This window comes from Gopherus evgoodei, chromosome 1, assembly GCF_007399415.2.
Source record: "Gopherus evgoodei ecotype Sinaloan lineage chromosome 1, rGopEvg1_v1.p, whole genome shotgun sequence".
Lineage (NCBI taxonomy): Eukaryota > Metazoa > Chordata > Testudines > Testudinidae > Gopherus > Gopherus evgoodei.
The window spans coordinates 244,601,962-244,658,292 of NC_044322.1; the positions used below are offsets into that span (position 1 = coordinate 244,601,962).

The 56,331-nt window shown below is 41.4% G+C and overlaps 1 protein-coding gene across 1 annotated transcript; it reads right to left on the reverse strand.

Moving 5' to 3' along the window:
* Positions 1-6,548: 6,548 nt before the first annotated feature.
* On the reverse strand, positions 6,549-55,624 carry LOC115639229 (solute carrier organic anion transporter family member 1B3-like). The gene is made up of 15 exons (XM_030541718.1): positions 55,512-55,624; positions 44,844-44,996; positions 42,005-42,146; positions 41,785-41,917; positions 34,509-34,633; positions 33,519-33,665; positions 32,327-32,425; positions 27,652-27,897; positions 25,269-25,433; positions 17,660-17,855; positions 16,515-16,677; positions 13,934-14,118; positions 12,680-12,744; positions 8,422-8,539; positions 6,549-7,481 (listed from the first exon to the last, which is right to left on the reverse strand). The coding sequence occupies exons 2-15, from the start codon at positions 44,970-44,972 to the stop codon at positions 7,265-7,267; spliced, it is 2,130 nt and encodes a 709-aa protein (XP_030397578.1). The 5' UTR covers positions 44,973-44,996; positions 55,512-55,624; the 3' UTR covers positions 6,549-7,264.
* Positions 55,625-56,331: the final 707 nt, after the last annotated feature.

The following is a 56,331-nucleotide window of genomic DNA, read 5'->3' on the forward strand; positions in this document are numbered from 1 at the left end:
ATTTTATACTCTCTTACTCTATTTGATGCCTATGCCCCACTGGGGTCCTGACAATCACTCTGTGGCATATGTGAGATTCAAAGCATCTCTCAGGTGAATTGTAAATATTTCTTGCTCACACCTTCTGTGTATGTGACATTTGAGATGACATGCCCTTGTTTGAAGTTCTTGTTTTCTCTGAGGTGCTAGTCTGTGTGCGTTTCCCAGAATCACAATATGTTTCAATAACAAATATATAGCAAAATCTTCTAACTCCATGTACAAAGTTGACACACACATTTCAACAAGACAATGATTTTCAGCAGATTGTGATGATTCAAATAATATCTCACATGGCATACTTTGTACAACATATCATGACCATATAAAAGTGGTGACTCTGGGGTTACAGGGTGTTCCATGGTGTACAGAGGGTAGAGGTTCATATATAATTGTGAATATTTCACACTGCCTTAGGGAATTAATGTATACAATTCAAACAAATATTTTATTAACAGTTAAAAAAAGCAAGTGATAATATAGGGACAAGGGTCTGTCTGCAACTCATTTTATGCATTTTTTACAAACTACAGCTAATCTTTTACTCTGTCTCAAGGGCGGCAAAATGGGCCTGATCCTCCATTTGTGTAAATCAGTATAGCTCCATTAACGTCCAGGAAGCTACATTGATTTACAATAGCTGAAAGTCTCTATCAATATGACTAAAACTGTCAGGTTACATATTGGTTTTAGTTTATTTTAAGTGTCCTATATGCACTTAGATCTGAGCTTGAGTAGAAACTGTCTGGTCAGAGGTGGTTCTGAATGGACTGACTAAGATTCCACAGCAGATGGATGGACCACTTACTAGCTGAATTTTCATCCTGCTTCCTCATGCCTTGTTTTGATTCAGCCATGTCAGCCATGACTGCCTCAGTAAACAATTCCTTGCATTTTCATAGGTCTAGCTGTTCTTTCAGATACGGCTTGCAGCTCAGGTACTTTTTCTCCGGTCAGTGTACCAGGTCCACATGTCAAGTAAATCTGACATTTGGGTGTTTGATTTGCGGTGTGCAAACTCTCCTTTCCCCTGCCCCTCAATCGCTGGGAGTACTTCTAAATTGCCTTTAGAGATACATAAATAGATACATTCCAGCCTCTCTTTGAGCAGGTCTGCACTTAAAACGCTTCAGCTGCATTGGTGCAGCTGTGCCACAGTAGCACTTCAGTGAAGGCAATACCCATGTCGATGGGAGGGCTTGTCCCATCAGCATGGGCACTCCGTCTCCGTGAGTGGCAGTAGAGATATTGCCGGGCAAAGCCCGCCCGTAGACGGCACTATGTCAACACCAGGGATTAGGTCAGTTTAACTGCAGTTTTTTCACACCCTGCCAAATGTAATTAAACCGACCTAATTTTCTAGGGTAGACCTGGCTCTAAGGCTTAGAAACTTAGGGAAGACACCCTTTGTGATAATCTCTTTTCTTGCCAAATCACAAGCATAATACATTTTCTGGCTCGGTTCATAGTGTTTTACTATTAATTTTCCTTTGGCCCTTCTAAACTTATATTAATTGTTATTAGGGTTACCAATTTTTGATGGACATATTCCTTGAGGTTTCATTGCATGACAATATTTAATTCAAGATTAATCTTTAATTCCTGGAGACACTAAGTCAGTCCTGGAGGGTTGGCAACCTTATTTTTTCTAGCCATCCTCTGTTACAGTATCTTTTTCTCACCTGGGTGCTATGGTATTTTTGCAACATCTCCTCCTTTGTTTCGCTTTTGGTTCTGAGCACTTATGCATTCCTTCTTTTTCTCTGTCTTCTCTGATGTTCAGATTTTTGTTTACAATTTTACAGCTTGGTTAGGAAAGTCTAGGCTATTATTAGCCCTTTTCACAATTACTCAAATTGCTAAGAAGGGTATCTTCTCCAATGAGCCTAGGATGTACTGGTTTGGGCCAAAGAAAAGTGAATCCAGTGGGCTCCTTATACAGATTTAGGTTTCTAGTGGCTTTTATAAGGGTGACAGGTAAACCTCCTGCTCTTGGCAAAGTTTGCCTGATAAAATGGCAATGGCAACTTTGCCTGATAAAATGGCCATGGCAACTTCAAATTCAGCTAATTTTAACCCTGAACTCCCTGGCAATGAAGCATTTTCAAACTGGGGTGCCAAAAGGGAGGCACCTGAATAAGAGTGGACTGGTTTCCAAAAGGGCTAAGCAATGTGGGAAATGTGGCAGATCAGCCTCTCTGAAAAATATCAGGCCATGTTTATTAGGTACCTAAAATGGATGTAAGTGCCTCTTTCTGGGCACCTAAGTTTTGAAAATTGCAGCCAAAGTAAATAACTGTAAAACACAGTTGAAACTCATTAATATCCGTTTTTCCACTTCCCAGCACAAATGTAGCAGCCATACAGGCTGCAGTGCTTTGTAGTCAGAGTGGGCCAAAAGGAAGCCAGTGCAATGTTTGCCTTGCCTTACTACAGTACTCCACTGCTGATACAGTTCTCCCTTAGACAAGACAGAACACAACCGAGCCGGTAACAACTCAGCGCTGTACTGCATCACTCTGGGTTGCTGAGCAGCCACATGGAGGTTTGCCAATGGGAGCCTGACTCGCTCTGGAACCATGCTGCCCAATGCAGAACTGTTAGAAAGAAGGAAGAGACAATGTGCTGGCTTGTCTCTCTGTGCACAAGGGGGCTTCCTTCCCTGTAGGTAGCTGCCCACAAGCCCCTAAGTGCAGAGGGTCACAGACTCTGAAATCTGCAATGCTCCAAATCCCTTTCATCAGTGGGGTTGATTCACTTTGGTACAATGGTCTTTCTTCTTTTCTGCTCCCTATGGGTTTCCATCCCATTTGTTTAAGAACAGTGTGTTTTAAATGTAGCGTTGGATACATCTTTTCATGGGCTGAAGTTTTTGGATTGTAGCTTTTCACCTAAAAATTTGATCGCAAGTCACCACTGGGAACAGGTTATCCCTTAACTTATATTAATAAATAATACATTGGGCAATATTAATGTCAGCCATGCAAGCCCAAAGAATTACCACTGTCCCCCCAAACAAACAAACCATTAACTCTAGGGTTTTACAGATAGGTGAGATGGCTCATCCATTCAGCTTCCAAAGGTCTTCTTACTGACACATCTGGATCAATCAAAACACGGGTTGCCAAGCAAACAGCAAGAAAAGGGTTGTACTAGCCTAGTCAAATGCAGCATGTCATCCCCCTTGCCCTATAGTCATAAATAAATCTCACTTCAATTGAAAAATTATCCCACTGTTTCCCTCGGGTATTGTTATAATTTATACTCTAACAGATTATTACAGCAGGCAATACTGCAATTTCTGAACAGCTCAATAGGTCTTGCACAATACACTTTATTATCACCCTTTATTCCTGGATGTGGCTAATATCCAGGTCCCCTGTACTCTGAGTCTGCTTGTAACATATTTTCCACAGAATCCATCCATTGCTGTAACAATGGGGTTTCTAGCACTGGCAGTTATCTAGTGGGATTTTCAAAGGCAATTAGGGGCCTAACTCATTGAAAATCCCACTAGGTGGCTATTTGCATTTCTAGGTACTGAAATACTTTTAAAATACCTTCAAGTGTAAACAGTGTAGTGTTGTCTTCCTGAGTCCTGCAGACAGCCTGAAACTATACCTCGGAGAGGTGTGTCCTGCCCGGTGTAACTCCTTTGGGGTTTAGAGAGCATGGCCTCTTTAAGTCTCTTTCCAGGTGGGGGCGGTGCTGACTGTTCCAGAAGGAGAAAGTGCTGTTTTGGGGGAGAAAGGGGTGGACAAGAAAAAGAGGGGATAGCGACAAGGGTGCGTGCCAGGAGCTCCAGAGGGAATCGCCCGAGAAGGACAGGCCGGAGCTGGACCCAGTATCACGGCTGGCCAGAGCTGCATGGGGCTGGGAGTACTGGGGCTTGTGACTCTGCATTGGGAACAAGGAGGGAAGCTGCTGGCTAGTTAAGTGGGGAGGTGGCTGGCTTTGCAGAGAGCGGCAGAAGAGGGCACCAGAGGGGTTTCTTGGGGAAAGTTCACTGGCGCCAAAGATGACCAGGAGCACCCAAGACTCCCCACTGGACTGGAACTTTGCCCAGGACTCCTGAACTCTGTGTGCAGACACATTGCTCAGTGTCTGCCCTTCCAGACTGTGCTACCACTGGGCCCGTGGGGCCTTGTGTTGAATGCAGCCCTGTTTTACCACTCCCCCTACCTTCCCCTCCTTTCATCCCTCTGTTAGTAAATATTTCCCTTTCCGATATTCATTGTACTCTTCCAGGGTGTGTGTGTGTTCACTCTGGAGGGACGGGTTGGAACAGGTGCTCCTAGGGAAGGGTGACCAGACAGCAAGTGAGAAAAATTAGGACCAGGGGTGGGAGGTAATAGGAGCCTATATAAGAAAAAGACCCAAAAATCGGGACATCTGGTCACCCTATCCTGAGGTGAAATAGACTTTCCCTCCTGCATTTCTGTACACACCTTCTCTTGGCCAGAGCTGCCTGCAGAGCAGACTCCATCTTGGCCACAAGGGTGCTGAAGTTACACCCGTCTTCTCAGTGAGCTGGTAACTCTGAAACCTAAAGATGACTGGTATAAGCAACTTTATTAACTATTTCACTGATGATCATTTCAGGAAAAACATCCAGTAAATGGCCCCTTTAGTAATAAAATATGTAATGCTGACAAACCCTGATTATCGGGATCAAATCTGGGATCTCTGGAGCTAAATGCTTGAGCCTCTGCTGCATGAGCTAAAAGCCATATGGCTCTTAACTAAGGCTGTAAAGCAGACTCCTTAATCTCTAAGTGGTCTTGGAACCACTAGAGGGGACAGAATACCATGCCCAGAAGGTGTGGGGGTTACACATATGCTAATATAGAATTGTGTGTGGCAATAACATTAGTAAATTCTTTACCATTTTGTTTTATTGTATTGCATTCATGTGTCCAAAAATGAGACAAATGGAAATTCATGCATAAAGGAAAGGTTATTTTATGTTTCAATGTCAAGTCTTGGGGTCCACTTCTGTGATCCCTATTCCAGCAACACCCTAATTGTAGGGAACTTTCAGGCACATGATTTCTAAAACAGCCACCAAACCTACGGGATTCTAATAGGATTGAATCCAATAGCATGATGAAAAGCTACTCTGACAGTATTTTAAATATGCTGATCAAAAGGAAGCCTCTAGTCTAAGATATTGTTTAGGTTTAGCAATGGTTTTGAAATAGATATTATAGACTGTCTCAAAGAAATCTAGAGCTCAACTTTCCCAAAAAAAAATGAGGTTAGGATTTGGTATATTACAAACATGATTGACTTGGCTCCAATAGTCATGTAGTTATATTATCATTCTTTGGACTGCCCTCTACTGGTGTTATATGGCACAGTAACAGAGGTCAGCTTCAGAATAAAATAGCCTAAAATCTCTGGGTTTTGCTTTGAAAACATAAAGTCACTACAAAGCTGAATATTTCACTGATCAACTTAGTAAATAATTAGTCTAATTTTTATAAAATGCTATAACTTTGAACTCACTTAATAATCTTCATGTTAAATTTTCTTTTAAAAAAATAATAAAATATGTATCGATGTACTTAAAGATATGATGGAAGAATCAGTGACGATTTCAAAAAATAGGTGCCTACAGTTAGACTCCTAAGTCCATATTTAGACACCAAACTGAGTGTCCCATAATTTACTTCATGAGTAGTCTCATTGAAAGTAATGTGAATAAATTTGGAATAAGCTGCTACAAAACCATATGAAGAGTATCAGAAGCTGGTCTTTTTTTTTTTGCTTTAATATTAGTAAAATTGTGGTAAACTGTCAATTTGAATGCTTTTGCAATGGGGTGGGATTTTCCAAAAGCATCTAAGCTAGGAGGACAAGTTTCACTGACTTCCTCAAAAGTGCTTTTGAAAACCACCACCCCCTTTTTTTTTTTTAAAACTGCTAGTTTTGAAAGTGCAATCTTTAAATTGTAGATCCTGGTTTGGTGTGGAGGTTTTTTTTTGCATTCTTTAAAAACAAATTATTCAAGTTTTGCTGCTTTCCTCTAGATGTCTAGAGAGGTCCTTTTAGGCAGCGGAATAGTGAAACTGAGTATACACAGAGTACTGTCAAAATCTACAAAGTAAAGAAAAATAATTTTTTTTTCAGTTATTTCATTTACAGCAAACTTAGGTGCTTCTTACAACTAGAGCCAGTTGAAACTTTTCCAATAGAACAGTTTGGAAAATGCTGATTCAATGAAATTGAAACATTTTGTAGGAACATATTGATTTCATCAACATTTTCAACAGGAAATTCATGAAATTATTTGTTTTGACATGGTGGAAATATTTCATTTGCATAAAGGTAACATGTTTTGTTTCAGCAAGATCAAAATGACCTTATTGTTTCACGTTTATGTCATATTATCATTTATAAAAACAATACAATATAAAAGTAAAAATATTATGACATTTATATTATGAATTATAATGTAATATAAAAGTTGAAATTGTGTCAAAACAAAATGTTTCGAAATGGTTGTTTTGATGTTTCCTAAACAAAATATTTTGAAATTTTCATTTCTTAGTCAAAATCTTGAAATATCAACTTTTTTGTTCCCATTCAGGATGAGAGCAAAACTTGAAATGCTGGAGTTTCTGATGGAACAGAAATTCCATTTTACGACCAGCTCTCCTTACAAGTCAATAGGCATAACATTTTCAGTTGGAACTATGATTTTTCACATTGTGTCCCTGAGGACACAGAGGAAGAAGAGGGTTTGGGCTTTCCATCCAGATATTCACTGGCAGGCCAGAGTTCAAAAAACTACATTAGCTTCTTACTGTACTGTGCAGACTCTTACAACTATGCAAAGTCCTTTTGACTTCAGTGGGACTCAGTACCGGTGGATCTGTGGGCAGGACTTGGGCCTACCAGTGTAATATTTGGAATGCAGTTACTATGCCAGAAACCACATTCAAGCCATTTAAAAATTACAAACAGCTGCAATTAACCATGCCAAACAGGATTTTCCTTCATTAGTTAATTAATGGAATTTGTCGTGTGTGTCATTGATAAGCAGGTTCATATAAGCTAGTTAAATATAAATCATATGTGCACCTAGCTGTCCTTGTCATTGACTATGTGTTCATTCTGGTTTTTCATTCTGAGCAGTGTTATTGTTTTGTTCAGGACATTCTGCAAGTTGATTTTAAAAGATGCTGTCCCGATTCATGCAACATGGGTGTAAGTGGCTTTTCTAAATACGTGATTCTCTTTCCACATCAGAAGTACTAGATAAATATTCATTGCTCTTTGAGTTAGCTTCTTTGTTCATAGGAACACTTTCTTGCCCGCCATTTTCTGTGGATTTGGGGTCCTTTGCTTGGTACTGTTTCTTCACCATTGTATAAAACAGGAAAGCTAAGAAGTAGGATGGTAATCTGAGGCCTGCTATTAGGCCAAGGTAGGTATACCTGTGAAGGGAGAATACAAAAGGCAGTTCTGATATTAACAAACTTCAAAAGATCTGCAAGAACTAACATTACTTATAAGCGGATCTTTTCAGGAATGGTACAACAATCAAAAATGCACAGTAGTCCCTGAACTCTTTAATACAATAATTTAGGAGACAAAATCTAAAACGACTTTGTGAAGGGTGCTATAAAGTGGACATTTTCACTGTTTACACTATGATTTATGCCTTTGAAAATATGTATACAGTAATAATCGATCATTTTTCCTCTACTTCTGCTAAATTTGTAGAAGCTTCTGGGAGCCAGGATTTCTGCAGCAACTGTAAGTTTCATGGGTTCTCTAGTCCTGGCTACTCAGCATAAACATTAAAATGCTCCCCAAATGTGTGGCCATCAAGAGTTGCATGAAGTAAAACGAATGTGAAAAAACAGTTGCTTTGAGTCCTCTTCAGGTAGATATTTTTTGACTGTGCTTAACAAACATTTCTCTACAACGTATATGTCCTCAGCTGCCCAATAGCATTTTTTTTCATTTGTTCACACATTAAACATGGTCAATAAAGTGAAATTGGCAGTCTTCCTAATATTCATGGTACGCAATGTGAATTTGGATGTCTTTTCTATTCCTGCTTGTGAATCACATGATGACAATGAATTTCTCAGCTGTGTAGAATGTATATCCATTATTCAGGAAAGACTAAGCCATCAATGTCAACGAGGGTTTTGCCTGAATGAGTCAGGCTTGTATAAAGTATTGAGAAGAGACGTTAGGAATTGGCCTCAAGATTAGTTAATGTGAAGATTTATTGACATTTGAGATTTTGTACTGACCTATATGAAGGTGAAGCCAATATTAGATGACCAGGGCCAGAGCATCAAATAATTTAGTCTTGATGCAGAAAGGAAACTCACGACCACTCAATGTTTTGATTGAACTTACCTGTATGCATCAGAATCATATATCCTACAAGCTCCTCGGTGCCCACAGCTTCTGCTTCCCCATTTCAAGCATGTCCTGTCTATTAAGGCACCAAAATAAATGGGGGCTGGAATTCCGGCTGCAATAAAACATTCACAAATATATCACTATGTCATATTATGAGGCACGACTTTATAAAATATAATAGCATTTTCATACTAAGCTCCAACCCTGCCCTGTGCTGTAGTGGTGCTCTAGGTGGGCAGTGGGCTATAGGGAGCCTCTTCCTCCCTTTATAGAAATTGGACAGGATCCTTCAGAATAGTGAGCAGGGTGACCACTTTTGGTGCTTTTTGGAGCTCCACAGTGACATGGTCTGACAGCTGAGGGCCTGGCCAGGCTATCAGCCTGTGGTGACACACAGGGCTTTCTCCAGCCTGTATTCGCTCAGCAGTTCCCAAATTGTTCTGTAAAGCACTGGTGGTCTGCAGCTCAATCGCTGCAGCAGTTTTCAGGACTTAGTGGTGCATGGACCTCATGCTGATCCTCTACACTGGGGTGAAATTCATCTTATGAGCCTGGCACTCCTCTTTGTTTCCTACTGACAAAAAAAAAGTACCTGCTGGGGGTGGGGGAAGGGAGATGAATATATGGAAAAGTGCAAAAGTAGACAGTAGGCAAAATTGTCAACGCTGCTTCAGGTCCAGATTTTAAAGGTGTTTAGGCATTACCCCCACACTGTTGCGAAGTAGAACTCAGGCACCTAAGTCACATTTTCAAAAGTAACTTAGGCACTTGGAGGCTAAATTCACAAAGGATTTAGGTGCTGTGATACTGAATGTGGCAATGCCTAACTGTTAGGCCCCTAGAAAATCATTGGAATGACATTGTGATTCACAAAGACCTGAGCTGGGCACCTCAGCTCCTGTATAATGCATGGGGAGAGACAGGCACCTTAGAATGCGATTCATATAAGCCAGCATGCTAGGTGGGGAGCTAGCCAATGGGAGATGTTGCCAAGATGGGTGTGTGCTAAGCCCACCCCCTCACAGAGAGACTGAGACCCACAGCAGAATACCCCTTAGCTCAGTGGTTAGTGTTTAAATCTTTTCTGCCCCTTCAGCGGGAGGGATTGAATCCAGGTCTCCCACCTCGTGGGTGAGTGCTCTAACTGTTGGGCTAAAAGGCATAAGGTGGACACCATCTTCTCCTCCGGTGGTCAGACTTTAAATGGGACCTGATTCAGTAGGTGGCCTCTGAGCACACCAACTGGACTGGGCCCCACACATGAGTCAGGCCAGCAAACGCCTAGCTTCCCCTGTTTGTGATTCGCTCAGGGGCTTACACGGGTGATGAGTGTCCAGATGACTAGAGTGAGGTAGCAGCACACGTGTTTAGATGGGTGCTGAGGGAACTTTCAACCTGAAACCTTAGGTGCCAAGTGATTTTAGGGGCCTAGAGTGTTCAGTGGCAGTTTTGTGAAATGCAGTGGAGCCTTAAACTGAGATTAAAGCACCTGAGTCTGGGATTTACCTTTCTGAATCTAGGCCTTACGAGCCTTAGTCCCACTGACTTTCAATGAAACTTAAGCTACGAAGTCAGGTAGGTGTTGCAGTGCAGAGCAAAACAAAGCCTAAATACTTGTCAAAATCTGGGCCTGAGTAATTTAGCAGTCAAAGTCCTATTTATTTCTAAGAGTGACATAGGCACTTAGGAGTCTAAATCTCACTGAAAGTCAGTGAGACTTAGCCAGGGGTGAAAGTGAAATAGGGATTTACCAGTATGAGGCTGGGTTGGGGCCGGCTGTTGCCCCCAGAAGGGGTGGGGCCTCGGGCGGAAGGGGCGGGGATGGGGGGGGTCAGAGTCAGCCCCAGCCCGCCCTGTACCAATAAGTGCCCTCCTCCTCCTCTGCCGGGGTAGCAGTGGCAGCTGGGGGCTCCAGCAGCTGTTTAAAGGGCCCAGGGCTCAGCTGCCACTACTACCCTAGGCCCTTTAAACCGCTGCCGGAGCCCCTGCCGCTGCTACCCCAGGGCTCTGGCAGCAGGGCTCCGGGGGCTATTTAAAGAGCCCAGGGCAGTAAAGGCACAGGGAGCCCCGGCCCTTTAAATAATCCCCAGAGTCCTGCTGCTGCTACCCCAGGGCTCCAGCAGCAGGGCTCTCGTGGCAATTTAAAGGGCCTGGGGCTTCCCATGCCCTTTAAATTGCCACCTAGGGAAGCAAAGCTACCCTGGTATGGCGCACTAACTCTTGCTGGTACACACTACTGGGGCGTACCAGCTTACTTTCACCCTTGGACTTAGCTTTTGAAAATAGGTTTTAGGTACTTTTGAAAAGTTTACTCAATGTAAATATTTGTTCAAAATAGAACAAAACATTTACTGCACCAAGGACAGCTAAAAATGCATGCACACATTCCTAAAATAACTGTCCCAGATGCTGTGTGTGCCCCTGGGATTTTGTGTCTCTGAATGGGATGAGAGTTGGCCTGTGCCTTGCAAATGAGTGAGGCAATGATACTTGGCATAATCTTTGGATTAAACTGTAGTTCAGACTATGAAAAAGCTTAGAAATCATTGTGACTGGCCAAAGGAAGAGCGAGATGCATCTTGCATTGCACCCTCCACTCTGGCGTGCTGTGGCCTATGCTGCCCTTTACCCTCTTAAAATAATTTTAAAAAAACAATAATCATGGTGTGAAATCCTGGCCCTGTTACAATCAATGGGAATTTTGGCATCAACTTTATTAATGCCAGGATTCCAACCGTGTACTGAACCATGTTTGTGCAGCTTTTTTTCTGCATTAAAATATTGCACTCCTTTATAGTTTAGTTTTAAACTAAAAGGAGTGTATTCTCTGTGTATTCTATCCAGAGGGCCACATGTATATATTCTGTTCTTATGAGAGCATCTATGATCTGCTTCTGCAGGACCAGTTCTAACTTCTGTGGCACTAAACAAACTAGGAGTGTGAACTTTTCTAATCAGATATAGCTTGGTCTGAAACCTAGAAAACCATTATGACACTTATTCTTACACATTTTTTCATTTTTGGATAGTGCTCTAGGCACCTGTCCCATGAATTAAAAATCACACAAACAAACAAACAAACAAAGAATTGCCTATAACTATATCCACTTCAGCCTATGGGTGCAGGAACAATTTGTATAGTGGAGGTGCTGGGAGCCACTGAACCAGACTGTAAACATAAGAATGGCCCTACTATGTCAGACCAAAGGTCCATCTAGCCCAGTATCCTGTCTTCCAACAGTGGCCAATGCCAGGTGCCCCAGAGGGAATGAACAGAGCAGGTAATCATCAAGTGATCCATCCCGTCGCCCATTCCTAGCTTTTGGTAAACAGAGGTTAGGGACACCATCCCTGCCCTGGATGGAAACCACTTCAAGCCAGGGGGTGTTGCCGCACCCCTAGTTCCAGCACCTACACCTCAGCTCACTCCCTCCTCAACTGCCTTGGAGGAGAGAGAGAAGACATAGGTGTTCTAGCATGTCTGGAGCATTCTGGCTCTGAGGGACCAATGAGGGGATTAAGTTCCAAAATGGAGGACCCTTCATAGACAACAACCTTCCAGCAGTTCCTTTTTCTTTATATTAAGGGAGCTCCAATTTGACTCTCTCTTCTGATCTCAACTATGGCAGTATGTCACAGGGCGAGAGGCCATCTTCCAGGCAACCAGGGCCCTAACCTTTTATGGCTCTTTATAGGTTAACACCAACACCTTGAATTCCACTCAGAAGCTTATTGGAAGCCAGTGCAGATTGTGGAGCACTGGCCTGATGTGCAATTCCACTTCATGTGCAGTTCTGCTTAATAAGCAGGTTGCAGCATCCACAATAGCATCAGCTTCTGAATGGTGCCAGGATGCAGGCCCATACATAGCACATTACAACAATCTCATCTTGACCTGAGGCATGGGTAATTGTTGCAAGGTCCAAATCAGAGAGGAAAGGTTGTTTTGTCAGGTGCAGTTGCAAAAATGTGCTCTTGGCCACATCTTGGACATCTAGGAGCAGCCCAGGGTCTAACACAGGGACTGTCTTTTTGTTCTTTATTTGCACAGTGCCTAGCACAGTGGGGTCCTGCTTGATGGCTGAGGCTCAGCATTACGGTACTATTACTGCTACCACTAGTACTATTAATAATAATAGCACTGCCAAATTTGGCATCTGTTTTGCAAATGCACTTGGTGCCATTTAAAGCCACACAGACACTCAAAGGTATTTAAAAACTCAAATAGTGTAGTCAGAATAATTTATCTTACCTAGGGCTCTCATAATCAGTGTGTATAGACCAACTGCAAGAGATTTTAGCTCTGGGTGAACACACCTAAAAATAGATAGATGTAAGTCACAATAATAGATCTCCATAATACCTAGACATACTCATTAAAATGTATTATTTCCCCATAGAATTATTATTCTTAATGACAAAATACAAAACTTCAGAAGGAAGCTGTCTCATACATTTGCCAAAAACACATTAAATGACATGGGAAAAGTGAACTAATTAATTGCTCTCCATTGAATATTCACTGGGAAGTCAATGTACAGCACATAATTACTGAGGTGAATCTATATGAAATACTGGCACCTTCTACCCATGTTTTGCAGAACTGGGTGTCCCTAAATACCTATTCTACTGCCTTTTCATTATGGGCTTTATGAACTGATGGGGACTATGATTTTGGCCTGGGGCAAAACTTCTAGAAATGGTATAATTGGAACAGCATCTTGTAACATTGTAATGCCATTCCCAAAGGCTGAGTTTTCAAGACCCACATTCTTAGCAAAGATGCAAAGCAACATGCCACTCAAATTGGTGTATAACTAATTTCCAAGAGATTAAACTTAACTGCTGCCACAGGGAAATCTGACAAGGGTTCTGAGTTAATTATATATCCAATGTGTGCTGGATCCCTTTAAAGTTATTGTCATGAAAAAACACCTTCTTAAACAACAATTATTTCTGCATATTATATTAGCATTTCTTTCTGTATATTCATACATGACAAAATATTTTTTAGAACTCCTATTAGCATTCCCACTGATTTTGCTTTCAAATTGCCTTCGGATTTCATAGTGACCAAACTTTCTCACTACCAAGCTTTTATCCATCTCCTATTTCACATAAAAAAATAATGTCAACAAAATGTGTTTCAGCTGGACTCTCTTTTGTTCCTCAGTCTACTTATACAAACTACATTTGTATGTGTAGCTTCTAATCACAGAAACAGATCTAATTGTACTACAAACACAAAATTCGGATGTAAAAGCCAACACGGGTCAGCTTAATAGCAAGAGGGAGAAACTGACTGTAATGTATGAACATAATAGTTAAATTTGGTGGTAGTGCCCACCAACCATTTTAATTCTTCATAATTAAAAACAGATTCAGAGAAGACAGCAGTAAAAGAGTGCTAGATTTCAAGAAAGTTAGGGTAATTTGGGGAAATTAAGTCTCCCATGACGGGAAAAACCCTTACTGATATTAAAAAAATTATTTTGGTTTCACTTACCTAAACATAGCCACGTATAAAGGGGTGGCTCCTAAAGCATGGAAAAAGGCACTTATAACTTGTATTACTGTATAATAAATAAACTTTCTTGAGCAGTCGTCACTTTTTGGACATTGTCCCAAAATTACAGAGGTATTTCCTGACTGTGAATCTGTAATTTCCATGCAGCTGCAGTTATGATACACCTAAGAGACACAATTTTGATTTGTTGGTATATTATTAATTCAATATGGCATACGGCATTAAAATACAAGCAAAACCTCACATGAAAATATGACCCAGGTAAACACCCCATGGGCCTCTAACCAACTCTTGTTTGCATTTCTCAGAGGTTTCAACATTCAGTAATTTCTTAGTTTCTTTCCTATGTGTCATGTACTTCTTGTACATGGTAGGTTGCAAGGCTGATACCAGCAGATCAAGCTTCCGTATCAATTATAGACTGACTACCAGGGCCGTACCTGGGGTGGGCAGGGCCTGGGACATTAGAAACTCGGCACCTATCTGCCAGGGGGTGCTTTGCCCAGGCCCTGCTCCACTTCGGCCCTGCCCCACTCCACCCCTTCCCCCAAGGCCCTACTCCAGTCCCACCTCCTGCCTGCCTCTTCCCCACCCAGTTCTTCCCCCTCCCCTGAGTATGCTGTGCCCTTGCTCCTCCCCCCTCCCCCATAGTGCCTCCTGACACTGCGAAACATCTGATCCGTGGAAGGCCATAAGTGGCAGGAGGCCCGCTGGTGGGCAAGAGGTGCTGGAGAAAGAGGGAGGTTCTGGTGTGGGGGGGGTTTCCTACTTGCCCCCACCCTCCGCTCACCTCCCTGTTTGCCTCCTCAGCCCACTCGCCCGCGAATCTCACTGCCTCACCCTCCTCCTGCGAGGCCCCCCAAAGCACGGGGCCCAGGGCAGTTGCCCTGATTCGCCGTACCCTAGGGACGGCTCTGCTGACTACAGAGTTTATTTCTCAGAGGTACACAGGTGTCTTCGCCATAGAATCCTTTAATGCTCTGCCAGGTCTGGCTAAGGTTAACTTAAACAAGGTATTTTACACACAGCACCACCTAATGGCTTAATCATATAATGCAGGTTAGTATTCCATTACAATATGAGCTCTACTGTGAGGCAGGGATCTCTCTCTAAAGAAACATTGTTAACATTGAAGGGCTGGATTTTGTAATCAGATCTGGCCCTGTTTGCACCAGTTCCTTGTCTTCCTCACGTGCTGGGGCGTGTCAGGGGCAGGAAGGTAGAAAGTAGCTCTAATTCTCATCAAGGCCACAGCTGGACCTAAGAATCAGGAAACTGCAACTGGCTCTCTGAGACCTTTCCCCATTCCCCCTCCCCCATGTCAAAACAGAGATCAAGTGAAGCAGAGACTCTGTCCCTGTATCTCCAAATCCTTTCATTCCAGCCTTGACAAAGCCCCTCAAATCATGATAAGTTGTCCCAGGACAAGTCACAGTGTATATCTATGCAGCACATTTACCCTAGAGCAGCAGTTTTCAAACTTTTTGAGCTGAGTACTGCCTTTGAGTTAAAAATTTTGGTTGTGTCCCCCCAACCTAGACAAAAATAGACACATTACTCACCCCCAGGGGCGGCTCCCGGCTCCAGCACGCCAAGCGCGTGCTTGGGGCGGCATGCCATGGGGGGCGCTCTGCCGGTCGCTGGGAAGGTGGCAGGCAGGGCTCTGGTGGACCTGCCGCAGGCATGCCTGCAGAGGGTCCGCTGGTCCCGCGGCTTCGGTGGACCTCCCGCAGGTGGACCTCCACCGAAGCCGCAGGACCAGTGGACCCCCCGCAGGCATGCCTACGGGAGGTCCACTGGAGCCGCTGGACTGGCAACTGGCAGAGCGCCCCCCCCGCGGCATGACACCGTGCTTGGGGCGGCAAAATGGCTAGAGCCGCCCCTACCCACCACTTGGGTTTTCAGGGTGAGGGAAGGTGCATGTGACAGTCTTTGGGGTGGAGACAGTGCTGGGCATGGAGGCTGTTGGGATGTTGTCACTGACTCACAGGTTGGGTGGCCTGCAGAGGTGAGTCAAGGGGTGGAGGTGGCACTCCCTTCTCAAGCCCTTCTGCGCGGGGACTGGTCCGAGCCACCAGGCATCGTTTTCCGAGCTGCCTGATATTGCCACTTGCCCCCCAAACATTTCTCTGCACACTCCTAGGGGGGTGCACCCCACAGTTTGAAAACCTCTGCCCTAGAGATTGCACCTGGACAACTACCTCAGCGTAGTTACACTGGTAGCTAAAAACCTCAATGTAGCTAAGATCTGATTTACAAAAGGCAAACAAACAGAGGTCTGCCTTTAGGCAGTGTGTAACACTTTTCAGTGTGTGTTGTGTGTTTCCCTTGGAGCCCAATATGAGTTTGTTATAGCCCCCAGATACAGAGCCTGGCTCTTTTGCTCAAGCTGCAGAGACTCAAGCATCTAGCGCTGGAAGTCTGTGGTTCTCAGTGATCCTCACAAATGCATGACCGTTCCTCTAGCTCTGTAATCGATCTGATCTTTTCTAAATATCCATCACAATATACCAATGTTCTTAAGCAAAAAAGATGGGGAAAAACTGGATAAGGCTCTTACCTTGTTCTTCCCATGTCCTGTCAAAGCCTTGCATCCAGCAAGACAAGCAGATATGTACGTGATTCCATTGTCTCCACAAACAGGATCCCACAGGTTCGTGGCACATTTGCAGTCAGAGTTGCAGACAGAAAAGGAGGAGGTTTCATGACGTGCAACTGGTTTGCTTATAAGGTAAATTTACAAAGGCATAACATTGTTTTATTACAAAATCTATATTTCAATGACACACTAAAGAAGAATACAGTATCACAAATTTGTCTTTCACTCCTACCTGATATCCTCATTATTGTAGAACTAAACTAATATTCCAGGTAAACAAGCTTAAATTGTTCCTTTTCTTGTAACGTTGATCTTGTGGCCTCAGCTTCCATCCCACATACATTGAAATACAGATGACTAATGGATTATGAAAAATTCTATGACAAAGAAAGGGATTTCTGCCCATTATAGCCCAGAAAAACCAGACCTTTAGTTCTAAGACACAGTGCAATTCTTGACACCATCTGTGTCCAGTCCCAGCATTCTAGCTGCCTAAACCCACACCCTAAAACTGTAATTCATTTTATACATGAATCACACTCAGAGCCGGCTCCAGGGGTTTTGCCGCCTCAAGCAGACCAAAAAAAAAAAAAAAAGCCGCGACAGCGATCTGCAATTCAGAGGGAGGTCCTTCGCTCGGAGCGAGAGTGAGGGACCCTCCGCCAAATTGCTGCCGAATCCCTGAAAGTGCCGCCCCACTCCGGAGTTACAGCCCCAAGCACCTGCTTGATAAGCTGGTGCCTGGAGCTGGCCCTGATCACACTGACACAGTTATCCAGTTAAGACCCATACCCCAAACTGATGTAATTATAACCCTGCCTTCCCGTCCCCCACAAAAAAAGTAGCAGTATGTAACTTTCAAACAAAGTATATCGATATAAAAAGAGGGCTACATTCTCATCTGGTGTAAATCAATCTAGCTCCATTACAATTTATACAAACTTAGAATCTGACATTTTCTAATGGTATAATCCTTCAATATTTGTGGAAGATACAGTAAGTACTACAATCGTGTGTTTGTATTCAATTGTGACAAAACATTATGCTATTTGTAATGCTGCCAGAGAAAGGAAACGTGCTGTATATTACATAAGATGTATACATACCCATCATAAGATACTGTCAGTCCTGCCACTACATGGTTCTCACAGCCCACAAAAAAGTATGAGAGGGTTATGAGAAAAGACATCAGTGACATCCCAAATCCAAATTTTGTAGCTCCAATCATGCCCAATTTGTATTTCTTCATTATGAGCCCTCCTAAGAAAATCCCAATGCTTACAGCAGGTAAAGCCGTTACTCCTGCAATAAAAGAGAGAGGAGGGTTACTGGAGAAGTGCAGTCACATTCTGTCACACATAACTGATTTAACACATGAGCTGGCTGAAATTGGTGAAAATTTTCATAACACACTGCCTGAAAAATTTCATCAATTTATTTCATGTCTCAAAATACCACGACTTTTCAAGGGCCCAAGAACCTCCCCTAATACTTTTGCCAATGAACCTGTGAAAAATACATCTAGATGTATGTAATTACAGACCAAACTCTGTCCCAACTTGTGCAGCGTCATGAGAGGGTAAGGGCGCATAAGGCACCTCCTTATGCCCTTGTGTTGACCACCTGTACCACAGGTTGCAGCATAGGAGAGGAAGTTGGATCCAGAAAAGTGCTAGATTTTCTCTCCCACTGGAAGGAGCACTGGCTTTGCCCACTCCAAAGTATCAGCCAGAATAGCTGCACCAGCATGTTGGGTGACATGCACTGCACCATGCAGAGGCCCAGTGTGGAGTACCACTCATTCAGGGCAGTGGGGACACCAGGAGGCAGATAGTGGCAGACTTCTACCCTAGCAACTGTATGTGCAGGCTTGTGACATAACCCCCACCCCCCAATGTCCACACTTAAACCCCGGAAGCATGTGCCTCAAGGTGAGCAGAGGGCACGTAAGCTACCATGCCTGAGGGTGTGAGTAAGTACACTCTTTAGCTGTGGAAAAGTCTAATACCTGTGCCAGTTTGCAGTGTGAACGGGGATGAGGAACATCTACCGGGTTTCAAGTTTCAATAGTCTTTCAGTCGTAGTTCCTCAATGCACTGAATCCTTTTCTTCCCAACTCTTTCAAAACCTAGGTCTCTGTCACCTTGTGCACTGGTAGTAGTGTGCTGCACTGCCCCCCGCAGAACAATTGTTTGTTGCTGTATTTACAGGCGTGTGACATTACCCAGGGTATTATCTGGACTGCAGGTGCCAGCTTCCTCATTTCCCTGGGGGTGCTTGACCCCCCACCACTCCAGCCCAGGTCCCACCCCCACTCCACCTCTTCTTCCAAGGACAAATCCTGTTATCCCAAATGGAGTTTCCCAAACACTTCAATCCAAATACACTGGTTTAAATAAAAGAATAAAACAAATGTATTAACTACAGAAATTAAATAAAAGTAAAATGCAACTAATGTCTAACTTAACACGCAAAGTGAATTCAAAGCAAAGGTCTCTCTCACAGCAGTCTTACTGACTGAATTCCTTTTAGTCAGGATCCCTCCCCTGTCCAGTGATGCTTCCTTTGTTCTTCAAGTGTTGTTGATGCCTGGCCACTTAACCAGGTGACCGATCATTTGATTTTGATGACACTTGGCTGGGGTGTTGGCTAGGCTTTTGTCTCTGGAAAACTGCTTTGTGACTGCTCTCATAATTTGGAATATGTAACATCACACAATAGAATCTAAAAATTTACATACAATGTAGCCACACATATTTTACCAGGACAATAATGATCAGTAAATTACAGTAGAAACTTAGAGTTATGAACCGACCGGTCAACCATACACCTCATTTGGAACCAGAAGTACACAATCAGGCAGAAGCAGAGACAAAAGAGAAAAAAGAAAATACAGTACTGTGTAAAACAAACTACTAAAGAAACAAAGTGAAAATTTTAAAAAAATTGACAAGGTAAGGAAACTATTTCTGTGTTTGTTTTATTTAAATTAAGATGGTTTAAAGCAGCATTTGTCTTCTGCATAGTAAAGTTTCAAAGCTGCATTCAGCTGTAAGCTTTTGAAAGAGCAACCATAACATTTTGTTCAGAGTTACGAACATAACAGACTTATGAACAACCTTTATTCCTAAGGTGTTCAAAACTTTGAGGTTCTACTGTATGAGTTTTCAAATGATACCTCAAAAGGCAGTTACTTGGCCCGTGGAGCTGATCAATATGCGGCAACAGTATACCATCCTCCTTAATTTCAGCCAGAGCAGCAGGAACATTCACCTGTACCAGGAAATTGCACAGAGTCTGGCTCAGTGCTATGAATGCATAAAGCATTTGAGGCACCTGTATAGGAAGCAGTAGGTTTAGAAGGGCTGGCTTACCATACATGCCTTTTCTACAAGGAGCATGACTAGTGCTTTCAAGAACCTCCAGTACTGAGCCTGAAGTGGTTCATGATCCCTTCCTCAACCCTGAGGCCTCATTGTCCAACAGCACATTGATGTGAGTCAGAGCAAGGAGGCAACAGGGACCACGCAAGGTGCCCCAGAACACCCCCCCTCCTCCAGGGGAGGAAGGACTGGATGTGGAAGGGACCAGCACGCAGTTGTAGAAAACTTACAGTTGGTTGTTGAAGGAAAAGTTAGTAGCAGTGATCCTTCCTGCCTTGGAAGATTACAAAGTCTTTACAGTCCCTGTCCTCATCCTATCCCTGCCCAGAGCTATGCTGCATGAGCCAGGGCTAGTGGGGATGGGAGAAGGGACTGGTCTGGTGGGTGGATAAAAACAGTGTAGTTCAGGTGAGTGGTTGCAATGCTTAACTGTATCTTCTGGCTACCTAATAAAGTTATGGGTTGTCTCTTTCTCTCCCTGTCCATTTCACCTTTGCTATGCAGGCATAGAGGCAGGATTTTCTCGCAAAGTCAGGTGTTGGGATGGTTCGTGGTTCCAATCTCCTTTTCCATTAAACCTCTGTATTCCAGCTCAGAATTTCATCCATTTCCAGTCAAATTTCCTCCCCGTCCTGTAAGCACATTTCAGCAAATTTCTGCTGAAGCAAAAACTCCAGTTGGTTCTTCAGGTTCACCAGCAGTGCAAATCTGCCTGGTCCACCTTCATAGCTGACGAAGCCCCTTAATTTGGCAATATGTAGGGTGAGAGTGACCATTAGCAGAAACAGTTCTTTGGTAAACATTGCCAGCTCTCCTCCACGGGACTGGAAAGTCACTTCTCTTTTCCATTCTAACACTCTGAAAAAAAACATGTTCTCCAAACTTTGGCTAGTCTTAAGGGCAGAAACTGTAAACTAGTAACCTAGCCTCTGGATGGAATTACCCCACCTCTGCACTCGTTTGAACAGCACGAACATTTTATATTGCTACAAACACTAGTATAGGTTTTCTTACCATTACTAGCCTCTGCTCCTTCCTCATAAAAGGTTTCTGAGAATTAAGGATAGTGAGACAGCGACATTCCTGGAATGCTGAAAAGTAACAAAATTGTGGGCCTTTAGAGCGAAGTTATGTTATGTAGGGGGATTTCTCAGCTTATTCCAAAGGCCAAAAACATAATGCTCTCCTTCTCTTTGAGAACTGGCAGAACTTTCAGCTCCCAAGAGTGAAACCATGGCACCAAGAGGGTAGAAGCGGCATCTCAGGGACAGCAGAGGCAGACAGAGAAGGGTCCTGGAAGCGCTGCTCATAAACAGGAGAAACCAGGAGCAATTTGAATACCACAGAGCACAGGAGGAGCAGTGTCTTCAGCAGGAACTGATTCATGGACATGGAGACACAGGGAACAGGAACATTCTCCAATGGAGAGGTTGATTTGATGGCTGAAAGGGTGGGGCATCCACCTGCTGCCAAGACCCCACAATCATCCCATTGGCTGCTGCTGCCTCCTTCTCTGGCTGCCAGCCAGGGTGCTGCTGAGCCGGAGGATCCTGTTGCAATAACTCCCCCAACTGACCAGGAGGAGAACATTAAGCCTGTAGTAGTCCTGGAACACTAACATGTTCCAGCCTCGAAAACTCTTTGCAAGAGACATCTGCAGATCTCACCACAAGCCATTGTCCTATATCGTTCACCCCTTCTATTGAGGAGGGGAAGGTGATGGGTGCAAAGACAGAGTTCTCAGTAGTAAACAGTTACTTTGCTAACAGTATGTTATTGTTCTAATTTCAAAATTTTTCCATTAAACCTTCTACTTCATATTTTTAGTAAATGTTTTGTTTTGTTTAACTGTGTGTTGGTCCTCCTTCCTAATGATGAACTGAAGGTGCTTTTTCATTCTTGACTGGGCCGCAAGCTTCCTTCTTCATTTAACGGAATGGTGTGTAAAAATCTGGTGTCATCATAATGTCTCCCTAAAGTTCAAAAATACCTTAAGTCACACATCAAGTATCAGAGGGGTAGCCATGTTAGTCTGGATCTGTAAAAGCAGCAAAGAGTCCTGTGGCACCTTATAGACTAACAGATGTTTTGGAGCATGAGCTTTCATGGGTAAATACCCACTTCGTCAGATGCATTCGACAAAGTGGGTATTCACTCACGAAAGCTCATGCTCCAAAACATCTGTTAGTCTATAAGGTGCCACAGGATTCTTTGCTGCTCTTACAGATCCAGACTAACATGGCTACCCCTCTGAGAAAACAGAAAGAAGAAGTTGCCAGACGCTTGAACTAAAGTCCCACAAGAGCTATTAAAACAGGATTAAGGTCCCACAAGGGAACCGGTTCTTTAACCGGCGCATGAAGATGAGCAATTCCTTTCAAGAGCCTTACTGTCATTTGAAAACACCAACTTTCCATGGACAGGTGAATAAAATGCTGAAATAGCCTCCAGGTGGATTCTATGATCTAAGCGTATGGCCAGAAAACGGAAGCTGTAACAGGTACTCCAAGATACCCTGAATACAAGCCTGTGTTGTTTGCACTCATTGGACCAACCACCATACCGAGAACCACTTCTATGGCAAATAGGCTGTCCTGGTGGAGGGCTTCCTGTTGTTAAGCAAGCCCTGCCAGACTTCCTTTGATCGTCATTCTTCTTTCTCATCTAACCATGCAGCTGTGAGATGCATTGGTCTAAGTGCTGGATGCAAAATCTGAGCATGATGCTGAGTCAGGAGATCGGGTGTAGAGGAACGATTATGGGAGGTTGTACCAATAATGTGCAGAGGCCTGAGAACCAACATCATCTTGGCCATGTTAGAACAATGAGAATGAGTCTGGCATGGCCCAATTTCACCTTGAGAATGACCTGCAGGATGATTGAAATTGGAGAACATACCAGCAATGACAGACAAGGGCAGTGCCCTGTACAGAAACACTCCCTTCCTGCCTTGCCAAAACTTTAAGAATTTCAGTGATACCAAGGACAAATGCTCTATAACAGTCCTTAGTTGCACTTAACTCTGCTGACAATAAAAAGTCTAAAAGCACAATGCAATACTTTTCCCATCAAAGCAAACACTCATAAGCTTGCTTAAAAAGTTTAAATGTTCCAAATAAGCAAGGTTTCTAAAGAAGTGTGAATAGTGTAGACAAAAACATTGCTCAATGAGCACATGACTCAGTTGCCACCCTCCACAACACAAAGGTGATAACCCAGTAGAGGTGCCCTGTTAATTGTCATTAATGTGTGCAATGTCACATGAATAAATGGCTAATGACCTTTGGCTACAGGGGAACAAAACTCTCACAAAGCTGTGTAGCTCTGTAAGTATGTACGAATGTTTCATCATGTGCATATCCAGAAGCTATACAGGATGAATAAGTGTCCCTTGGCACAGGCAGATATCATCCTCTGCCTCTCTGCTGTGCCAAGATATATGCACATACAGCATCACTGATTTTCCTCTCTCATTGGGAACCAGGACCAGTAGTCACATGGGTGAATCCAGCTTCCTGTACAGAGTTTTTAAACCAGACTTGTCCTGAGCTCACTCAGGGTGGAAACATTTCCCTTTATCTCACAAATGTTCTGAAGTATGCAGCAGGTGATGATTATCAAAACAGTGTTTGCCACGTTGACTTCCAGACAGCTGCAAAGGCAGCACCAATGAGCTTTCAGTTTACCAAACGTGCACTCCACGACCAGTCTGCAGCTACTTAGCTTGTAACTGAATTCCTGTTTTCCAGGGTCATTGATGTTGGGTACAGTTTCATCAGCCAAAGCAGAAGCAGGTATACTATAATACAAGTTGGCACAGACACACTGTATAGAACCACTTTTCTGGGAAATAAAATCCCTTTTCCTCCACTTCAAGTACAACCCTAATCTCCTCAGCATCCAGCATTTCTCACATTTGTATTAATGAATCTGCCCTTGTGGTCTAGTAAGCCTTTCAGAACGATTGAATGGTAACCTTTTTGTGTCACATACTCAGTTGTGCCCCTTGTGATGGGCAAAATATTGGAATCTGAGCACCACCAATAGTCTCTGCACAGTTCGGAAGCCCCATCCTCTGAAATTCATGTATTATTTTTGGAACTTTTCTTATGGCAACCCCTGGGTAAATTAATTGCCTCACAAATCTGCACAACAACCACCTTCACAGTGGACTTTCCAATCCTAGAGTGGTTTGCAACAGACCTATAGCTGTTTGGTGTTGCCAGCTTCCACTCGGCAATAACAACCCACTTCTGAATCAGTATGGCTTCCTTGAATGGAATGTGCTGGAAGGGCTTTGCAAGCTCTTCACACAGTTCAGTGAAGGTCTGTTTCTTCATTCAGAAGTTTTCAAGCCACTACTAGTCATCCCAGATTTCCAAAACAATGTAATCTCACCACACTGTGCTAGTTCTCCTGCATCAGAAGTGACAGTCAACTAAAGAGCATATCATGACAACACTGGCATTCATCATATCTGTACCATATGAGCTGAATTAATTGTTATTAACCCTCAAAATCAGCCATCTTCCATGTGTCAGAAAATGCTGGCCAAATTCCATCCATCATCTCGCAGAGTGCGTACTCCACTGCATACCCTTTGGTCCGCAATAAGGAGCAGAAGTAGAACCAGATAATCATCCATTTGCTCCATGTTTTCCACTCAGTTTTGTAGGGAATAACTGTGAAGGGCGACATGATCAGGAAGTGCCACAGGCAAATGTGTGAAAGCAGAAGACCTTACCAACAAAACACAGCAAAGCAGTTCATAGAGTGTCTCCCCGTGATGCCCAGAATCCTGGAATACTGTTCCTGAAACATTAAGCGCTAACATTAAGTACCTACAACGATAGTGTGGACACAGGTATATGTGTGTGCACAGCTGTATACTAGTGTCCAGCACAGTATGAATGTGTATGTGTATATGGGAAACACACACAAGTCTGAACATGGTATGAACATAATCCAGTACTCAGATATGCGCACAAGTATAGAAATAGCCTGTAATACTCTGAGATAATCTCACATCTGCCACCTGGTGTGTCTGCTCCGAAGTTGCTCATGACAAAGCCACAATAGAGTCCTTAGCAATTCTATATATTCAAAGATTCATGCAAATTTATCCTGGAAGCCATCTATTACAATTTTGTCTCATGAAAAGGAAACAAAGAGAAAGACATTACAGTCACTCTAACTGTCCACTACAGAATCAAGCTCTTTGGTGACTTTGTATAATTCCATCACAGAAGGGGGACTCTTTTTCCCTTCAGAAAACTCACCATGATCAATAAAATGTATATCAAAATACTTTCCCAAGCACTGTAACACTCACCTGTTACAAAGTTAGACTTAGATGCTGACTGACCATACTGTTGTTCCATGTATTTTGGTTTGTAAGTCAAGAAACCAATAAAGCTACTGAATTGTAACAGCGAACAACACAAAAATGTTACATAAATTCTATTACTGAATACTCTTTTCAGAGAGATAAAGAAACCTGAAAGAAACAATATACAATTTTATTTTTAAAAATGCTTGGCATAATTACTGGTAAATAATCTACGAGATTCAGAACCAGATCCTGCCCTCAGACACCTAAGTGCTTATCCCAATGGCTTCAGTAGGATTTGCAGGTGAGTATCTGAGGGCAGAATCTGGTCCTCAATTAGAATATAGGCTGTGAAATTACAGTTAAATCTCAGAAATGGTAATCATAGAAACTTCAGTGGAGACATGCCAACTGAGGCCCCAGTCCACGAGTGAGATCTACACAGAAGGGCTCTGGGGAAACTGAAGACAATGGGGCAGCACACAGGCCAAAGGGACTGTCTGCTCACATGACTCTCACTGCAGGATCCAGACCAAAGTGATCTCTTCATGGTTCCGCTGTACCTTGTGTCATGTCTTGCACTGGGAACTGTAGCCAGTGATTTTAGTTTATTGTTCATTTATTGTGTGATGTTATGATTAACTAACATGTTATGTCATTTATCCAGGATGACCAACCTGAGCCTGAGAAGGAGCCAGAATTTACCAATGTACATTGTCAAAGAGCCACAGTAATAAGTTAGCAGCCCCACATCAGCTGCCCCCTCCTCCCGCCCACTGGCAGCCCTGCAGATCAGTGCCTCCCCTTCCCTCCTGGTCAGCTGTTTTGTGGCATGCAGGAGGCTCTGTGGGAAAGGGGGAGGAGCGATGGAACATCAGGCTCAGGGGAGGGGATGGGAAGGGGTGGAGTGGGGGCAGGGCCTGTGGCAGAGCCAAGGGTTGAGCAGTGAGCACCCCCCGACACATTGGAAATTTTGCACCTGTAGCTCCAGTCCCAGAGTCGGTGCCTATACAAGGAGCTACATATTAACCTGAAGAGATGCATGTGGCTCTGGAGCCACAGGTTGGCCTCCCCGTCATATATAATCATTGAATGTAAAATAGAGTTAAATTGTAGGATTATAGTAGTATAAAATAGATGAATAGTTAGAAGGGATAATTACATAGTAGGTATCTAAGTAAGTAGGGCTGAAACACAAGGCCTACAGGTTGAGGCCTGTAAGATTTTAACTTAGCCATACTAGGCCAGAGACTTAAGAAATGCTTGACATAAGTAAGTGACCAAAGAATGACCCTATCCCCCCACTAAATTACAGGAAAAGATATACCAGTGGGTGATATTGTGAAAAATTAACAGAATATGTTTTTGCTTACAAGATATCCAGTAGTCACATTTTTCCAACACATGCTCTAACCACAGGGTGCACTACATGCATAAATGTCAATGAGGTATAGTCAGAATCACATTATAAAAACAGGGTGCCCAGATTAGGAAAACTGTGTTCCCTATGGGAAACCGCATCAGGAACCATCCCTTTACTGAGGATCAATTGGCAAGGAAGCCATCAGACCTTAAGAATATTGTTAAGAGTGTGTGAGTATAATGATTTTTTTAACTTGTGCATAGGTCTTTATAGAATTTTTTATATGCTTAGGTAATCATAACTTTAACTGTAACTTTAACAAAGCTTGTAAAAGAGACTAGACCAAGTATGTGTGAATATGTGTGTGGTCACTAACCACGGTCTTTACGTGTTCCTAGACACTCTAAATCTGAAGCAATAGCAGAGGTAACATTCACTTTGTTGAACGAACAACTCTAGCCACCAGAGCCAAATCCACAGTGATGTAATACAACACTACTAAATTCACTCTAAATAAAATAAAAGACTACAGAACTGAACCAGAATAGAAGTGTAAAGATAGCACAATGTCATCCTTTTTCTTGCCTCTACCCTTCCACATTCCTGCATTGAGCACAGTTCAGCCAGAATGGAAAAATTAGGCTGTCTGTATTTTTCATTGCAGACAGTTGATTTCACATTTTCCATTAAATCTGTGATGATCATGAAAATAATACAGTCTGACTTGCTGGGAAAAGAACCTTCTGATTTTTTTAGGCTTACCCATCACTAATTTTAACACAGATTTTAGTTAATTCTGGTCACTCATTTTTCCTCAGTTACAGTTTATTTCTAATGCAAACTTTAAAATGTAGATCCTGATCATGTAATTGACCCAATGCAGGTCAACCTTCATGGCCACTCAGAAACCCAATGACTTCAAATAATTGTGTGGGTGGGGGTGGGGGGTGGGGAACTTGGGGTATTCCTGTGTTACATTGTACTGGTAGGTTTCCAGTTTGGCAGAACATATGAAACACTTGCCTTTTGAAATTACTGACCACTTGACTGGCTGATGATTTTCAGATTTGTGATGCCTGCTCTGGTCTCCTTTAATTTTGGAGAGATCAGATGAAATGTTGTCATTATTCTCTTCCTCCTGCTTTTTGAGACTCTTTGGCAGGAAACAGAATGGTATGGCAGCAATGAGATTAGTTATTCCAGATATAATAAAACCAAGCCACCATGCACCTACCCACCGGGAGTCTTTTGGAGTTATGGTTATGCTACCTAGAATAAAATGAGACAAAAAACGAATTCATGAATTAATGAAGAAAAAAAGAGATACCCCCCGGTAATTGCTGGGAAATCTACATTATACACTGGAAGGAAACTCAGTATTTTCAATATTTAGTGAGATATATTGAAAGATGACATAAAGCAAGAAGGGCACCAGCAGTCATATAATATAAAAACATAAGAATGGCCATACTGCATCAGACCAAAGGTCTGTCAAGCCCAGTATCCTGTCCCCTGACAGTGGCCAATGGCAGGTGCCCCAAAGAGAATGAACAGCAAGTTATCATCAAGTGATCCATGCCCTGTCACCCAATCCCAGCTTCTGGCAAACAGAGGTGAGGGACACCATCCCTGCCCATTCTGGCTTTGATGGACCTATCTTCCATGAATCTAGCTAGCTCCCTTTCGAACTGCGTTATAGTATTGGCCTTGACAACGCTCTCTGGCAAGGAGTTCCACAGGGTGACAGTGAATTGCATGAAAAAATACTTTCTTGTGTTTGTTTTAAACCTGCTACAGATTAATTTCATTTAGTGGCCCCTTGTTCTTGTATGAGGAGGAGTAAATAACACTTCCTCATTTACTTTCCCTAAAACACTCATGATTTTATAGACCTCTATCATATCCCCCCTTAGTTGCCTCTTTTCCAAGCGGAAAAGTCCCAGTTTTATTAATCTCTCCTCATACAGAAGCCATTCTATACCCCTAATAATTTTTGTTGCCCTTTTCTGAATCTTTTCTTTTTTGAGATGGGGCGACCATATCTGCACGCAGTATTCAAGGTGTTGGTGTACCATGAATTTATATAGAGGCAATATGATATTTTCTGTCTTATTATCTATCCCTTTCTTGATGATTCCCAACATTCTGTTCGCTTTTTTGACTGCAGCTGCACATTGAGTGATTTCAGAGAACTCTCCACAATGACTCCACGATCTCTTTCCTGAGTGGTAACAGTTAATTTAGACCTCATCATTGTATATGTACAGTTAGGATTATGTTTTCCAATGTGCATTACTTTGCATTTATCAGCATTACATTTCATCTGCCATTTTGTTGCCCAGTCATCCAGTTTTGTGAGATCCTTTTGTAGCTCTTCGCAGTCTGCCTGGAACTTAACTATCTTGAATAGTTTTGTATCATCTGCAAATTTTGCCACCTCATTGTTTACCCCTTTTTCCAGATAGTTTATTAATATGTTGAATAGGACTGGTCCCAGCACAGACCCCTGAGGGACACTGCTATTTACCTCTCTCCATTCTGAAAATTGACCATTATTCCTACCCTTTGTTTCCTATCTTTTAACCAGTTACCAATCCATGAGGGAACCTTCCCTCCTATCCCATGACTGCTTATTTTGCTTAAGAGCCTTTGGTGAGGGACCTTGTCAAAGGCTTTCTGAAAATCTAAATACACTATATCGACTGGATCTCCTTTGTTCCCATGCTTGTTGACCCCCTGTAGCAGGGCAGCTACCCCGCTCTTAGAAAAAAGGAAACAGCCACAGCTGAGGCCACGCCCCAATCAGGCCACAGCTGGCCCTATAAAAGGCTGTGGACCAGGAGCTCAGACATTCTCTCTCTCTAGCTTGGAGAGAGATGGGTCTGGCTTCTTGGGAGCACAGCAGGGTACCTAGAGTGGAGCAGGGCTGGGGAAAGGCCGGAGGAACTGGGGAGCTCTGGTCTGGAAAATCTCCAGGCTGCAGGCCTTGCTAAAGGCCAGAAAGGGTACTGGGGTTGCAGAGATGCAGCCCAGGGTAGGCAAAAGCAGCAGGTCCAAACTCAAACTGCAGTCTGCCTCAGTGAGCGGGGGCTAGATGGTGACTGACACTAGCCACTGAGGCAAGGTTGGGATAGAGGGTTGGGGGTTCCCCTTGGTGGGGAGACCGAGACAGTGGGGGTACTGCCATGGGGCAGCACCCAAGGTAAAGGGGCACCAGGGTCCAGGAGGAGGCCTGCAGCAGGCAAGCCACCGACCAGCAGAGGGCACTCAAAGAGTGGAAAAGCTAATTTCCTGGATGACCAGCAGGAGGTGCCATGCCACTGAGTCATCACTTTGCTACACCCCCTCAAAGAATTCTAGAAGATTGGTTAGTCATGATTTCCCTTTACAAAAACCATGTTGATTATTTCCCAACAAATGATATTCATCTATGTGTCTGACAATTTTGTTCTTTAGGATAGTTTCAACCAATTTGCCCGGTACTGAAGTGAGGCCTACTGGCCTGTAGTTTCCAGGGTCACCTCTGGAGCCCTTTATAAAATTTGGCATCACATAGCTATCCTCCAGTCATTTGGTACAGAAGCTGATTTAAACGATTGGTTACAGATGACTATCTGTACAGATGAATGTCTTGGTTGGTGTTGTTTTTCACTTGCCATCACACATTTGGTAACTTGTGCTAACGGGGGGGGCAGTGTGAGGGATAGCTCAGTGGTTTGAGCTTTGGCCTGCTAAACCCAGGGTTGTGAGCTCAATCCTTGAGGGGGCCACTTAGGGATCTGGGGCAAAAATTGGTCCTGCTAGTGAAGGCAGGGGGCTGGACTCAATGACCTTTCAAGGTCCCTTCCAGTTCTAGGAGATTGGTATATCTCCAATTATTATTTATTTTTATTTGTATGATTCAAGGCTACATGCCACAGAACTTATGGTACTTTTGAGAACATGGGAATCTGAAATAGGTTTCAAGCAGAGTCACACACTCACCCTGGATCTGCTAGGACACAGTACTTTTTACTTATAACCTTTTTTCTCATAGGACCTTCCAGCAAAATGCATAATCATGTGCTTAACTTTAAACCTATGAGGAGTCCCATTGGCTTCAGTGAGATTTGTCACATACTTAAGTCCGTATTATGGAGAATGTGGAAGCTGCCTGCAATATTTTTATGAATATCATATGTCCATCTATTTGTTGGATTGTCTGTCTATTGTTTGCTATGTGACTACCAAAGAGTTAAGTCATGCAAGAGCTGGGTACAATGGGCAGAGGAACAGACAATGGCTTCAAATAAGCCCTACTGCTGGTACACAAATACAATAGAGTTGTCAATTTCTATTAGGTTTTACCTCTACCTTGCTAAGGGTATTGCCTAGCTGGTGATTCCGTGTGTGTCTGTATGAATGTGTGTGTCTTGACAGGGTAGGAAAATCCAGGCAGGATATCTAAACAGAGCTTTGTCACTGATAAAAGGACAGCCTCTGATAAGACAATAAGAGACAGGGATTGATGGGTCTCCTAGCTTATCTCAACTTGCAAAGCAAGTGAGGGGGTGCCTGGCATAAGCAAGGCCTGCCTTAGCTTAGGTAAGGTATAGATGTATATAGACTATTTACTGTTTTAAGATCTGTTTCTCTGAATGCCTTGGTTCTGAATCAACAATGCTTTGCTTTAAGAAACCTGCTTGGTCAGTGTAATAACCACTTGTCGAAGCTCCTGAAGGAAAATCTGTACCAGGGTCCAAAACTCCAGTTGAACCTGCTAAGAAATCATGGTTCATCCGAAAGGGACTGCAGCTGAAGGCCAGGTCTCATAGTGAGAGAATTGCATGATTCCATCCCAAAAAGAAGTGGAGGTAATGAAGTCCATCACCTGAGAGATGGCACTCTAGGAGACCAGGAGCAGTCATAGCTGTAGTTAACCCAGTGACCATGGCATATATGATCAACATTTTGTTGGGATCGGGGCCTTAAAAAGCAAAATAGGCAAACAACTGTATGGGGGCACTGTAAACAGTCTCCTCCTGCAAACATATGCTCAGATCTTAGGCTACGTGAATATCACCAATGGGTGTTACATTTCAAATGCCTTTATTATCACTATTTATTTATATTACACATGCACAGATGTTTGCAATGGAAAAGAGTGAGCACACGTGTCTGTGTGTGAAAATTTGAATGCACATGAATGGACACCCAATAGAAGCCCCTTCGAAAACATCACCTCAGATATTTTCTTTTTTGTTTAAGCGTTAGGAAAATTTGAGTTCAGTTAATAGAGAGTAATATTAAACAATTAACATCTTATATGCTCAGCCAACATTTCAAATTAACCATCTAAAATGAAAAATGGATATGCTATCCAGCCCCCATTAGTAAGGGCATGACTCAGCAAAGCATTCCGTGAGGGTGTGTAAGCACATACTTAAATTTAAGCATGTTTAAATGCTTTATTCAATAGGCATGGATTTAAGCCTATGCTCAAGTGCTTTCTTGAATTGGGCCTAAAATATTTCCCATACCTACAACTTTTAAAATTATTTTTTCAGGGAAAACACTTTGTTGTCACCTCACCTTGAAACAAACACATTTATTATTTACTAAAAGGCATGAAAATATTTGGCATATCCTGATATAAAGGACTGGTCATATTGATTATTATACAACAGTTTAATATAATCGGCTCTCCATTTTTCCTTACCTAGATCCACAAATCCAATATCCACATACAAGCTGGCACACAGCGATCCCAACAGGTAGCCCATTATTGGCCCGATCATTGCTACTGTGTGCAAACATGCTGAAAATATAATGAAGTAGACACTGGTAAATTTACAGACATGTAACCCTATATATTTTCCACCTACTTTTCTTATTCCTCTCCTAGAACCAGGGTATTCCAGGAAGTGCAAAGACTAGCATCCTGCCATGTGAGAGAGGTTTTTTATTCTTCTCACTTTTGGTGAAAAAGATAACCTTAGGCAGTATTTATGTATCATTTATTGATTTATTTAAATGTGTTTAGCAGCCATTCAAGGCTACAGGAGCCAAATTAACTCCAGTCACATAAAACTCAAATTCAAGTCTCAGTGCAGGTAGAATGAACCAGGACTTGGTGGGTTAAGACAAAAACATTAGATGGAAATTTATACAACCTTGTTATTTTCTTTTGAAGGCAGCAATTGACTAGGAATGAAGAGGAATGAAGGCTGCCATTTTTCAAAAGAATCTAAGGACTTAGGCACCCAACTCACATAGGCTCCTCTGTAAATCACAGTCAAAATGGAGAGTAGAGCTGTGAGGGTAACCAATTCTCTGGTTTGGTGGTCAAACAGAGAAAAGAAAAGAAAATTTTGAGACAACCCAAAATGAATTTTTTCAAAAATTTTCAGCACACTGAAAAAGTCACCAAAATTTCATTTGCAGTCAAATGAAATGTGGTGTTCAACCTGAAAAAAAATGTTCATTGAGGGAGTTTTTTTGCCTTTATAAAATGCTGTTAATAAAAGTGAATAAAATTTTGAAATGAAAAGTAATTTCGAATTGAAAAGCTGACATGTTTCATTTAGTAAAATATTTTGACTTTTTCTGATTTTGTAATTTGTGTTTCTGTGTTTTTTTGAGGGAGGGGAGATTGATTGTTATTTTATTTGACCAAAACAATGTGGCAAATTCAACACAAATTCACAAATTGTTTCAGTGGCTGCAAATCTGCATTTATCAGAGAGAAAAAAAAAACTTTGTCAAAAGATTTTGCCTGGCTTTAATGGAGAGAGTTTTCAAAAAATAAAAATAGGACTCTTTAGAGGAAGATGATCTACTTCTAAAGCTAAAATAAATTTGATCCCATCACTGTTTCTTCATAACCAGCCTTTTCTTTCTCTTAAGATTACCTATGTAGAAAGGAGAATCTTCTTCTTTAGCAAAATCATCAAGGTAAGAAATTCCTAGTGGTGTTATTGGTGATTCCCCAACTCCACGTAACAAGTTGCCCAGTAAGACATATATCCACATATATGATGCTGCTGCTTTTACACAATCTGTAAATAACAGTAATTACTATCTTTACAGTAGAACAATAAACCATGAGCCTGGCTAGAACTCCATTTAACACACACAGTCTCATCTTGCTCAGTTGTTTTTCCTTACAAAAGACTAAGACTCTGTCTAGGTTATCAAACTCATTAACCCCCAAATCATCAGCCCTCCCTTTAACAACACTTCCTGATACCAGTCACATGCTTGTCTACCAAAGATAGTATTGCAAGGATAATGGTCTGTATTGTTAGGGAAGAATGTCTAGAGAAAAATAAACAGATTGAAATTGTAATAGACATACTCTATGACATTTCATTTACACCTTCAACTGTGTCCCCTGATCCAGGCTAGCAGTTGGCTCATGGGTCCTAGAGTCCTTTCTCTCCTCCCATGCAGCATACAGCTGCAAATGCTCTATGGGTATATTCTAAACTGGTAGTGAGGTATATGAAAATCACAGAAATGCCACTTAATTTCCAGTTAACTCTAACACAGCTTGGGCTCTTAAATTTCCTTTGAGAATCAATTCTCCTCACAACTTACAATATATGAGAAATTCCTTTAATGTCAATGTGAGGTACTTGTATCCAGAAGGGTGGGAGAAACTGGGCCCCAGTAGTTCAGATACTTTTGGATTGGTAGATGTGCTTGCTCTGAATGAGATTTTCAAGGCTACTGTATCACTGACGTGTCACTAACACCCGCCAAATAAGTTAAGGCTTAAATGGGGTTTAGAATTGTACTGGCCCTTCACACCGGGGTGAATTGCCCTCTTGTGTGAAGACCTATTTATAAGTAGGTCAAATTTGTCACATTTAGACATATTTTCAGTTACAATTCCTTACCTGAATCTGATTGTTCTGATAAGGTTTCACTGACACCAGTTACATTTTGGTCCACTGAGCAGGGAGAGAGACTTGAAGTTGAGTTGACTGACAACACTGCATGCGATGCTGTTTCATACTTATAACTGAACACATACAACGTATTTAGTAGTGATCTTTCTGGGCAGTTGAAGAAATACAGGGATATATTTTATCTCAGTACAGGGGGAGTGTTGTGACTGCTGTTTTGGCGAATAGAGAGAATGGGCATCTAACTGTCTGCATACCGCATTCAAATTACATTTTCCAAAGTGTTAATTTAATAGTAAAAAGGAAGGATAATTAAGTAAAAAAAAAAAAGGGGGGGAGGGAAAAAAATGAGCAAGCAGATATCAAAAACAACAATATGGCAGATATATCATTTTAAACTGGGAACTTAAAAGAAACATAAGAAATGTGAAAAGAATGAAGAGTACTTGTGGCACCTCAGAAACTAATAAATTCATTTGAGCATAAGCTTTCATGGGCTAAAACCCACTTCATTGGATGTATGCAGTGGAAAATACAGTAGATATTGTATGCATATCTTCCTACTGTATTTATTTTCCACTGCATGCATCCAATGAAGTGGGTTTTAACCCACGAAAGCTTATGCTCAAATTAATTTGTTAGTTTCTAAGGTACCACAAGGACTCCTCATTGTTTTTGCTGATACAGACTAACGCAGCTATCACTCTGAAATAAGAAATGTGGACATTTAACTCGGGCTCCTTTGAAAATCCCACTCTTAGGATATGTCTATATGGAGAGATAGTGCACGATAAGCTGGAGTGTAAATCTACAGTCCTCTAGCCTGCCACACACTAACTGGCAATATGGACCTTGCTACTGTGCACTGAAAGTTCCATTGTGCAAACAGCAGTATGTCAAGGCATACTACAGAACTTTTGGTGTGCAGTAGAAGGGTCCACATAGTGAGCTAATGCTACAGTGCTGTAGATTTACACCTAGTTTGTCATGCACTAATTCTCCAGATAAACAAGCCTTTAGTTATTTCTTGTAACTACAGTCCTATAGACTCTTTGAATTAAGTAATAGAAATGACAAGCTTGAGGCTACTGCAAAACAGCAGAAGAGTTAGAAAGATGTTCTGCTGAACATAATTCTTTAGTTTTCTTTTCATATTCATAAACTTCTTGTGACAGATATGACAATTTCCTGCAATATCATGGACAAAACTTACTGAACTAAGTTAAAACTTACTGAAGTAAGTTTAAGTATTTTAGGAGTTCATTGTATTCAAAATGCAAATAGAATGAGGAGTACTTGTGGCACCTTAGAGACTAACAAATTTATTTGAGCATAAGCTTTCGGGGATATAACCCACTTCATCTGATACATGGAATGGAAAATACAGTAGGAAGATATATATACACAGAGAACATGAAAAAATTGGCGTTGCCATACCAACTGTAATGAGAGTAATTAATTAAGGTGGGCTATTATCAGCAGGAGAAAAAAAACCTTTTGTAGTGATAATCAGGATGGCCCATTTCCAGCAGTTGACAAGAAGGTGTGAGTAACAATAGGGGGAAAATAGCATGGGGAAATAGTTTTTACTTTGTGTAATGACCCATCCACTCCCAGTCTTTATTCAAGCCTAATTTAATGGTGTCCAATTTGCAAATTAATTCCAATTCTGCAGTTTCTCATTGAAGCCCCTACTCTGTTTGGGGTATATTGATGACATCTTCATCATCTGGACCCATGGAAAAGAAGCCCTTGAGGAATTCCACCATGATTTCAACAATTTCCATCCCACCATCAACCTCAGCCTGGACCCATCCACACAAGAGATCCACTTCCTGGACACTACAGTGCTAATAAGTGACAGTCACATAAACACCACCCTATACTGGAAACCTACTGACCGCTATACTTACCTACATGCCTCCAGTTTTCATCCAGACCATACCACATGATCCATTGTCTACAGCCAAGCTCTAAGATACAACCACATTTGCTCCAACTCCTCAGACAGAGACAAACACCTACAAGATCTCTATCAAGCATTCTTACAACTACAATACCCACCTGCTGAAGTGAAGAAACAGATTGACAGAGCCAGAAGAGTACCCAGAAGCCACCTACTACAGGACAGGCCCAACAAAGAAAGTAACAGAATGCCACTTGCCATCACCTTCAGCCCCCAACTAAAACCTCTCCAGCGCATCATCAAGGATTTACAACGTATCCTGAAGGACGATCCCTCACTCTCACAGATCTTGGGAGACAGGCCAGTCCTTTCTTACAGACTGTCTCCCAACCTGAAGCAAATACGCATCAGTAACCACACAACAAAAACACTAACCCAGGAACCTATCCTTTCAACAAAGCCCATTGCTAATTCTGCCTAAATATCTATTCAGAGGACACAATCATAGGACTATAAGGTGGATAGAAAGCTGGCTGGATTGTCAGGCTCAATGGGTAGTGATCAATGGCTCCATGTCTAGCTGGCAGCCAGTATCAAGCAGAGTGCCCCATGGATCGGTCCTGGGGCTGGTTTTGTGCAATATCTTCATTAATGATCTGGAGGATGGTGTGGACTGCACTCTCAGCAAGTTTGCAGATGATACTAAACTGGGAGTAGTGGTAGATACACTGGAGGGTAGGGATAGGATACAAAGGGACCTAGACAAATTAGAGGACTGGGCCAAAAGAAATCTGATGAGGTTCAACAAGGACAAGTGCAAAGTCCTGCACTTAGGATGGAAGAATCCCGTGCACTGCTACAGACTAGGGACCGAATGGCTAGGCAGCAGTTCTGCAGAAAAGGACCTAAGGGTTACAGTGGACGAGAAGCTGGATATGAGTCAACAGTGTGCCCTTGTTGCCAAGAAGGCTAATGGCATTTTGGGCTGTATAAGTAGGGGCATTGCCAGCAGATCGAGGGACGTGATCATTCTCCTCTATTCGACATTGGTGAGACCTCATCTGGAGTACTGCATCCAGTTTTGGGCCCCACACTACAAGAAGGATATGGAAAAATTGGAAAGAGTCCAACAGAGGGCAACAAAAATGATAAGGGGGCTGGAGTACATGACTTATGAGGAGAGACTGAGGGAACTGGGATCGTTTAGTCTGCAGAAGAGAAGAATGAGGGGGAATTTGATAGCTGCTTTCAACTACCTGAAAGCAGGTTTCAAAGAGGATGGATCTAGACTGTTCTCAGTGGTACCAGATGACAGAACAGAGAATAATGGCCTCAAGTTGCAGTGGGGGAGGTTTAGGTTGGCTATTAGGAAAAACTTTTTCACTAAGAGGGTTGTGAAGCACTGGAATGGGTTACCTAGGGAGGTGGTAGAATCTCCTTCCTTAAGGTCAGGCTTGACTAAGCCCTCTCTGGATTGATTTAGTTGGGGATTGGTCCTGCTTTGAGCAGGGGGTTGGACTAGATGATCTCCTGAGGTCCCTTCCAACCCTGACATTCTATGATTCTATGACCTAATCACACCAGCCACACTATCAGGGGCTTGTTCACCTGCACATCTACCAATGTGATAAATGCCATCATGTGCCAGCAATGCCCCTCTACCATATACATTGGCCAGACTGGACAGTCTCTATGCAAAAGAATAAATTGACACAAATCAGACTTCGAGAATTATAACATTCAAAAACCAGTCGGTGAACACTTCAACCTCCCTGGTCACTCAATTACAGATCTTAAAATCACAATACTCCAACAAAAAAACTTCAGAAACAGACTCCAACGAAAAACTGCAGAATTGGAATTAATTTGCAAACTGGACACCATTCAAGTAGGCTTGAATAAAGACTGGGAGTGGATGGGTCATTACACAAAGTAAAAACTATTTCCCCATGCTATTTTTCTCCCTACTGTTGCTCACACCTTCTTGTCAACTGCTGGATATGGGCCATCCTGATTATCAGTACAAAAGGTTCTTTTCTCCTGCTGATAATAGCCCACCTTAACTGATTACTCTCATTACAGTTGGCATGGCAATACCCATTTTTTCATGTTCTCTCTCTCTCTCTCTCTCTCTCTCTCTATATATATATATCTTCCTACTGTGTTTTCCACTGCATGTATCCGATGAAGTGGGTTTTAGCCCACAAAAGCTTATGCTCAAATAGAATTGTTAGTCTCACAGGTGCCACAAGTATTCCTCGTTCTTTTTGCTGATACAGACTAACACAGCTACCACTCTGAAAGAATGCAAATGTTTATGTATTATTGTGGAATTGTATGCAACTTCTTTAAGAGGGAGACAGGACTAATGTCAACCTGGGAAGTGGTATGAGCTTCAACAGGCCAAACAAGACTGAACTTTCAGTTGAATGAGTTTCCCAGGAAATACTTGTCAGGAGGGGAATGTAAATTACCCACCTTAGGAATCATCCTTTTGAATCATCCTGTACCTTGAAGAGAAACCCATTATCTGGCTGATTTTCTATTCACAGTCTCTTCAAAGACCCAAACTGGATAAAGGAGTGACATACAGATTCATGGGGATTCTTGTTCCAAGACAAAGCAGTTATGAACTTGTAACCCCAGAAAACTCCCTTAGTGAGAATTGAAGGAATATTCACCTGCCACAATTGGGGTGATCTCTGGTAAACTAATCAATATGCAAGTCAGTTCTTTTATAGTGTTAATATGTTTTCTCTGTAATAGTTTTACCATAAAAATAAAATGTGCTTGCTTAGGAAGAGCTATGGGGTAACTGGGCAATCACACTGTTTATAGACTCTGAAGAAAAGGCAAAGGAAACCTGCCTAGGCAGTCTCTTTTTCTGGGGATACATAGTGTAGGCAGGAAGAGTGTAGCCTGAAAATCTTCCAGTCATGAGGTAGAGAGACACATGCCTCTGCCCAAAAGAAGTAACATCTGGGGAACTGGAAACTTGTGAGTGGGTGCCCTTGCTGGACCATATAGGGGGAACACAGGTGCGGTTGCCTTGAACTGTGACACTCATAAAAGATTCTATAGTATTGAATATAGGAATAGAAATGTATTGCATTGTAGATTTGTCACTGAATCAAAACTTCTGCTAGAAGCAATGTGATTGGTAGACAAAACAGTGCTTCTCTGAATAAAGAGATGATGCATTTGTTGGCAAATTAGTGTCACTAGATTTGAGGATTTTTAGTGGTAAGAGCACCCTGAACAGAACTTTTGGCCCAGTTCTGCAAACACTCACCTGAAAAGTCTCACTGAAGCCACTGTATGAGTAATGACTATTTGCTCAAGTACGGGTGCGCAGGACCAGCCCTTACCAATGTATGGCCTAATACTATAAGCTACTAATTAGACTCCTCCTTTAAAGTGCTGGATTTCTTCAACTCTCATTTCTGCAGGGCACCTTCACCGGTGAAGTTTGGAACCTTATATAGGTGATCCCTATATTACAGTTGTCAGGTAAGTACACATGTATTCCCCCTTCCTGGTCCACCAAAGACACACACTGGGCTCCCAGCTCCTCAGTCATCACTTCTCTAGGGATGAAACCCACATCTCTCTCCCTCCTGAACAGCATGTTGAGGCTGATCTACTGATTCCTGATTTACACTGATATCACCAACAAACCAGACATTCTAAAAGGCCAGCGTCTGCAATTTGCTTTCTCTCCAGAGGCTATGGCAAGTGTATTGCCAATAGTCATAAGTTACCACACAGCACTTTCTAAGCAAGCATCTTTATTCTTAAGGTGAAAGAATTATAGAGAAAACACATTCAAACAACAAAAGAACCTACACGCAGAGGTCACACGCACACCCCACTCCAACTTAGGGTTCTGGTAAGTGTCAGTGCTTCAAAACCCAGAACTAGGTTTCCCCCATGGTTACCATTTCATAACTGTTTCAGATTCAGAACCAGAACCAAGACTGGACAGATGGGCCAGTTTCTTTATACAGCTCAGGCCTTTGATCTCCCACCTCCAGGAACAGGTAATCAGCAGACAATGACACTCTTCTCAAGATGTGGCTTTGAAAGGCTGTTTTTTCAAGTAACTAGAGGCATGGAATTTGCATTAATATTAGGTATTCCCCCAGGAAATCCACTTCACATTTATTGTCCCAAAAGTCCATTCTTATCTGGCATTTTCAGTATAAACCTTTGAACTCCCAGGTCTCATATCACATCTTCCCCCTAGAGAGTTTATGCACAATCCTGAACCACAATAATACATAAACTTTGCATTTAATACAGTGGACCTCAATGAGACTTAAACTTAAATCAATAAGGCTTTCCCCTAGGATATTTCAGGGAATTCCCATATTTGTCACACTCTATTCTTCCATTTTACCAGCATTCAAATGACTGTGAGCAATTATTGAAAACTAGAGTTAGGGCTGCTGCGGAGACTCCATCATGTTGGACATTAAGGATGTTGGACAAGGTAGTCAAACATGCCCTTGGAGCAGAATGCATCTTTTTGACTTTTTTGGATTAAGGCCCCAATATAGCACTCAAACACTTCAATCACAGGAGTAGTTCCACTGACTTCCGGTGCATTACTCCCACGCTTCAGGTTTCACACAAGTTTAAGTGCTTTCTTGAAATGGAGCCTCAGGGTCCTGTTCATAACTACAAAAATACCCAGTTACAGAAATCATATGAAATAATTTTATGATATAATTATTTTACTGAAATTGCTTTGATTCATCATATGTTAACCTTCCATGCAATAACCCTGTTTAAGGTCAGACTCTACCATCCTTCCTCACACTGAACAATATCTCATTTCCTCAATAGTCCCAGTGATTTCCTTAGACTTTTCCCCTAGAGTTAGCCATAGTAATGTCCTGAAAAGCAGCATGATGCACACTAGGGCTGATGAAAAAAATTCTGTCAAAATTGATTTTTGGTGGAAAATTTTGGTTTTCAGGGAATATAAATTCACATGGAAAGCATCTGCTTTTTACAGAAAACGTCTACTTTTCCTCAAAAGTCTACAAACCAACCAAACCAAAATATTTCTAGCTGAAAATGGAAACATTTTGATGGTTCTGATATATAAAAACAAAAAATTGATATTTTGTACCAGGGGAAGGGAATTCCCACCAGTTCTACTGCGTGCTTATGTATCTGTGGTGTTGCCTGACTTGTAAATTAATTCTGATATCCATTTAGGTCAGCCCTAAATATTAATTTATTCTTAGGCCCTTTGAAACCTTAAAAACACAGTGGTGTTCGTTTGACAAAATGGAGAAAGTGGTATAGAATCCAATTGCTATGGTATCTAAATTAGTCTTAGTGAGTACTTACTATCCCATGAAGAAATGAGGCATTGCTGTTAAAATACTTCCAGCTGACATAATACAACACCCTAAAGCGATGATTTTTGGTCTATGAAATTTGGCTCCAAAATAACTTACAAATGCCATCACCAGCAAATTACCTAAAAAAGCAAAGAAAACATTACTAGTAGATGCTTTCATTGTATTTGCTCTGAGTAATTTACTGTATGTTACGGAATACTAATTACCCATCTCAAAACTTCCATCAATTAAGCCAGCTACAGAGGAGGGAATATCAAATCTTCTTTCTATCTGAGTGATGGAACTTTTCATAACTGTTCCAGATAATGTTTTGCACAAGTAGCTGAATGACAAAGCAAAGAGAAACACCTGAGGAAAGATCAAGACAGAAGGTGAGAGGTAAGGGAGGAGAAATCGATAATATAGAAACCAAGAGAGCATAAATCTATAGAACAATCTTATGAATTAAATTTAATTAACTTTACTAATCAAACTCCAAGAGGGAAAATATGATGTTTCTAACTCAAAATGGGGCCTTGATCCTGCAAGAAGATCTCTCTGGGTTTTCAGAAGTGTTTTCTTCCCATTCTGGTCTCACTGTGATCTACAGAAGTCATGTGCACGGGACAACCCAAAGCAGCAATTAATTTTGTTTGTGCTTAGGGATGGCATTGCCAGCTTCAGCATCCAGAAAGCACGGCCTCCTTCGCTTTGCTGGTCAAAGGCTCCCCAGAATAGAATTTGTACTTCTGAACCTAAACACCATGGATTACAGAATCTGCAGATAGCAACCAACTCAGTAGGGACAGCTTACCCTACTGAAACCTAACATCAATTTTCAAGCTATCCACAACACTGAGACCAGTTGTGTACAGAAGAAACCTTAGGCCTCAAGGTGCTACCAGAATACAAATAATTAACAAGGATAAGAGCTCTGGTCAGGGGCCACTTGCTGAAACTAGTGCAAACTGTAGATGAGTTTTAGCTTCAATTCACTTATTACTTTTTCTAAGCCAGTTTGTCCATCCCCAGGTTAGAAGTCGTATTGGTATTACAACATAGCGCTTAGCCACAAACTTCACAATATCCCTCTTTTTGGAGGTCTTGTACATATTGTTTGGCAATCTCATCCCCGTTTGGATGAAGTTTGAAGTATTTGGTTTATATTTGTGTTGTACCCCTTTGCAAAGGAAATGCTCGTATTTGACTTTTTAATAGGTTTAAAACAAGAGCATTTGAATACACACTTTGCTTTGATACACAAACTCTATTTAGTATCACAGTGATTGCAAACAAACCATGCTTATGAAGACAAGACAGTCTAGGAGTGCTTAAATATTATCCAGATATTTCAACATAACAGCTTTTTACTGAATCCCAAACAAATAAACTTGTTGCCCTAAGGGTAAAAGTTAAAATAGCTTATTTAACTTGACAGTAGATAAGTGAACAAATTAAAATGGGGTTTGAACTTTATGATGCTATTTACTGCAACAGATAACAAGCAAAGCAAATCCTAAGAGAAAATGTTTTTAAAAGGAGCTGGATGCTGGTTTTGCCTAGAACTTTGACTGAAAAATCTCACAAAAGCAGGCTTTAGCATAAGAATTTTCATATTTACTGGGTCCAACAATTCTGAGATTTTTTTGAGGGGGGCACTGTTTTCAGTAGTTTTACATCTGGTCCTGAATGAAGCCATGAAATGCAAATAAGCATGAAAGTAGGAACAAAAAGGTTAATTGAACTATTTTAAACCTCATCACACAAGCAAGAAGTTAGCAGAAGTGTTTTGAACACTCACCCCCCAAAAAAATTGACTCCAAAGTCCGACAGGAAGATGAGGTGATTCTCATTGTAAATGAAAAATTTGTGCCCACCCCTAACATTAAAGTTACTGTGTCTATAAAATTCTAGTTTATATAACATTCTGTGCCACACTCACCACTGGGATAAGTGGGTACAAACTCACTGACTTCCATGCCTACTTATGCCAGTGGCAAAGCTGGTTCAATGCAACTCCCAGGGAGATGAGAGATTTGAGAGCAGTTCAACTACTACTGGAGATATATAGGGGTGGCAAAATTGGTTCAGCTCAAATAAGAAATATGCTAACCTTTGCCCCAAACTTGAACCAAGCCATTTTGAATATTTGAAAAAGTTGGATTCACTTATTTTTATAATTCTATTACAGGTCTCTGATCAGATCAAATTCATTCCTGGTTGCAGTTCCATTGACTTTAATGGAATTACACCACGTATGAATTTGGCCCATGGGTCTAGCCTGAGCAGAAGTCAAACACATCATTATACCACAAGAAATGTTGATTTCATGGTACTTCCAGCTTAACTAGAAGCAGTAAATATTATGCCTCTACCAAGAAAGCAAAATTCTCATTAGTTTTCTAGCCCTATTTAGTCAAGACTTTAAATAATTTAAGTGAGGCAGTTTGGTCAAGGGGATACAGCATCAGAAAAGGACTCAGAAGATCTGGATTCTATTTCTGGTTATGCCACTCTACTGGGTGACCTTGGGCAAGTCACTTCACCTCCCTGTGCCTCAGTTTCCCCTACTGTAAAATGAGAATAATGATAATTGCTTCCTTTATAAAGTTCTTTGACATCTGTGAATAAGAGCTAAGTATTATTATTTTCCTGACACCTTGAGTGTTTGGACAAACCAACTTTTTGAACTTTGCCTATCAGAACAAGGACTCAGTAGACCCAGTTCAATTCCCGGCTTTGCCACTGCTCTGCTGGGTGACTGTGGGCAAATCACATCCCTCCCAGTGCTTCAATTTCCACATCTGCAAAATGGGGATAAAGATGCTGACCTCCTTCGTGGAGCACATTGAGCTCTACAGATGAAAAACTCTATAGAAGAGCCATACATTATTATTATTGGCTTGTATATTTTTTAAATAAAACTCCTAATATTCTTGTATTAATTGGGCGGAAAAAAATAGAGGGGACAAGAACCATGCCTGCTTATATACCTTGAAGAAGAACACACATATTATCAATGCTCAACAAATAACAACAGTAACGAATAATAGTAATCCACTGAACCTTCAAGCCAGTGCAGCAGGAAGGTTTCTTTTTGACTGGTGCATGTTTGATTGCTCCATCTTCCAAAGCCTGGGTAGGCTCCACTTCCAGGTTTGAGTGATTAACATTTGAATCAGTTTCCACTCTCATGGTTTCTTATCTTGAATTGATTATCTGTTTTGTACAAGAAAACATGAGAAAATTATAATAAATCCAGGGCTTCTTCCACAGAAATACTGAAATAGAAATCTGTAATTAACTTTCACCTAAAAAGATTTACACCATGGCTAACATTTTTCACAGTGGTCACTATTGTTTCCGAATAGAGACAACTTGCACCTAATTTTCAGATGTACTGAAAATCTGCATTTCCCATTAGAACAGATAATCTGGAGATGGTACCCCAGTAGATAATTCCACTGGCACTTTAGGGCCTCAGCAATGCTAAAAATCTGGCATGTGTTGGGCACTCAAAATTAGTGAATGCTTACAAAAATGTGGCTGCACATTTATAAAACTAAATGGGGGCTGGGGGAGAGCTTCTGTACTAAGATTTTATGAATACCACAAAATAAAGAACATTGCAAGTTGGGTTTTATTTATGTCTTGGACCCCAAAAATGATCACTCTGAAAGTGGAGGAGGAGATGTTGTAATAGGAAAGGAAAGAGATGGGGAGGATAAACACAACAAAGGGACAAGTGAAGGGTTTGGTAAAGAAGTCTCAGAGCAGTGCTCTCACAAGGGACAAGCATCTCTATAATATATAACAAAAAGGACTGAGGGCACTGAAAATTAAGTCCATATGGGAAAAGAAAACATAGGCTATAAGTGTTATAAGGATACCTTTTGAAACTGATGGCAAAAGTGAAAGCCATCAACATCTAAGTGTTATCAACTGGAAGCAAGTTTTTAAGTCTCAAGCAAGAAAAGAGTGAGTCAGCAAACACTGAACAGCGGGCATGTTTACTGAAACATCAGCTACAAACACTGTACCCACTACACTAGAGTTGTACTTGTAGGAAATTACAAGAGAATTGGATTTCACGCAAGGGCAAAGTAAGCCAGGGTTATGTAATTCTGAGATAGCTGTGCATGCTGTGTGGTCAATGAGGCACAAGGCTCGGTACATTCTTTGCTGGAATGTAAATAACCAGCATTGCACAAGTCCAGTAACAACATGAAAAGGTAGTGGGCTTATCCTGTGTTCCCTGTGTATCAAAAATATTCAGTGAATTCAAGACTTCACATTAATTTGGCAAGGGGAATTACTCCACCTATTTCATCTCATAGAATAATGAGGAACTGCATTAAAAAAAATCAGCAGCTACTGAAGGAAATATTTCTTTATAGAAGGTTACAGTGCAGCTTCTCAGGACACCCAGGGCAGACAGTCACCTTGTTACCATCAGCTCCCTAACACAACCAGCCTGTCACCCACTCACATGCTGTGCTCTGGGCTACATCAGCCCTGTCTTTGCCTTGCAGGTTGACAACGGATTAACTCCAGCCCCCAAGGCCCTTCAAAGTGTCCCACTGTGGTATTCAGCCCCTGATCACTGGATACTCACAGAAATCCCAGATCCTCTGTTCCTAAAGGAAGAGTGTACCACAGCTTACCATGTTTACCTTGGACCCCTCCCCCCTGCTCCTGTAATGCTCTTAGCTCTTGACATCAATTATTAAAACTAAAGGAAATGTATTTAGAAAAAAATTGAGATTCAAATATAAACCTGTGTGAGAGATGGAAACAAATGGTAACAGAAACCATCACCACAACATGCATTCTAAAGCCCAAAGGTAACTAACAAGTTATCCTCCTGTCTAAAGGAGTTTATCTCACCCAAAGTTCTCTCCAGCATTTCCAACCATGCCTGATTGAGATCCCTTTTCATTAACCAAACTCATTGTCAGTTTACTTCCTAGGTGAAGGATACCAGGGTGTCTCTTTGCATCCCCAAATATACCAGAACAGACCTTTGAGGTTTACCTCAAGCTAGCCGCCTCTGTTTACCTCTTCTTGTCAGTTTTCTGCTTAAGTCTCCACCTGCTCTCCATCTGCTTTTGACTTAGAATGCTAATAGACTCTGATTGCATGACATACAATACACAATGGTTCCCCCTGGAGATAAGTGTCTCCCACTCTCTTTCTGGGGAGGAGTCTCAAGACACGCTACCTTTGAGTGAGCTGTTTTTAACTACAGACCTAGAGAACAATTTTTAGTGTACAAAAGTAACTCCTCACACATTCTCCATACATACATCTCACAATGGTTTTGATGACTAGTGTGATACAGGCTTGCATTAGAGACCTTACATGACATTCTTTTGGTGGATCCAAGGTATCTCTGTACCCCTATATGTCCAGAGTCCTCTGTTAATTGGCATCCAGAGGTTCTTAGGTCACACTTACATATGGACTTAGTAGTACAGAATTGTTATTTAGACTAAAATGCAGGGGTAAACATTTCTGTCCCTAATATATAGCCTGAGTAACTGGAATTTGGGCTGGGGAATTCTGTAGAGGCTGGGAGGAAAGAATCCTTCTTCCAAGCCTCTGCATAGACTTCTGGCTGCAGCAGGTGCACATGCATACACACCCACACTCCCCATTTGCAGAGGAAATGGCCAGGGAATCTACATGGTCATGGATCTGCTTTGCAATTAGTCTGATCTTCATCTAGCCCAGCATACCTCCAAAGCCCCATTCTGCACTGGTGTGCAGGTAATCCTTAAAAACAGTATTCTGCAGACATGTTCTTAATCCTTCCACTACCTGTTCATAGAATCACACGAGTTCTGCTGCAGATCACTGAGCATGCTGCAGCTTTGGAGGAGAGGGCAAGATTTCCTTCTACTTAAAACAACAGAATTGTTTATTGTTGATTAAAGATTTAGATGGATTAGGTTTTATTTGTTTTTATTGTGATGCAGTGCACATATTCCATTCTGTGTTCTCTGCTGTGTTGTATGTTTTAGAGCTCAGTGACTAATAAAAACTATATGGGAATATTTTATTCCACAAAAATTAGTGGAAATCATATATATTTGCAAATCATAAACCTTATTTAAAGAAAGAAAACACTTGCTGGCATACACTACTCCAAATGGAAAATAGAAGATGGCCCTGACCTGTAATTGGCTCCATGAAGGAATGCCCATATGCTATTACTGAGCTCCATAAAACAGTGAATCCCTTGAAACAAACAAGTTCAGAAGTGCTTTTTACAATAGAGCAAGGAGATTGGAGTATTGGAACTAATAGTCCCAAGCGAGAACAAAAAAATCATACAGTACCAAAATCAACTTGCTTCACCCTTCCTGGTACCCTTGAGAGTTGAGGATAAAAGAAAGAAAAAGCGTAGAGATCAACAATTCCAACAGTGCAGCTGGAACAGATTTGTGAAAGTTGGCTGAACCTTCCCTCCCTTGGGGAAAAGCCAGTAGCATTTGCAAGTCTCTCTGCCCTGGGTCATACCACAGAGGACTGTGAGCAAAATTTCAAAAATACCTATTGGTTTGATATGACTCCATTCATGTCGGTGGAAAAACTCATACTCATAGATTCTAGGGTCAGAAGGGACCAATGTGATCATCTAGTCTGACTTCCTGCACAAAGCAGGCCACAGAACCCTACCCATCCACTTCTATAACAAACCCCTAACCTATGTCTGAGTTATTGAAGAAGTCTTCAAATTGTGGTTTGAAGACCTCAAGCTGCAGAGAATCCACCAGCAAGTGACCCATGCCCCACGCTGCAGAGGGAGGTGAAAAATCTCCAGGGCCTCTGCCAATCTGCCCCGGAGGAAAATTCCTTCCCGAAACCAAATATGGCGATCAGCTAAACCCTGAGCATGTGGGCAAGATTCACCAGCCAGCACTTAGAAAAGAATTCTCTGCAGTAACTCAGATCCCATCCCATCCAACATCCTATCACCAACCACTGGGCATATTTATCTGCTGATAATCAAAGATCAATTGCCAAAATTAGGCTATCCCATCATACCATCCCTTCCATAAACTTATCAAGCTTAGTCTTAAAGCTAGATATGTCTTTTGCCTCCACTACTCCCCTTGGAAGGCTGTTCCAGAACTTCACTCCTCTAATGGTTTGAAACCTTAGTCTAATTTCAAGTCTAAACTTCCTAGTATCCAGTTTATATCCATTTGTTCTTGTATCTACATTGGTACTAAGATTAAATAATTCCTCTACCTCCCTAATATTAATCCCTCTGATATATTTATAAAGAGCAAGCATATCCCCCCTCAGCCTTCTTTTGGCTAGACTAAACAAGCCAGGGTCTTTGAGTCTCCTTTCATATGACAGGTTTTCCATTCCTCGGATCATCCTAGTAGCCCGTCTCTGAACCTGTTCCAGTTTGAATTCATCCTTCTTAAACATGGGAGACCAGAACTGCACACAGTATTCCAGGTGGGGTCTCACCAGCGCCTTATATAACGGTACTAACACCTCCTTATCTTTGCTGGATATACCTCGCCTGATGCATTCTAAAACCGCATTAGCTTTTTTCACGGCCATATCACATTGGCGGCTCATAGTCATCCTGTGATCTACCAATACCCCAAGGTCCTTCTCCTCCTCTGTTGCTTCCAGCTGATGCATCCCCAATCTATATCTAAAGTTCTTATTATTAATCCCTAAGTGCACGACCTTGCACTTTTCACTATTAAATTTCATCCTATTACTATTACTCCAGTTTACAAGGTCATCCAGATCTTCCTGAAGTCCTATTCACTTGAAAGGTTTAGGATCAAGTCATAGAGTTTGTCTACACTTAAAGTGCTGCAATGGCGCAGCTTCAGTGAATACACTACCTAGGATGACAGGAGGTAGGGGAAAGGTTGCTGGGAAGATTTTAGGAGCAATGGAGGCAGCTGGCTTAGTGTAGTTGGACAAGTCAGTGATGGAATCCTTAAGAGCCCCTGATGCTCTGAAGCATTTAGTGACAGAAGCACAGTAAAGACATAGTGGTAACTACTTTTGGCCAGGGATGGATAACACCTTTGCTCCTGATGTTACAGAAGGGGCCAGAGGGAAAAAAGGTAGTGTCAACATTGCAGGAAAAGCTATGTGGCGGGACCAAGGGTTAGACCTGCTGGCATGCGCATTCTGCTGAACTTGGCAGATCCTAGCCCATGTGCAAAGGATTTGGGTGCTGGATGGGCTCCATGACCACATGAAGTTAAGAAAAATGATCAACAGTAAATTTGCTGCAGGTATTAATCTGAACCAAAACATTTCATATGGTAAAAAATAGCAGCCATACTGCTATTCACAGCAAATCTGTTACCGTAGCCTTGTATTTTAAACTTCATTCATTTAGAATTAATACGCTTACTCCTTAGGCACTATTATAAATGATTGGTTTTCTTCATCAAAAATCTCAGACCTAGCTTTTCAAAAGAGATTGATGATTTTGGGTGCATATTCTGAGATACCTTGCAGGAACAGCATTTTCAGTGCTTTCTGAAAATCAGGCTCTTTTAAGGTGTCTCATTTGCACTCAAAAATCTTGGCCTCAATGAATAAATGTCATTCCCATTCCCAGAAACATGAGTAGATCAGTACATGAAGGGGATAACAGGCCCCAAGAGTAGACCTAAACACATACCTGTAAGGTACTTCATTACAAAATCATTTTTTTCTGACAACTCATCTTAAGAGAAATTCCACTCAAAATTAAAATGTAAAGTGATTATATCTCATCTATTTCCATACAACATGCCAGGATATCAGCCAGTATAAATAAATGTAGTCTAATGATCTGAATGGAGCTATGTTGATTACACCAGCTGAAGGTCTAGCCTGATGCATGCTCTTGCCATTTGTTTGGATAGCCATTTAGGTGTCTCTTCCTCAACATTAACAAGATTCGAAGTGTTCATTTTACCAAAAAGGAAATACAAAGAAATGACTTTAATAGATTTGCCCAGGAGCATTTCAATTAGTTGCATCATCTCTCACCAGACATTGCTGTTTGCATGACTCCATTTTAGCAGATCAACAGCCTTATGGCAATTGCATTTTTCAGGTAAGGGTGCAGGGGAGAAGAATAACTAAAGCATTTACATTTGGCACAAGCATACAATCAAGTACATACACAACAAACTCACTTAGACTGCAATTCAAAATAAGCAAACGATACCAGTGGAGGATTAACACTGTTCCAGTGATGTTCTCACTGTTTTTCACAGATCTGTGTCTGTAGATTGATTTCCTATTGCATTTGTGTAAGGACCTGATTGATAGCACATATCATTTGTGACAGTAAGAAAATATAAAGAGCTCATTCTTGTGTTCAATAAGTGCATCTACTGAGGCTCAGGTCTCAGGGTACAATGTAAGCTCCTGGGACTGAACTATATGGACCATTTACTTCAGTTGGAGTTGAGAGCTTTCCCCACATCACATTAAACACTCAGCACCTTGCTGTAGCCATATGATGAAATTCACCAATGAGCAGAGGGCTGGCCCAAAGCTTCTGCAGAACATACGCCCCATTTTGAGGACTTAGCTGAAACTTAAGTGGTGCACTTTGTGTTGCCTCTCTGCATGGGGTTGAATTTAAAATATAAAAACATTCAGGAATTCAGTTTGGCTTCCCATTCTTGCTTACATCAAATCACAATAAATATATTTATCCTGGATAACATTTAATTAGTTTGCAAAGATAATACAGTAGTTACAAATTAACAGGAAGGAGAAATTCTAAAATGTCAAAAGAAACACAATTCTACAAAGAAACTACAAACACTTATTAGGGGTTTGGCCAGGTCCTGTCCAGAAGTTAAAGGAAGCACATCCATTTACACCAGCGGAGGAGCTAAACTAATATTCTCATTGATTTCTGAATACATTAAAACAAATGAAAAATACATTTTTAATACTCAGCTTCCAAAATATGAAGAATTAATAATATTTTCATTAGTTTTGAATACTATGCAGGGCTAAGTCCTGCTTGCATTACTCATGGAATACATAGTGATTTCTATATCATCTATATATCTGTATCTGTATAATGGACTTTTTAATGACAACAGTATACTCTCTCCCAAAATTTATTTATGTGTATGTAAACTATAGCTATATCTACATATCATATATGTGTACTTACAGTGGTCATCATTAAATTATTGACATTTACTGTGTGAAAGTAATTGGCATTCACAGGTACAATTTAGCATCAGAAATACCACTAATGCCATGGTAATGCTAATTATCTTCAGCCAGTAAATGTTAATATTTTAATGGCTAGCATTGTACTTAATCAAAGGATCTTTTAAACATAGTTTGATCCTAAATGTCTAATCTGAAATTCAAAGGGAAGTAAAAATAAAATTTAAAAAGTGCCTACCTAGATTATGTATCCAGCACAGCAGCAGCTACCCCATCACTTTTTGTTGAAAAATAGTGGATCCTCTCCTTAAACAGGGTGTTCTGATCTTTATCAGCAGACTCATTAACTTTCCGGCATGGTCATTTTACTAGGCAAACAGAAACTACAGTTTAGGAACATTGTTTTAATCCGCTATCTCTGACCAGTTCCATCTTCTTTTCTCAGTCTCAAAATACATGCATACTACAAAATTTAAATAATAAAGGTAGAATGTGCTTAGGATGGAATTCTGCATTTGTAAACTATTTTGTGAAGCTCCCATTTTCCTGAGACAGAAGAGTACATCTCTTGCCTTTACATAGTGGATGAGCCAATCTCAATATAGTTGTCAACTAAAAAAAAGGGGGAGCGGGAGGAAGGAAAGAAAGAAAAAGTTTTAATTTCTTTTCAAAGACTAGGATTCTGAATGTTACTTCAGCCCTGAGGCAGTCTGATAGCATACAGTGTTGGTTCTGTCTATTGCAGGGGTCGGCAACCTTTCAGAAGTGGTGAGCCAAATCTTCATTTATTCATTCTAATTTAAGGTTTCACGTGCCAGTAATACATTTTAACGTTTTTAGAAGGTCTCTTTCTATAAGTCTATAATATATAACTAAACTACTGTCGTATATAAAGTAAATATGGTTTTTAAAATGTTTAAGAAACTTCATTTAAAATTAAATTAAAATGCAGAGCCCCCCGGACCGGTGGCCAGGACCCGGGTGGTGTGAGTGCCACTGAAAATCAGATTGTGTGCTGCCTTCGGTATGTGTGCCATAGGTTGCCTACCCCTGGTCTATTGTATTTAACTGCTTTCTGTAGTTTTCTAGCTCCGATAAAATATATTTTGCTGACTCATGCTGCTATCTGGTCTTCTGGGTCCTATCAACTCCAGTCAAGGCATATAAGACAGTAAAATGGATGTCGCTAGGTGCAGGGACAAGAAAACAAGGAACTGTCATGCTGATGATTTTAGGTTTGTGTTTCAGTGCTGTTAACAGTGCTGGCAAACCCAGAAAGGTGGTATATTTAGGTTATCTTAAGTGTGTGTATAGTCTCTTTGGAGCAGATCTTCACCAGCTTACCCCTTCCAATAATCTGGTCCATTTCAAGGATATGAAGAACAGCACTGCCTTTGATTTGACAGGTGCTTCTGTAGTAGATCGGGCTTGCTTGCCAGAAAGAATTTTAGCCAAAATAGAGGTGAGATTGTTGGTTTTAATGCATGCAGTTTGTATCTACATCTAATCTCCACCTATTCATAATACCCAGATGAGATCCCACACACTACAGCTTATGTAGACCTTAATAAAGTGAGTATGGTTCTTCTTTGACCTGCTGACATTATAAACTACATTGACATTTAGATTATTATAGTTAGGCTTTGCCTTTAACATCCCTTTGAGATGGCAGGTCACACCTCTCGTTTCAGGCTCTCAAAGTGACTGACTGTACCAGTTTACATACACTTCTCATTTTGAATGTTATCTTCCCAACCAGAGTGACAGGCATTGCTTTTAAATACATCTTTAGTGCCTGTAGTGCAAGATATACCATCCAGGAAAAGGGAGAGAGAGGCCTGTAGAGGAGCTGCACAGCAGGTCAATTCAAAAGCATTAATGAAAGGAGAAAAGTGAAGCTTGGAAGGTTTTGTTTAATATATTTAGAAGCCCATGAGAGGTGGTAAAATTAAGGCGCAGGAGGACTTCATGAGTGGTACTCTCAGAAACTCAACCTCAGCTACTTTTCTCCATTACGGAACTCTTTACAGATTCCCATTGCCGTCCCAGAGAAAGATTGTGACTGTGCTCAGTATTTTAGTTTATTTTTATATCTTTAGCTTTCTGTGCAGAACCACAGGTAGCTTAGTCAGAAGTAAGTAATCAATATCTCCACATCAGCCATTAGTTCAGGGGAGCTCTCGTTACAGTGACAGAGGAAAGATGTGATAGTGTGTTACCATTTCGTCCCTGAGGTAAATTTCATGTTATCTCCATGCAGCTTAGGCACTGATTTAGATAAGCACCTAAGCATGCCCATTGAAATCAGTGGATTTAAGCACGGGCTCACAATTTAGACAAATGGGCCCTAAACACATGCAAAAGGCCCTGATTCTTGGTCTGGTGGAGATATGGTTTCTTCCTCTCTTCCAAGAGGTAGTCCTTCTTCATGTGTTGATGCTGGTGTTCACAATTGGGCATGAGGGATTAACCTTCCTGCTTCTGCATGTTTCCCTTAAAGCAGTTGGCCTGCTCCAACAGTTTAGAAGATTTGAGACCTCATTACATCTGGTACCTCATTATTTATTGCAGGGTGAGAGAGTTTCTGTTGGTGTGAACAAAAAGGAACTAATGTGACATAATACAAATTCCTCACAGAGCATCCACAGGACCCTCCCGCCCCCTCTTCTTCAGACATGCCATTGACTCCAGTGCTTTTCCTAAAGGCATTGTGACATATTCACAGCTCAGTATTTCCTTTTCTTTTATGTTGCCCCATAAGAAGATGGAGTCTTCCACCTGCAGGTCTCTAATGTCAATCTTTTACCATTGGACTTGGTCTCCCACTTCATTATCAACAACCAGTGATTTTTTTCTTTAAACTCCACATGGTGTAGGAAACACAACACTTATGAAGCTATGGACAGAGTGTAATACATTCTGTAGATGGGAAATTATTGAGCCTTTAGGGGAAACAAATTCATTTTTTTTTGTTTGTGGTGGATTTTTGTTTGTTTGTTTCTTGAGGGGAGAAAGAATATTTCCTTGGTTACCTCATATTAATAAATGCTTCCAACGCAATTGGTCTAAAAAAATGTGCCTGGTCCTCTGTACATTAAAAATCTACCATTTGTACTGAAATGAAAGGACCAACAACAACCCCCCTTTTCTCCTATTCTATACATGGCTAGGGGAAATCTCATGAAGTTTCTTAATGTAAAACTAAGTTACTTATATTTTATTCTGTTATCTAGGTCCAAAACATCTGTCCAAGCATCCATACTTTGAAATGACTACCTGAGCCAGAAGTTTTGAGGATGATCCATTATTAATAAAATGGAGAAATGGACAGCACTATGGTATAACCAAATATTATATGATTCCCACCCTTGACAAAAAATATGTCTCAGCCTTTCCCCTCACCCTAAGCCTCCTGCAAAAATCACAGTTTACATACGTTAAGGGAAATAATTGGCATGTGACAACAAAATCACCATAATCTTAAAACTGAGATGTTTGCAACATATTATACCTGCAGCATGAGCCCACTAGAAAAACCACACTAGCAGTCACCTTTATAGCAGTAGCTGTTTGCAGAATCCTCCAACCAGAAGGCGGCAACAGACTCCTGCCAGTGGAAGTAGCTACCAATAGTAGTTGGTGACTGGTAGCATAGCAATAATCATCTGTAGTCAGGCAACGAGAGAACACTGAACTAAGCAGCTCTGGTTTGAAGCCATTTTTATTTGCCGACCACTAATCCTTAAACAAAGGATCCATTGAGCTGTAAAAGTTAACTCATGCAGGGAAGTCAAATCTCCATCTGTACTGACTGGTTGATGCTCTTAAAGTTAGAATCAGGCTGTCAGAAACAAACTCAGAAACTGGATAACATAAAAGTAAGAAAATGTTAAACAATTAAGAGACTTCTCAGAAAGCTCTCAAATGAATATAATCATATTGTGAAAACATTTTGGTGTTGCTGTTATTTTGGTGCCTTTCCCACACAATTTGTTCCAGTGACTGCCTTGTTAGACAGTCAGCAGAGTGATTTGAGGGACGAATTTAGCTCATTGATTTTATCATGCATCTGTATGGGGAGGAGGACGCTGGGGCATCAAGACATTTTTCTTAATAAAAATGAATATTTCCAGCCTCCTATTTAAAATACAGTGAGTTGCCAGTAATAGAAGCTACTTCCCACCTACATAGCAACACAGAGTCAGATTCTCATTCTTTGTACCCAATATCTCTCAGCACCTCAGTACAGAGCAATTATATTTATATATAGTTATTGCAGGTTAACAGCGCTGAGAATTTTGTAGGATCAGGACCTATATTCACGCCATGTCATCTTAGCATAACAGCACTGGACAGTAGAATCCGAGGGTGA

What these genes read in the sequence shown, in the direction of transcription:
- LOC115639229 (XM_030541718.1), bottom strand. Translation starts at nt 44,972, where the DNA reads ATGAGAGTGGAAACTGATTCAAATGTTAATCACTCAAACCTGGAAGTG. An exon ending in TATTGGATTTGTGGATCTAG is followed by an intron (nt 27,898 to 32,326) that starts GTAAGGAAAAAT and finishes ATTTTATTCTAG; the next exon opens with GTAGCATAACCATAACTCCA. An exon ending in TAAGTCTAACTTTGTAACAG is followed by an intron (nt 17,856 to 25,268) that starts GTGAGTGTTACA and finishes CTTTTATTGCAG; the next exon opens with GAGTAACGGCTTTACCTGCT.